The sequence below is a fragment of the Monodelphis domestica genome, chromosome 7 (assembly GCF_027887165.1).
Source record: "Monodelphis domestica isolate mMonDom1 chromosome 7, mMonDom1.pri, whole genome shotgun sequence".
NCBI classification, from domain to species: Eukaryota; Metazoa; Chordata; class Mammalia; order Didelphimorphia; family Didelphidae; genus Monodelphis; species Monodelphis domestica.
In genome coordinates this window covers 212,147,482-212,219,570 of record NC_077233.1, presented here as the reverse complement: position 1 = coordinate 212,219,570, position 72,089 = coordinate 212,147,482, and the positions used below count along the sequence as shown (strand labels likewise).

General features: G+C 37.7%; 1 protein-coding gene across 2 annotated transcripts; it reads left to right on the top strand.

The window, feature by feature from the left end:
* The first annotated feature begins 26,835 nt into the window (after positions 1–26,835).
* WIPI2 (WD repeat domain, phosphoinositide interacting 2) lies at positions 26,836–61,481 on the top strand. 2 transcript variants are annotated; one of them, XM_001363280.4, is made up of 12 exons: positions 26,836–27,229; positions 34,276–34,358; positions 36,672–36,841; positions 37,526–37,622; positions 39,504–39,601; positions 39,949–40,041; positions 42,497–42,567; positions 43,780–43,887; positions 46,487–46,651; positions 47,811–47,918; positions 55,607–55,704; positions 56,634–61,481. In XM_001363280.4, exons 1-12 carry the CDS (start codon positions 27,156–27,158, stop codon positions 56,744–56,746), a joined length of 1,278 nt encoding a protein of 425 aa, XP_001363317.1. In that variant the 5' UTR covers positions 26,836–27,155; the 3' UTR covers positions 56,747–61,481. The 2 variants fall into 2 exon arrangements, with proteins under 2 accessions (XP_001363317.1, XP_001363151.1); XM_001363114.4 differs by having other exon boundaries at positions 26,846–27,229; positions 55,607–55,737.
* Positions 61,482–72,089: the final 10,608 nt, after the last annotated feature.

The window sequence follows — 72,089 nt, the reverse complement described above, 5'->3', positions numbered from 1 at the left end:
TTTCTTTTGGGGGCAGCTGGGTGGTTCAGTGGATTGAGAACCAGGCCCAGAGATGGGAGGTCCTGGGTTCAAATCCAGCCTCAGCCACTTCCTAGCTGTGTGACCCTGGGCATGTCACTTGACCCCATTGCCTAGCCCTTACCACTCTTCTGCCTTGGAGCCAATACACAGTATTGACTCCAAGACGGAAGGTAAGGGTTTATAAAAAAAATGTTTTTATTTATTTCATCAAATATTTACAAATTCCATGTAAAAAATTTTAACATTCATTTTTTAAAAATTCTGAGTGGCAAATTCTCTTTTCCTCCTAACAATTTGAAATCTATTATACATGTGAAGCATTCAAATTCAATATTTCCATATTAGCCATGTGGCAAAAGAAAAAAAATCTGCTTCAATATGTACTCAGAGTCTGTCAATTCTCTCTCTGGAGGTGGATGGCATTTTTCATCATGGGTCCTTTGGAATTGTCTTAGATCATTATATTCATCAGAGTAGATAAGGATTTCACAGATAAACATCCTTATAACATTGCTGTAACCCTTTATAGTGTTCTCTTGGCTCTTCTGCTCTCTTCACTTTGTATTTGTTCATATACGGTTTTCCTAAACCATCCTGCTCATCATTTCTTTTAGCACAATAGAATTCCAGGATAATAATATACCACAATTTGTTTAACTCTTCCCCAATTGATATATTCCCCTGAATGACCCATTTTTGCCACCACAAAAAGAACTGTTATAGATATTTCTGTACAAATAGGTCCATTTCTCTTTCCTTTGATCTCTGAAAAACAGATCTAGTGGTATTGCTAGGTCAAAGGGTTTGCACAGTTTTATAGCCCTTTGGACAGACAATATTTCCAAATTGTTCTCCAGAATGACTGAACTAGTTCATAACTCCAACAGTGCATTAGAGTCCTAATTTTTCTATATCCTCTCCAACATTTGTCATTTTCCTTTTCTGTTATCTTAACCAATATTATAAGTGTGAAATGGTATCTCAGAGTTTTTCATTTCTCTAATCAATAGTGATTGAGAGCATTTTTTTCATGTAACTAAAAATCCATCTTTTTAGTATTGGTGTTCTCCTGGTGGCTCCATATAGCTATAAGTCATGGAATACCTAGATCTCAAAGAAGAGAAAGCAGGTGACCCCAAGAGTAACGGATTTAAGAATTCTATAATAACAAGTCAATGAAAAACTAATCTGTGAAGAGTGACATAAAGTATATATTTAAGAACACAGGAATAGCATGATTTAATGGAAGAAGTTCTGAGTTTCAAGTCAGAAGACCTGGGTTCAAATTCCAGCTCTGCTACTTACTGTGTGAACTTTGATAAGTCATGGACTCATGAGTAAACAAACAACATAATCACTTCAGAATAGAAATGAAACAGAAAGTGTTCTCTCACACTAGAGTAGAAATATGTGTAATATAACTCTTCACACTTGTATCTCACTCCCTACAATATGGAATGTCTTTCCCATTGCATTTACCTATTAAAATCCTACTCATCCTTAAAGATTCAGTGTCTTCCTCTTCATGAAGTCTTCCCTAAAAAACCTAGCCAGAAGTGACCTCTCCTTCCTCTGAGATATCATAATGGAGAATGATTCTAATACTTAATCTTCCTTTGATGTTTACTATTCTATCTTAATTAAATGTTTTGCAATGTGATTGGTTTCCTCCTTGACCTGTTAATAATAGTCAGTAAAATTTTAATGAGTGCCTAATATGTACCAGGCACTGTCCTAAAAGCTGAGAATGTGTAAATAGGAAAAAGAAAAAAGATATTCCTTGCTCTTTAGGAGTTCAAAATGTAATGGTAGAAGAAAACACACAAAGGAAAGCCAAAAAATACGGAGGTGCAAGGTACTCAGTGGGGAATGGTCTGGGTGGAGAAGTGGAAAAAAGTCCAAAATGAGGGAAGCTGGGAGGGAACCAAGATGTTTATCTCATGCCAGTAGAGCTTGAGGAGATCATGGCTCTATCATCCACTGAGAAGGGAAAAGGATATTGCTAATGTGAGTATCTTGCAGAATGACAAGATTTTCTAATGAAGAGCCTGAGGGAAATGGTGAAGAAGACAAAGAAAATAGTAAAGTTTATAATATATATATTTTATAATAGTAAAGAAAATAGTCTGTTGATAAATAATTTGCCAGACTGGGAGGAGGGAACAGGATGGAGAGAGAAGGAAGTAAACATTTGTATAGTGCCTACTATGTGTTGGGCTCTGTGCTAAGTGCTTTTCAAATATTATCTCATTTGATCCTCACAACAACTATTGAAAATAGTTATTATCCCCATTTTATTGTTGAGAAAACTGAGGCAAACAGATTAAATGACTTGACCAGGAGAAGTTCTTGACTCCAAGCTCCATACACTGTACTACTTAGCTGCCTCATATTGGAATTTAAGCCATATTTTGCATCAACACTATATATATATATATATATATATATATATATATATATATATATATAGTTGTAGTGTTATGTAGTTATATGTAGTATATATATACATATATATACACATACCTCTATCTATCATCTATCTTATCTATCTATCCATCTATCTTTCACTTCACTCATCTATCCATCTACCTATTTAGCTATCAAAAACCCTTACTTTCTATCTTAGTATCATTTCTTTTTTTTTTTAACCCTTACCTTCTTACCACAGTCAATACTGTGTCATTGGGTGTTTCTAGCTTAAGAGTCCCAAGGATGCAAAGGCAAGGGAGTTTCCCTGATAATAGTTCCCCTGGGTTTCTGGGGATACAGTGCCCATGTCAGAAGGAAAAATGTTAGCATAGTCTAGCACAATACCCATCATGCAATAAGTTGAGAAGACTTTGTGGAAAAGATGGATGAATGTATTTGGGTAAAATGGATAAAATCCATTACACATTTATGATGTGTAGCTCATATGATCTGGCTCATTCTCCCAGAGCCAGGAGACTATATCTGACCCTCAGAGTTCTAGGGTATATGGAGGGTTTAGGGGGTAACTCCACATTCTCCACATTGCTAGAGGCCAGTGACTATCATTCCAGTTCCATTGAACCCCTTAGCATCAGGTAGTTGTCATGATAAAATCTGCAATAGTGAGAACCTGAGGCACAAAAGGTCTGAGCTTAATCTATTGATTGAGGCTAGCAGCAACCAATAGAGATTGATGGTTCCCCAGGAGCCAAAGTCCCCTAAGATAGCCAGAGCAGCTTTTTAATATTGTTTAGTGATTACAGAAGGTCCAAGGAATTTCCAGAATCCATGTTATAAAGAGGAGTCCTGCCTTAGTCATCCTCCTGTAACATTCTCCAGAACATTCCTTATCTACCATCCTCTGTATAAATGGAGCCCAGTCCTAGGAACACATCTGGTGAGCAGGTTAACTCGTCCTTCATCTATCTTTCTTAATTGACATCTTGTGCTGCCCACTCATTAAGGGTGCACAATCATTCTTGCCTTGGTTTTTCTAAGCCTTGAAGCCTTAAAGCTTGGTTAAAATAGTAAAGCTTGATTATAATAGTTACTATTATAAATAGCAAATTCTTAACTAGAAATCAGTAGACAATAAATTTCACATAGTTTTTACAGATATTTACCAGGGAGCAGCTAAGTGGCTCAGTGGACAGAGAGCCAGGCTTGGATATGAGAGGTCCTGGGTTCAAATTTGACCTCCATCAAGTCCTAGCTGAGTGATCCTGGGCAAGTCACTTTACCCCTGCCAACATGGAATCAGTGGGACCTCCAAAACTGTTGACTGGGAAAAAACACAGAACTATTAAATAGTCAAAATCACTCTTTAATCAAGGAAACAAGGGGTTCAATGTAATAATAAGTCTCCAAAAGAGCTGTGCTCCGACATGGGCACAGTACCCCAGAAACCCAGGGGAACTATTATCAGGGAAACCTCCTTGCCTTTGCATCCTCTAACTCTTAAACTAGAAACACCCAATGACCCCTCTAGGGTCCTGAGATGTTTATTCTCTTTTGTCCTCTAGATTTAAGATGGACAAAAAGATGAATCTTTAGTCCTCCAGGCAGACCCCAGTCAGAAGACCACCCCACCCAACCAAATGCCTGAGGGACTAACACTCTATAGGTCACATCCACACCATGACATAGGATCTGTTGTAAAGAGTATAAAATCCCCAGAATTGATGTCATCTGGGGGACAGCCTTTCCACCCATGCTGTCCCCATGGAGGAACAGCCTTTCCATTCATGCTGTCCTCCCAGGAACTGCTCCCCATCTTGCTGTCCCACCTTGCTATCCTCCTGGCCATTCTCAACATTACTTTCTAAATTAATAAATTTCTCTTTTTGTTTTTAAGCTAAATTTTGTAGTCTTTGCATTCTTGCAAAAGGTATCCTTCCCAAACCCCAGGGGTATACATCCAAACCCCATAACATTTTGACGCCCAATATTTTTGGCTCTCCTGAAAGCTACTCCTGTACTCTGGACCATCCACAAGGACACAGCTTCTCAGGTAGGAAGGAGCCTTTTCTTTGACTCCTGTAATCCCCATCTTTTGGGTGATATCTTTGTGGGACCTCTTTCATGCTCTCTCTCCCATCGGCCCCAGATCAGTCTGGCTTCTGGAGTTTGGGGTCTATCTGTTGGCTCCCCCTTGTACTGGAAGTTCTGGTGTGTGGGAAGTTTCACTTGCCTCAGTGTTAAACTGAGTGCTCTTGGATGGGCAACCTTTGTGGATGCACAGTTGTTGACCCTCCGGTGTGGAATTGGCCATTCTGATCCTAAATGGGACAGAGACAGAGAGTACCCTGAGATTCCCCTTTGGGGTGTATTCTAAAAATTGGAAAAATATTGGCACTAAACAACTTAAAGAAAAAAGCAACTAATTTCTTTTTGTAATGTTGACTGGCCACGTTACATCCTTGGTAAGCAAGAGGCATGGCCTATCCACGGCACCCTAAAATTGTAATACCATCCTCTACTTACAACTGAAATTTGTTTTTTCAGCCTGAGGTCAAACCAGATAGGGACTAGCCAACCCAATTAAGACAAAGGGAGAAGCATGCTTGCAGGCCTCTCCTATTGGGCTAAGCAGCCTGAGAGAAAATTCAGTTGGATTTTTTGTTTGTTTTCTCTCATGTTAAACAGCTGAGCAACATCAAGAAAAAAAATGAGGAGGAAATTGGCTTTTTGTTACCCTAAATTCTAATACCAGGTGGCAATTGGACATATTTTATGGACAGAAGCTCCTTATCTTTTAGATTTATTCCCTCATTAGGCTCCCAGTTCTCCAAACTCTACTCTTTACTTGGATTTTAAAGCAAGGGCCCACTGAGAAATGCAGGCAGAGATGGGGAAAAGGAAACCGGAAAGTTTTCAGTTCACTGATCAGACCTCTGCTTCCTCCTCTGCTTCAGGGAGAGAGAGGGTTGATTCTGAACAGAGAGACAACTGGTGAGAAAGCCCTATTTTGGGATTTTTAAATGTCTTACACTTTTAAAACTAAGGGTTTTTTCAACTTATAGAACAACCTATTAATTATCTTCTGTTTTGAGGTAAACAGAGAGATAAGAAGATCTGATAACCTCTCCTTTCCCTGTCTGCTAGCCAAAAAGGAAGTAATGCTTAAATTTGTCTATTAGAGGTATTTATTGGTATTTTATTTCAAAATTGTGATCATGTTTACAATTTTGTCAGACAGTGAAATTTCAGTTTGTATAGAAAAGCCACAGATTGGTGTTGTAAAATAGATTTTTAGCAGAATAGCCTCAAAAAGACAGCATTCCATCCTTATCTACCTTTCTACCATAGGAGGTTTAAGGGGAAAATGGGTTTAAGTGTTTAAACTTACCAAAAATGTGTTTTGTTTAAAATTATCAAATGGTTTTCTTCTCAATGGTTATCATTCCAGTGGATTAAAGTTGGACTAACTTTATTATTACATTTAACTTCTTGGTCTTGAAAATAGATAACCAGCCTGCTTGGCAAAAGGCTTGATTTAAGGTTTATGGTCCTTAAAAGGTTTCAAATCTTTAAATTTAAAATAGATCCTGTAATACTAAATACTTTATGAAATTTTTCTAAATGTTATGTGAGTTGCTGTTGAAATATGTATTTTAAGTATTGTTTGGATGTAAACCAAAACTCATTGTAAACCTGACTCTACCATAGATTTTGTTCAATACTCAGTGGTTACCTCAGTTTACCAATTTGTTCTATGAACTGAAATATATAAAGATGGTTCAATGATGTAATCCTTTAAATCAGAATTCTTTTGGTTACTGATTAGCAATTGAAGTGATACCAATGGAATGTTTGTTTGACTTATGATGGTAAAAGTAAGTCAGAGAAAGTAGAGAAGGTATGTTGGGTTTGAATTCAGAATAAAGAGGGACTTTGATCCCCAGGAACTGCTCCCCATCTTGCTGTCCCACCTTGCTATCCTCCTGGCCATTCTCAACATTACTTTCTAAATTAATAAATTTCTCTTTTTGTTTTTAAGCTAAGTTTTGGAGTCTTGCATTCTTTTTTTTTTTAAACCCTTACCTTCCATCTTGGAGTCAATACTGTGTATTGGCTCCAAGGCAGAAGAGTGGTAAGGGCTAGGCAATGTGACTTGCCCAGGGTCACACAGCTAGGAAGTGGCTGAGGCCGGATTTGAACCTAGGACCTCCCGTCTCTAGGCCTGGTTCTCAATCCACTGAGCTACCCAGCTGCCCCCTAAGTCTTGCATTCTTGCAAAAGGTATTCTTCCCAAATCCCAGGGATACACATCCAAACCCCATAACATGCTCCACATACACAACTGCACAGGGTCCGAGGATGGAACTCTGACAGCTCTGGATACTGACCCCTAGGAGTGCTACCACGCTAGATAACTCCCAGGAGCCATTAAAGTTGGGGAGCTTAAATACTTTTCTAGGTGAAACCTGGGGACTGAGGATGAGGGGGACAATTCATTGACTTTACAATGGTAAGAAAGGAAAAGGAGGAGTTCCAGATTGAAATAGCAGTGAGGGGCTGATGCTTTACAATGGACACAAAAGGGAAAGACCCAGCCCAGGGCTGGGATACTTTAGGTAAAGAGAAACCACTGGGACAAAAGAGATACTTAACATCTGATTGAATTAGCTAATCCCACCCAAACTACTTTAGGGTCTATTGTTAGTCTGAAACCAGTGAAATTGGACCTTCCCTCAGGTAGGAACTCTCCTGTGACTAGGTCAAACCTGGGGTTTCTGCCTCTAAACTAAATAAACTGGGGATCCCCAAATCTCTCCAAGCTGCAAGTGTAGGGACCTCTTGATTCCACGTTGACACCCCCATTGCCTAGCCTTTACCAGTCTTCTGCCTTGGAACCAATACTTAGTTTTGATTCCAAGACAAAAGCTAAGTGTTTAAAAAAATTAAAACAATAAAATTGTACTGAATTTCTGAGAAGAAAAGATTACAAAAGGAAGAGGAAAGAGTGAGTGAATAAGTGACGCCATTAAGTGCAGACAGTTTTTTCCAGAAGTTTGACATTGAAAAGAAGCAGAAAGATGAATGGCAGCTTCATGGGATAAAAGAATCAAGGGAAAGTGTTTCAGGAGTAAGAAGACCTGAGCACATTTGTCAGCAGATGATAGGAACTCAGTGAAAAGGTGAGTATGCATGAGAAAGAAGAAATAATTGCTGAAGCAAAGTTGGGGAAAAGGCAAGCAGGAAGGGGATCAGGAACACAGGTAGAGAAATTAATCTGAGAAAGGAGTAGAGACATCCAGAACTCTAACTAGGATAGGTCACCCAGAGCTTTGCTCCAGGGTTTAATTTATTTTAAAAGGTGCTGAATCTGACTAGAATTGCTAGAAAGTGGCTGAGGTCAGTTTCTGGGCCTGACTCCCAATCTATTGAGTTACCTAGCTGCCCCAATAACATATACATTAAAAAAAAAAATAACTTAGTTATTATTTGATTACAAAAAGTTGTGACATTTGTATATTTTACAAAAAGAGTATTTTAAAATTTATTTCTGATTGTATTTTCTTAATTTTCAAATAAACAATACCTCATGTCAAAATCATGAGAATTTTGAAGTGTAACAGTGATAAACAAAAAGCAGTTGCATTTTGTAAATACTTTAACTATGTTGCATTTTAGGAAAGTTGTACCTAGTGAAAATTTGCAATTAGTCAGGTTGCATTTTGTGTTTACTTACCTGAATGTGAATTATAATAATGAAATAATGAAAAAGTGTCCCCAAAATCATAGTGTGCTTTTAGGCTTTAATAGGGAAACTCCACCTAGGATTTTGTATATTTTTTAAATATTCATCTTTATGTGTACCTTAAGGGCAACTGTTTTCTTTTCCTTTCCCATATTTCATTAGTCTACCAGGCCTCCAGGGCATATTTATTTCTTTTGTTTCTTTTTTGCACATCAATAGAAATCACTTGCTTAGATTCTGGCTGGTCCTTCTAGGTTCTTTTCTCCTTTCCTCTTCTTTCTTTTCCCTTTCTTTTCTTCTCTTCTCCACACAAATCCTCTTCCCTTAACTTTCCCTATCACTTGGCCTAAAGTAATTTTTCCACAAGTTAAAACAAACTTTTGAGCTCACTACATCCTCATTGCCTAGGATGCTCTCCCCCCTCACCTTAAGTCTCTTGGAATCCCAAGTTCCTTCAAGGCTAACCTTGAGTGCTGCTTCCCATAAAGGGCTTTTCCTGATTTCTTAGTTGAGAGTATCTCACCATTATCCCATCAATTAAATTTAACTTATTTTATATATAACATATATTTACTTATCTGTGAACCTGTTGTATCCTTCCAATAGAATAAAAGCTTCTTGAGAGAAGAATTTCTCCCTCCTACCCTCCCTCTCCTTCCTCCCTTCCTCTCCTCCCTCTCCTTCCTTTCATTCTTTCCTCCCTCCCCTCTTTCTTCTCTCTCCCTCCCTCCCTTCTCTCTCCCTCCCCTTCCCCCTCTCTTTAATCCTCTGGGTTTAGAATATTCTTTTTTTTTTTACTTTTAAACATTATTTTATTTGTTCATTTTCAAACATTATTCCTTGTAAGGCTTAGCAATATTCTTGACACATAGTGGGTTTGCCTACCTCTAGTCTCTCCCCATTCTAATACATCTTCCACTCAAAGTAATATTCCAAAGGTGGTATTCCTATTCATTGAACTCCATTGGCTCACCATCACCTCCAGAATCAAATGCAAAATGCCCCTTTTGTCATTCAAAGCCCTTAGTTATGTAGTCTCCTCCTACCTTTCTTCAGTAGTTTTCAGTCTTCTTATGGAGTATTCTGGGAAGGCAGCTCTGGTGTGAGGGCTCCTCTCTTCCTCTGCAGTCCATCTGCCAACCAGCTCTCATCTGTGACTCCTGGAAGCTGTTGCTTGTGCAGTGGCCATACCCTGGGAAACCATCTCAGCAGATGGGCTAAACCAGGTTGAGGGTAACTGAGAGGCCTCAAATCCTTGCATGAATTAGGAGGGTGTCAACCCCAGGCATGTGAAGACTTCCCCTGGCAGAAAGGGCAGAGGAGAGCGATTTGTTCCAAGAGTCAGGAAGGCTATGGAGCCCTTAGAGCTTGGAAGGAGCCAGGGTCGTTCACTCATGGCATCTTGAGCCATAACCAGGTATCTTGACTTTTGTCATTAGACTTGGAGGACTCTGGAAGACAGAGTGATGCTAATGACTGTGCAACTCTGCCGCCATTAAATTTAATTTATGCACAATTAGTCAAAACACCCACCAGTGATATTATTTTGGTCCTCTTTCAGTAGGAAGGCCAACAGCCAATCAACCAACTAGCTGGTCTTCTTATACCTTACTCCATAACACACACTCATCACTTTAGTGACACTAATCTCTTTGCTATTCCATCAACAAGGTACATACAGTTCTTGCTTTATTACGAATTTGCACTGTGCAAATTAGACTCCCTGACAGAGGGGTACTTGGCTCCAAGCATTCCTGGCTACAGGGTTTCTGAGCTACTGATGGGGCAGAACCACACATAGCCAGGAAGACTTAGAGGCCTACAGAACAGTTCTACCTGCTGAGAATTCTATATCTAGAATGTTCTTGTATGTAACCTACATCTCCTACATCCACTTACATGAAGCAAGAATGTGCTCCACCTCTTCTCAGGGCTTTTTCTCTGGCTATTCCCCATGCTTGGAACACTTTCCCTCTTCACCTACTGACCTCTTTAGATTCCTTTGTGTCCCAACCAAATTTCCAACCCCTCTTAATTCCAGTGCTTTCCTTCTGTTGATTGTTTCCTATTTTATCTTATTTACAGTTTGCTTTATATATATATATATATATATATATATATAATTTGTTCATCCTCTTCTGTTAGAATGTAAGTTCCTTGAGGGCAGGAACTGACTTTCTTTTTGTTAATATTTGTATTCCTAGTGCTTAGCACAGTACTAGGCACATAATGAGTTTAATAAATGCTAGTCAACTGACTAATTATATTGCATTTCTTTGCCTTATAATTTAGCAAATAGGGGGCAGCTGGGTAATAGATTGTGGTAGTGGCAGTGGATTGAGAGCCAGGCCTAGAGATGGAAGGTCCTAGGTTCAAATCTGGCCTCAGGCACTTCCCAGCTGTGTGACCCTGGGCAAGTCACTTGACTCCCATTTCCTAGCCCTTACCACTCTCCTGCCTTGGAGCCAAGATACAGTATTGACTCTAATACGGAAGGTAAGGTTTAAAAAAAAATAATTTAGCAAATAGTTCTATGATCATCCCTTTGCCTAAGGTTAGACTAATAGGAAAGGATGTACCTGACCATGTGGGAGATAAGCTGCACTCATGTACATTCCTTTGAGTCTGGGCATCATATCTATCTGAAAGGCTGTTTAATGGATTGGAGTAAGAAGAATTTGCTTTCGTCTGTTTAGATCTTGGTTTCAGTCAGGCACCTTTCTCCCTCCTAAAAGCAAGGGTTAAATGGGCAACAAATGTTGGCCTTCTCTCCTGTCCCTAGAATGTGATCGCTGCAGATTGATTGGCTGAAAAACATAACCACATTTTACATTAACAATATAATAGCTCACCAGACTTGTTTGTAAAGCCAGCATTAAGGAATATTGAGTTTTGAAAACCAGTTTAGTAAGATCCCTCTCTCTCTAATCTTGTATGCTTGGAATGCAGGAATTCAAGAATGGGTGATCCAAATTAATACAAAAATAAGGATTCCAGTTATTCTGATCTGGTGTTCAGCTAGCCCTTGCCATTAAAAAAAAATAAGAAAAAATTTTAAATGGTGACAATAAATCTTTTCTTAAAAAAAAACACAAAACATCAAGATGGCATCACTGCATGAAATAGAAAGTTAAACAAGGACCTCACAAAGAGTTTCTTATTAAAAGTATTTTCTGTTTTATAGAGCTATTGTTTTCTTTTCAGTCATTAGGCTAGTAAGACTACCATTTCCTTAGCAGCTCAATAGTCCCTTTCATCTTTGGATTTCAAGAAGTGTTGGACATTAAAAAATGTTGGACCATGCCATAAGTAATATCCCATAATCTGGGGTGCTTGTTTACATTCATAATATTATTTACAAAGAGATTAGTGTCACTTATTTCTAAGGCAGAAGAGTGGTAAAGGCTAAGCAATAGGGGTTAAGTGACATGTCCAGGGTCACATAGCTAGGAAGTGTCTGTGGTCAGCTTTGTACTCTAGGCCTAGCTCTCAAACCACTAAGCTACCTAACAGCTCACTTTCTTTCTTAAAGGCACTATCAATACCCCAAGTTTCTGTGAGAAGGGCTATTAAAAAAAATTTTTTTTTAACCTTTACCTTGGAATTAAAATCGTGGTAAGGGCCATGCAGTTAGAATTCAGTGACAATGACATAGCAAGTAAGTAACACATGAGATTTGAATCCAGGCCCCTTGACTCCAGGTTTGGCTCTCTATCCACTGAGCCATCTAAGCTGCCCTTTTTACACTTAAAAGTGTCTCTTGTGCACATTTTTTCCCCTAGAGAGGAGGTTGTCAAACATTTACCAGCCTAGCCTTTGAAGAGACATTCAGAGAAAACTCTCATTCTGGGGGAAAAACATTCTATGAAGCTGACATTCTGAGGAGAATGCTTGAGGGGAACTGAACTGTAGCACTATGGTTCCACGTTTTGGAGGAATTTAGAACTGTAACCATCAGTGAGGGACTTGTAGTCCCCAAGTTCTCTCAGATACAGAAGTGATTCTGGATATGCCTTTTCTCAGATTTGTTACATTGTGTGACTATGTATGTGTCTGTATTATTTGTTGTTACGTATGAGTTATATGGGCAAGTAACATTGATGTTTTTCATAGGATTAGAAAACTAGAGCAGGAAGGACTCTCTAAAAGTATTTTTCACATTTTACAGATGAGTAAACTGAAGCTCCTAGAGGCTAAGGGACCTGCCCAAGGTCACACAGGTAGATAGTAAATAGTATATCCAGGGCTGAAAACCAGGTCCTTTATCTCCAAGTCCAGGGTTCTCACCACTGAATGGTATTGTTTCCCTAAGAATACTGAAAGGCAGTTTGAGTTTGAGCTTTAAAAGGACAGAGGAATAAATCTTAATGCAAAATGTTTCCCCAGTTTTATCCAGGTAAAGGTTCAAGGCCAATGAATGAATTCATGAGGGCGGCTTGCAGTTTTAGTCATTTATGAGGCAATATCAAAACATATCCCTAGATTGCCTTTGAAACAGATGAGAGAATTAATGAGGTGATGGATCTAGTAGGAGGCTGAGAGGTAGGGGTTTAGTAGATTTGTCCCTGAGAGCACCTGAGGGTGTTATTCTCATCTTGCATCATAATGCAGAGTAACATGAAACCTATCATATTTACCACACTGAAGAAGAAGAAAAAAAACAGCTCAAAAGAAGCAGATATACATCAATCAAGTCTAACAGCATTTGAAATTCATCCATATTGCTCCACTTCTGCAAAAAAGGGAGGAAGGTCCTGTCAACGTGGAAATCTAGAAGTCCCCAGTTTATTTAGTTGGGAAGTAGAAATCCCAGGTTTAGACCTTGTCACTGGAGAGGTTTTCCCCTGAGGGAAGGTCCCACTTAACCAGACAATGGACATCCTGGTCCTTTGGGTGGGAGCAGCTAATCCCATCCAATGTTAAGTATCTCTTTTGTCCCTATGGTTTCTCCCCCTAGGCTAAAGTTCATTACCAAGATGGCCCAGCCCTGGGTTGGGTCTTTCCCTTTGTGTCCATTGTGGAGCATCAGCCCCTCACTGTTATTCCTGTCTGGAACTCCTCATTTTCCTTTTTTACCATTGTAAAGTCAATCAACTGTCCCCCTGCACCCCCACCTCCACCCCCAGTTTGTTATTAGAAAGTCAGAGGGACTCAGGCAGAGCTGCTCTCCTCCCCCTCTCTACTGAGCCTGATGACATTTTTTCACGTTACCCTCCCCTCTGCCCAGAAACCCAATGGGAGTACACAATGCATAAGACAGGGCTCACAGGCAGCAGCAGAACTAGAGGGGAGCAAAGTGCTTGGGCTACTCCCCTCTCCCTCTCCACATGTGCTTCTCATCCCTGGCTCCTCTGCCTAACAGCCCAGTGGGAGGACTTCCTTACTTCTGGGGGGAGAGGGAAGGGGGGGAGGGATATGGCACTCAGTCTCTGGTCTGGGACTGGCAGGGCACTCCTCTCTAAAAGGTTCACCATCACTGCCCTAGGCAATTCACTTAATCTTGTTTATTTTAGTTCCTCTTCTGTAAAATGAGCTGCAAAAGGAAATGGCAAACTACTCTAGAATTTTTGCCAAGAAAACCCCCAAACAAGGTCACAAAAGTCAGACAAACTAAAATTACTCAACAACCACAAAGTAGTACCTACTATATGTCTGGCACTATGCTAAGAACTTTACAAATTTGTTCTTATTTGATCCTCTCAACAACTTTGTGAAATAGGTGCTATTATTATTCCCATTTTACAGCTGAGGAAACTGAGGCAAATAGAAGTTAATTGACTTGGCCAGGGTCACACTGCTAATAAACTTCTGAGGTCAGATTTAAATTCAGGTCTTCCTGACTCCAATCTCAGCCCTGACTCCCACTGTGCTACTGCTGCCTCTGAATTCTATGGGAACACTTTGGGGTAAAAGAAGATGCAATTAAAAGAAGGGAAATTAAATGAACAAAGACTTTAATTAAGAAAATAAATGTCTCCTGAGAGGCACAATGAGGGTATATTACAGATACAGAAGAGTAACCGGTAATGAATTAAGTTGGAAGGATGTGTGAAGCCTGACTATTGAGGGTTTTGAAAGCTAGGCAGAAGAGTTGGATTTGACACAATGGATAATAGGAAACGATTGATGTATTTTTTTTTTCATTGATAGATTTTTTTAACAGATGATTAACATAAAAAGATGCTATTTTAGGAAGTTTGGTCTAGCAGCATTTGTGAGGATGTATTGGAGATGGGGAGATTGGAATGAAGAAGGATGGAAATAGTATAGGAAATAGTATAGTCCAAGCACTGGGTTTTGTCTCTTATTCCCTTTGTAGCTGTAGCAAAGTCACTTGTCTTCCTTGGGTCTTATTTCTTCATTTATTAGATTAGAGTTGAAACAGATCATCTCTAAGGTCTCTTCCCACTCTAATTTAAGGCCCTACAGGAGGGGCTTGGAATAGAGGGGTTGGAGCAAAAGGAAAGGTGTGAATTTGAGAGACATTTTGAGAGCAAAAATGATACCACTTGGTGACAAAATAAATGTAAATTCAGTATAAAGATTAAAGAAAAGTGAAAACTCAAGGATGATTTCTGGGTACCTAGATTGGGAAACTGGAAGGATAGTGATATCACAAATAGAAATAAGGCATGAGAGAAGGGAAGCTGATTGTAGATTTTTGGAGTATAGAAGTATATCTACCTCATCTTTATATACCTGTTGCATCACCAGACACCAGACCTTACACATAGAGGATGCTCAGAATAAAAAAAAATTTTAATTAAGGTTTTGGCCTATCAAAGCAAATCCAGAATTGAATTCTTAAAGTTTATGTCAACAGGTTTGACTACTTCTGAAAGCTCCTTCTATTTATTAGACATTTGTTCTACTGTTACTTCTAAGTCAGCAGATTTAAAACCAACTCAATGTTTTTCTTCTCCACCCTCCAAACAGCTCCTCTCCACTCCTCTTCTCTAATGACCTGTCATTTTTCCAGTCATCCAAACTCCACACCTGAGATCATCTTTAACTTCTCTCTTCCTTACCCCATATCCAAACTGTCTCTAAATTATTTTTCCTTTGTAATCTTCCCCTTCCCCTTCCCCTTTCCCTTCCCCTTCTGCTGCTGCTTTTTCTCCCTTACCGTCTGTCTTAGAATTAACACTGTATATTGGTTCTGAGGCAAAAGAGTAGTAAGGGGGCTGGGCAATGAGGTTTAAGTGATTTGCCCAGGGTCACACTATTAGGAAGTGTCTGAGGCCAAAATTGAACCCAGGACCTCCATTTCTAGACCAGGCATTCAATCCACTGAGCCACTTAGTTATCCCTGTTATATACTTCAATTCATTCTTTGCATTTCTACTGTCATTCCTCGTCCTGTACTTTATCTATGCAAGCTTTTGTTTTTCCAATTATCTACTCATTGGTTTACTCTTTTCCAGGCTCTTTATCTTTCCATTCTATTACAGAAATACAGGATTTCAGGGTTGAAAGGGATATCATAAATCAGTAGTGCCAAACTCAAATAGAAATGGATCCCTGTGAGACATATATTGACTTAGAAAACCACAAATTAACATTACAGTGTAATACATTTTTACTTATTTTATTAAAGATTTCTCAATTACATTTTAATCTAGTGTGGGTTGCACTTGGGCAACCCACTGTAGGCTCCAAGTTTGACATCTCTGTCAAAGACCATCTAGACCAATTTATTCCTATAAAAGAATCTCCTACACAATTTTCTCTGACCAGTGATCATTCAGCTTTCTATCAAAGACCTTTAGTGATTTCCAGTTTATTCTAACTTTATCTTGTTTGTACATAGTTGTTTTCATGTTGTCTTCCCCAATAGACTGTGAACTCCTTGGGAGCAGGTACTGTCTATTTGTTCTTCTTGTATTCCCAGTGCTTAGCACAAGTCCCTGATACATAGTTGGTGCTTAATAAATGCATGTTGTTGAGGACTTCAAAGGAAATCTTCAGTTGGTGATACAGAAATGTAACTGAGTAAAAAGACTAGGGCTACATATATATAGGTCTGTGAGTGATCTACATAGACTTGGCAATTCAACCCACAGAAACTGACAAGATCATCAAAAAAGAGTATATAGAGAAAAGATACCTGGGGATAGACCTCCAATTAGGGGATGAGTTATGGAATGTCAAAAAAGAATAAGGAGCAGTTGGGTGGTTAAAAAGGGAACCAAATAAGAACAGTGTTAATAAGAACCCAGTCAACATTGTAAAATACTTCAGAAAGGTCAAAAAGGATGAGAGCTATGGAAAGTCCATTGGATTTTTCAAATAAGAGACAATTGGTAACTTAGGAAAGAATAGTTTCAGTTGAATGATTTGGTTGGAAGTGAGATTGCAAAGGATTGATGAATGAAAGAAAGAGAAGGGTGTTAATGATTTCTTTCCCCTAGGATTTTGTCTGTGAAAGAAAAGAGAGAGAGAGGATAATAACATAACAGAATGGTAGGGTCACAAATGAGTGTTGCTACTGTTTTTAAATAAGGGAAATCTAGATATGTTTGAAGATACCAGGGAAGCAACTGGTAGACAGGGGAAATCTGAAGTTTTGAGAGACTCAGAAAAGGTATGTTTGATGTACAATTTGCTTGCTGAAGGAGAAGGGAGGGGATAGGATCAGGTATAGGAATGGAGGGATTAATCTTTTTGAGGAAAAGGACATCTTGGGTTAGACTGACTATTGTTTCCCCTTAGATTTCCTAATAATTTCTCTGTCTCAATCTCTTCTTTTTTTATTTTATTTATTTTGCTTAAAAAGTTTTGATTTGAAGAGACTTTATTTTCCTAATTACAAGTAATAACATTTTTCAACATACATTTTCTGGAATTATAACATCCAAATCATCTCTCTCTTCTTTCCCTCGCTTGTCTCTGAGACAGTATGCAATTTTATTTGGGTTATGCATGTATTATCATACAAAAATATTCCATATTGGCCATTGTTGTAAGAGAATAATTATCTAAAATAAAAATCCTAAACCATGTAGAAGATTATATGCTTTGATCTGCATCTGACTCCAATAGTTCTTCCTCTGGAGGTAGAGAGCATTCTTTGCCATAAGTCCATCAGAATTGTCCAGATCATTGTACTGCTGCAAGTAACTGTCTTTCACAGGTGATCATTGTACAATATCTGATCCTCTTCTTAGATCTTTGTTGGACTAGTTGGTGGCTGGTAGCTGGGCTTTACTGCTTCCTCCCACTCAATCAACTTTCCTGGTTTCCCAAAAGCCTCCATAAAACAAAGAAAACAAAAATGCATAGAAAAATAAAATAAAATGAAGAACAGAATTTCATAAAAACAGGCCTGTTTTGTTATTTGATATGGATAATGTTATTAAATTATATAGATATATACATGTATAATTACATAACAAATTCATTTTCATGTATGCCCCTCTTGGTTTTTTTGTGAATTGATTATAATATTTATTAATTGTTAAATCTATAATAAAAAAATGAAAAAGTAAAAAGCATAATTGATTTAAAAAATAAAATTTTGGTTAAAAGTAGACTCTCAGGTAAACACTGTCCAAGAGAACTTTCCTCTTTCAGCAGGTTTCCCCTTGGCACTAAGTACCCTTTGATGAATCATCAGCCCTCTTGTTATGGGGGTCGATGTGTACCCCTGGGGTTTCCCTCTTTCTTCTGGGAGCCAAAATGTTATGGGTGGGAAGGATCCCTTTTGGAGTTTGGGAAGGATACCTTTTGCAAGAATGCAAAACTCCAAAACTTAGCTTAAAAACAAAAAGAGAAATTTATTAATTTAGAAAGTAATGTTGAGAATGGCCAGGAGAGTAGCAAGGTGGAACAGCAAGATGGGGAGCAGTTCCTGGGAGTACAGCATGAAAGGAAAGGCTGTTCCTCCATGGGACAGCATGGATGGAAAGGCTGTCCCCCAGACGACATCAGTTCTGGGATTTATATACTCTTTAGATGCTATGTCCTGGTGTGGTGACCTAGAATATTAGTCCCTCAGGCATTTGGTGGGGTGGGGTGGTCATCTGACTGGGGCCTGCCTGGAGGCATAAAGATTCATTTCTTTGTCCACCTTAAATCTAGAGGACAAAAGAGGGTAAACATCTCAGGAAGCTAGAGGGGTCATTGGTTGTTTCTAGGTTAAGAGTCACAAGGATGCAAAGGCAAGGGAGTTTCCCTGGTAATAGTTCCCCTGGGTTTCTGGGGGTACAGTGCCCATGTCATCTCCTCCCTCTCCTAATATGTAAGGGAAAAGGGATGATGATCTCAGTATTCTGTAACTTCTTCAGAGCTGAGAATGGACGTAGAGTTGTCCCTGCCTAAGGTTAGGAGAGAGAGGTATTGACCATAGGCCTTGTCCAGAGCATCAGGCTGGGATGGTTGCCGAGGTTATGGTGGCATCTGGCATCTGGGTGACTCCCATGAGTGCTTTTACCCTAGAAGCAACTAAAGAGATGACAAGGTTACAAATACAAGGTCCACATGGGGGAGTAGCAAAAACTGGAATAGTTGCTAATCTCCTTAAAGCCTCAGGTCTTGGATATACCTCAGAGGCACTGAGACCTTGGGCTAGAGGCCTGGGGTTCTCTCCACTTTGGGGGTGCTTCATACAGACCCAACATTTAGAGAGACCCACTTTGACCACTGCTTCCCCAAGCTGAACCAGAGAATTAGATGTCTGGCTGGCTGGGTATGCATGATTTAAAACATAGAAGACCCAAAATTTAAGGAAAGAAATAGTTATGGTCAGGTAGTTAAGAGTTAAAGTAAAAGGGGTTAAAGATAACAGGGAAGGAAAGGCTGTGGGCACAGGGTCTTAGGGACATGTCCTCAGTGAATGTCTGGGTCCTAGGTAGCTGGGAATCTGCTTGGAGATGTGAAGGATGTCCAGCGACTGCTTCCCCTGATGGGCAGACAGGTCACAAGGGGAGAGTCAGCCCCTAAGATAGAAGTGTAGAAACCAGGACTGGGAGGATAGAAACAAAATTAGTACAATAGCAATTGGCATTACATATTTGCATTTGGGTATCTTAGCCAAAAGACTTCTTCTGACAGGAACAGATCCCTTTGGGAAATCAGATTCCTGAGTTGTTTGCAGAATTGGTATGTGATGTTTCTGTTAAAGAATATCCTTTTGCAAAGTACACATTAACTATAACATCTATAAACACTTGAGTAACAATATTTTACAGATGAATTTCTTTACTCCAGATTCTGGGGAAAATTCAGGAGAGCTTTGAGCTGTTCCAAGCTCAAGATCCAAACTTCAACTGTGGTAAATTAAGGCTACAAATACAAGCCATCAATTAATAAACTTCACCTACTTCTCAAAGTATGTTCCTAACAGTTTGAGAATGTCCATTTATTAACCTAATAGGTTGTTTGGGGAAATGGAAACTTTAATTTTCCAATTTGTATTATGTGCTGATTATAGGAATTGTCATGAAGGAAGAAGGTCCAGAAAGGGAAAATATCTCCTCATGTCAAAGGACACAGTGAGTGACTTCATGTATCAAGCAAGGCTGTCACTGTCATTATTGTTTCACTCAAGGATCAGCATCCTAGATGGTCAGGAAAATTCAGTCCAAAGTGAGCATTGGGCTGCCTTCTCTATAACCATCCTAGGACTTTCCCTCTCCTTTGAGCACTTGCCCCTGGATCCCAGAAGCCTTCTTTTTCCTTAAAGGACAAGTCTCTCCCATTACAGCTCAGAGAAATTCTGCTAATCAGCAGTCCAGAAACAAATTTCCATACCCTCAAACAAGCTTTTCTGACCATTTGCCCTCTCTAAGGATTCCTTAAAGCCTATGAGTTTACATAGAAATTATTCTTACATATTTTGGAAATAATTAATTTTATCACAATTTAGTCATAAAACATGAACAGGAATGTTGAATTCATTAGCTCTATAGTAATATACAAATCTGGGCTAGATCAAATCCTGGCCTTAATCCATCTGAAGGAACTAAGACAAGGCCAGTCAGGAATCTCTCTAAGGAATTTTCAGATAAATTACAGAACTATTTGTGATTTTCCAAAACTACATACATCAGTTCTAGAAATGATCCCTAAGTTAAAGATCTAATTATGAGAGCAGAATATCTATCTGTTCTCTTTCACCTTCTCTCTTTCTTCCTTCAAAACCCTCTGCTTAAAAGGCAGAACACAACTTCCATTCTTCCTTCACAAACCTGCATACTCAAGCTTTATGGACTTTAGATCAAAGTCCCTCTTTATTCTGAATTCAAACCCAACATACCTTCTCTACTTTCTCTGACTTACTTTTACCATCATAAGTCAAACAAACATTCCATTGGTATCACTTCAATTGCTAATCAGTAACCAAAAGAATTCTGATTTAAAGGATCATTGAATTATTGTATCTTTAGCATAGTACTCATCAGTTATAAATTTCAGTTCATAGAACAAATCGTTAAACTGAGGTAACCACTGAGTATTGAACAAAATCTATGGTAGAATCAGGTTTACAATGAGCTTGTTTACATCCAAACAATACTTAAAATACATGTTTCAGCAGCAACTCACATAACATTTAAAAAATTTTCATGAAGCATTTAGTATTCAGGATCTATTTTAAATTTAGAGATTTGAAATCTTTTAAGGACTATAAACCTTAAAGCAAGCCTTTTGACAAGCAGGCTGATCTATTTTCAAGACCAAGAAGTTAAATGTAATAATAAAGTTAGTCCAACTTTAATACACTGGGATGAAAACCATTGAGATGAAAACCACTTGATAATTTTAAACAAAAACCCATTTTTGGTCAATTTAAACACTGCTAAAACCTATTTATAAAACCGATCTGTGGCTTTTCTATACAAACTGAAATTTCACTGTCCGACAAAATTAAAATTAGGATGTTATTTTTTAAACCCATATACACGATCACAATTTTGAAATAAATTACCAATAAATACCTTTAATAGACAAATTTAAACATTACTTCCTTCTGGCTAGCAGACAGGGAAAGGAGATTTATCAGGTTATCTCTCCCTGTTTACCTCAAAACAGAAGATAATTAATAGGTTGTTCTATAAGTTAAAACCTTAGTTTTAAAAGTGTAAGACATTTAAATATCCCCAAAATAGGGCTTTCTCACCAGTTATCTCTCGGTTCAGAATATACCCCCTTCCTCTCAGCAGTAGAGGAGAAGGTAGATCTGATCAGTGAACTGATAACTTCCTGGTTTCCCATCTCCGCCTGGATTTCTCAGAGGGCCCTTGCCTTAAAATCCAAGAGTAGAGTTTAGAGAACTGGGATCCTATTGAGAGAATAAAGGTAAAAGGTAAGAAGCTTCTGTCCATAAAATATGTCCAATTGTCACCTGGGGTTAGAATTTAGGGTAACAAAAAGCCAATTTCCTTATCATTCTTTTTTGATGTTGCTCAGCTATTTAACATGGGAGAAAACAAACAAACAAACAAACAAAAAATCCAACTGAATTTTCTCTCAGGCTGCTTAGTCCCTTCCCAACAGGAGAGGCCTGCAAGCATGCTTCTCCCTTTGTCTTAATTGGGTTGGCTAGTCCCTACTGGCTTGACCTCAGGCTGAAAAAAAATTGATGTAACATGGCCAGTCAACATTACAAAAAGAAATTGGTTGCTTTTTTCTTTAAGCTGTTTAGCATCATTTTTTTCCCAATTTTTAAGTATAAGCCCCAAAGGGGAATCTCGGGGTTCTCTCTGTCTCTGTCCCATTTAGTTGGGAGATGGTCAATTCCACACCGGAGAGTCAACAACTGTGAGTCCACAGAGGTTGCCCAACTAAGAGCACTCAGTTTAACACTGAGGCGAGCACTCAGTGTAACACTGAGGTAAGACTTTCCACACACCAGAACTGTCTTATAGTATCAGAAGCGGAAGCCGACAGATAGACCCCAAACTGACCCCAAAATTCAGTGGCCAGACTGATCTGGGGCTGATGGGAGAGAGAGCATGAAAGAGGTCCCACAAAGATATCACCCAAAAGATGGGGGTTTCAGGAGTCAAAGAAAAGGCTCCTTCCTACCTGAGAAGCTGTGTCCTCGTGGATGGTCCAGAGTACAGGAGTAGCTTTCAGGAGAGCCAAAAAGGTTGGGCGTCAAAATGTTATGGGGGGGGGGGTCAATGTGTACCCCTGGGGTTTCCTCTTTCTTCTGGGCACCAAAATGTTATGGGTGGGAAAGATCCTTTTGGGGTTCGGGAAGGATACCTTTTGCAAGAATGCAAAACTCCAAAACTTAGCTTAAAAACAAAAAGAGAAATTTATTAATTTAGAAAGTAATGTTGAGAATGGCCAGGAGGATAGCAAGGTGGAACAGCAAGATGGGGAGCAGTTCCTGGGAGGACAGCATGAATGGAAAGGCTGTTCCTCCATGGGGACAGCATGGATGGAAAGGCTGTCCCCCAGACAACATCAGTTCTGGGGTTTATATACTCTTTAGATGCTATGTCTTGGTGTGGAGGTGACCTAGAGAACTAGTCCCTGGTGGAATGAGGTGGTCATCTGACTGGGGCCTGCCTGGAAGCATAAAGATTCATTTCTTTGTCCACCTTAAATCTAGAGGACAAAAGAGGGTAAACATCTCAGGAAGCTAGAGGGGTCATTGGGTGTTTCTAGGTTAAGAGTCACAAGGATGCAAAGGCAAGGGAGTTTCCCTGATAATAGTTCGCCTGGATTTCTGGGGTACAGTGCCCATGTCACTCTCAGTTCCCCTAATTAAGGGTCTACCTCTGGTTTCTTTTCCCTCTGCCTTCTCTTTTGGTGAACATGGTCATCTTCAGTAGGTTGAATTATTATCTCTATCCAGATGACTTTCTGATCTCTATATCCAGCCTGGTCTCCCTCATACATTCTAGTCCAGCATCACTAACTATTCAACAAGCCCCAAAGAAAATGCATTCTCTTTTTCTCCAAACCTCTCTCTTTTCCAAACTTCTCAGTTTTTGTCAAGATCTGCACCCTCCTTCTACTGGGGTTGGGACCCCCATTCTCCATTTCTCACTCTTCCTACGTATCCAGTTAGTAGTAAAATCTTGTTATTTCTACTTCCACAACACCTATCATATCCATCCTCTTTTCTCTATTTTTGCCACAAATACTCTCTTTCATCACCTCTCCCTTCGACTAACCCTTTAACTGGTCTCCCTACCTCTTCTCCCCCCCACCAATTCATCCTCCACCCAGCAAAGTGATTTTTCCCAACACTAAATTTAATCATGTCTCTTTTTAATAAATTCTAGGATCTTTCCATGATCAAATGTAAACTACTTTAGCATTTCAAATCCTTTATAGCCTCACTCTCCCTTACATGTATTTGTAGCCTCGTTACATATCTTTTATATGCTGTACATCTCAGCTCAATTTGTCTTAATAAATTGCATCTTCATTTTCTATACGGGCCTTTACACAAGTCACTTCTCAAATGGGCCTCTAAGAAACCCTTGATGCTGTTAGGGCTCAGCTCAAGCCCATCTTCTTCATGAAGCCTTTCTGCATCCCTCTCAATCACTAGTGTCCTCTCTCCCAAACTACTTTGTCTTTAACTACTTTACAGTGATGCTATATATATATATATTTTATAGGTGCTTCTTATCTCTCCCAGAAGAATATATGTAAATATACATGCTCTTCTCTTCACCAATCTAGCTACCATCCTGGCCCTGGGCCTCATCACTTCATCCCTTTATTACTTCCATAGCCTTATGGCTAATTTCCCTACCTCAAATCTCTTTTCACTAAGCGTAGCTGGATCCAGCTCTAACCTGTTCTGAAGAGCTGGTTTTTAAATTTCTAGTGTGATCATTTATACCTGGGAAATCAGCAAAGGCACAAATCAGGGCCTGATTTATTGTTCTGTTGATCATCTCAGCTTAAGAAAGTGATGGAGAGAATTACTAATAATGCAAATTAAACTTAAAAATGCATCATGAATACTTTGCTTTTCCCAAAGAGAGTTAAAGTTAAAAGCATACTCCTTCTTCATTCCAGTCCACCTCTACTGAGCAGCTACCAAAGTGATGTTCCTAAACAGGTACAGGTCTCACCACATTGCCTCCCTACTCAATAAACTCCAGTGGCTCCCTACATACTTCATGATTAAATGACTTTTTAAAAAACCCTTGGGGGCAGCTGGGTAGCTCAGTGGATTGAGAGCTAGCCCTAGAGATGGGAGGTCCAAGGTTCAAATCTGACCTCAGATACTTCCCAGTTGTGTGAACCTGGGCAAGTCACTTGACCCCCATTGCCTAGCCCTTATCACTCTTCTTGGAGCCAATACACAGTATTGACTTCAAGACAGAGGGTAAGGTTTAAAAAAAAAAAACAAAAACCCTTACTTTCTTAGATCTGATACCAAGTATTGGTTCTAAGGCAGAAGAGTGGTAAGAGCTAGAGAATTGAATTTAAGTGACAGGTAGGAAGTGTCTGAGGCCACATTTGAACCCAGGACCTCTGGTTTATTGGCCTGGTTCTCTATCCACTGAGCCACCTCAATTAAGCCCCTCAAATGGCTTTTAAAGTCCTCCATAACCTGGCTGCTTTATGCCTTTCCAGTATTGTTATATTTTACTCTCTGGCTCTTCCTTGCACAAGACACTTAATCTTTTCACTTTGCCTCCTCCATGCTTGGAATGTTCTTCATCCTCACCTTCATGTCCTAGCTTCCCTGACTTCCTTCAAGACTCAACATCTTTTTAAAAATCTCAAAAAAATTCAAGGAGCTAAATCTTACCATCTTTAAAAGGTCCCTGCAGTCTCTACCCCTTCTCCCCAACTCCAGTGTCTTCCTTCTTCTATTTACACATTATATATCTTGGTACTTAGTTGCTGGTCACCTCTTCCTTTAGAATGTAAGCTGATTGAGGGCAGGGACTTGGTGTGTGGATGCCTTTTTGTTTTGTTTTACCTTTGCATACCCATCTTGTTGACTAAGTCCCTGGTGAGTAGGGATTCTTTGTACTTTGGTTTCTTGCCTCTAGCAAGTGCTTGATGATTGATGCGTTTGTTTTCTTCTCACTGCTTCTAGATTATAAACTCTTCAAGGCCAGAGAACTGCTTCCCTGTTTATTCAAGAGTCTAGTACATTAATTGGTATGCAGTAAGCACTCAACAGTTGCTAAGGGGCAGTTAGTTGACCTGGTGAATAGATAGCCAAATTTCTGAGATTGGACGTCTTGGATTCAAATAAGACCTTAGGCTCTTCCTAGCTGTGTGATCTTAAGTCACTTAACTCCAATTGTCTAGCTTTTACTGCTCTTCTGCCTTGGAACCAAGCTAAGATAGAAGGTAAGGGCTTTAAAGCAAAACAATTGTTTATTGATTTGTTTTGGGGGTACTAGAGGGAAGGAAGGATAAGAATATTAGCATTATAAAGCCAAAGAGAAGTAAATGAGAAGATTAGGTATAGCTCCCCTTATCTTCTAAGTAGCCAAAAAATAAATACATTAATTTTAGCCTTGGTTTTAACTTCTTTAAATCCAGGTCCCCTTGGAAAGGTGAATACTGTTCAGGAAGCTTAAGGGACTCCTCATTAGAAAAGTGCAGCAAGGGGGATTTTTTTCCCCCAGTTCATCTTCTATCAGCAGCACATAATGAATGCTTTTTGTTCCTTGTTGATTTTTTTTTATCCTCAGCTGTCTGTGCTTATAGGAAACTATGCTCACATCAGATTCCCGATTTGTGGGATGAATTAGTGAACCATCAACATCCGCAAGGTCAAGTTAAATGCTGTAAACTCAGAATGCTCATGCCTTAGCAATAAAAGGCCTCCGAGTACAAACCTATAACTCAGAGGTTCTTAATCTGGTGGAAAATGTACATCTTTATTTTCATTAACATCTAATTGAAATTCAGCATTTTATTCAATTTTGACTGTAGGCCATATTACTATTATTTTAAACCTTTGCCCTTTGTCTTAGTATGGATTCTCTGAGGTAAGGCCCAGGCAATCAACATTTAGTGATTTGCCTGTGGTCACACAACTGGCACTCTTCTGGGGTCACATTTGAACCTAGGCCCTCCCTGGTCTCTAGGCCTGGTATTTTATCCATTGTGCTACCTGGCTGTCCCTAGGTCATCATATTATTCTGGGCTGGGCTTCATCAAGTTGCTAGGTGGCACACAAAAGAATTCAGAATTCCTGTTCTCCAAAGGCAGTTCAGTGGACTAAGAGCTAGATCCTGGGTTCAAATTTGACATTGTTAGGGTCCCGGTTGTCGCCCACCACCACGGAAGACCAATCAACAGTGCAATCAGGCAAAGGGTCCTCTATTAGTCTGGTGTGCACCAGGGGACTCAGCATAGAGTTCCCAATAGGGGCGCTTCCTAGCTGTGTGACTGTGTGAGTCACACCCCCAATTTCTCAGCCCTTACCACTCAGTATTGATTATAGGAGATAAGATAAAGGCTTTAAAAAAAAATTCTTAAAAAGTAGAGTTCCCACACAGGGATAGAAAGACGAGTTGTAGTCTCAAAATCTCAATGCGCATGCTCCAGGGAGACCACGCACGCGCAGTTTCCCGGGTTCCGAGGCGGCATTCCTCGAAATGGGCCTCTAGACAGCGCTTCACGGGGTGCGCGTGCGCACTCATGCCGAACCAGCGTCCCTCCCGGCCACCGTGAGCCTCTGCACAGCACGAGTGTCGGGGTTATTGCGCCTGTGCGCGACCTCAGTCGTATGCTGCCGTGGGGGCGGAGCGGCGCAAGCGCCCTGCGAAGTTTAGGACCTGGAGCGTAAACAAGAGACGGGAAGGGATGAGGCGACGGCTGAAGTTGGAGCAGCGAGCGGCGGCAGCGGCAGCGACAGCAGGAACATTAGCAACCACAACCGCAGCAGCTGGAGGACCCACTACGGAGGAGACGACAACGACGGCGGCGGAGAGAGGGGCCTGGAGCCGACCCTGACTCCTTCGTCTCTCCCGTCCCGGGAGGTAGAGCGCCCGAGCCCAGGCCCCCCCTCTCAGCCATGAACCTGGCCAGTCAGAGCGGGGAGGCCGGCTCCAGCCAGCTGCTCTTCGCCAACTTCAACCAGGACAACACGTAAGGAAGGGCCCTTGAGAGGTGGTGAGACCGGGGTTGGGGGGAGAGGGGGGAATCCCTCAAGAATCCGACTCGTGTGGGCGCAATTCTTTTTCTTTTCAGGCCTTAGGGGAAGTGATTTTTTCCACCCCCCGCCTCCCTCCCCCCAAATCTCCTAGCGAGGGTTGGGGTGAAGGCCAGGCCTTCCCTGGGAGGCTGGGAGAGAGGTGGGGTGGGTCAGGGCCAATCACGAGAGCTTCAGGGACTATCGCTTCCTGGTGGGGGGGTATCAAAGTCTTTTAGAGTTTCTCTCTAGTAATTTCTTCTTTTGTTTTTTGTTTTTTTTTCCAGACTAGGGATGGAGGGGGGAGGGGGAAATGTTTTATCCCAGAGATCTCTTTCGGTATGAAGTGTTTTTAAGAAAGTTTTTAAGAAAATTGGGCTTCAGCCTCAGTCTAAGCTTAAATTCACACCAAGAAAAGTTTAACACTGGGGTTACCATCCTGTAATCAGCCATAGAGTTCAAGCTGAAAAGGACCTTAGAGACAGATGAGAAAACTGAAGCCCAGAAAGGTTAACCTACTTGTCCAGAGAGTTACACACTTTATCTGAGATGGGACTTGAACCTAGGTCTTCCGGACTGAAAATCAATAGGCTTGGGATTCTTTTCTCCACTTTTCCTACTGCAGGTGGCAGTCATTTTGTAGAAGTCAATAGTGTCTTTTCTTAAGTGTTCTTGTTGCATGTATCACGGAAATAGCCAGATATGCAAGAAGGAAATTAATAATTACCTTAGTATATTGAGTATTGGACTGGAGGAAAAACTGTAAGTGTATAATAAAAGAATCCAGACATTATTTTGGTTTTCATTAAGTCTCTTGAGCCTTTTTATTCAGAGATGTCTTGGGAAGGAATAGGAGACAAGCTCTTAGAGTTGGGAAAAGAAAGGATGGCTGTTATGAAGATTCTTCAGAAGTTGGTTCTGAGAATCTATGAAGACATGAGATTAGATTGCTGAAGAAAGGATGACTTACTGGACTAAGAGGGAGGAGGGCCATCTTGAAGTGAGTAAGAGGAAATGATGTAAGGGTGGTTGTGGAGTGTGTCATTTGGCTCTATCCAGAGTAATTGATTGAGTTTGTCTCACTAAATATAATCAATACAGTAGCAAACTAGAAATGCTTATTTCAGTTAGACTTGAATCTAGAAGGAGCATACTGCTCTGAATAGCTGCAAAATTAGGTTAGGATAATTGGTTACATTAGACAATCATATATTTGGCTTTGGAGATCACTCATTCTAAGCTCCATTTAAGAAATTAAGGAACTGGGTCAGCTAGGTGGCTCAGTGATTATCATGCCAGGCCTGAAGACAAGGAAAGTCCTGAGTTCAAATTTGACCTCTTACTAGCTTACTAAAGTGTGTGACTCTGGGTTTACTTAACCCCCACCCCATATGCCTTTGAATAGGTACTTAGTTTCAATCCTAAAACAGAAGATAAGAATTAAAAATAAAGACAAATGAGGAATTAGAGGCTCAGAAAAGTAAAATTTTTGGGCAAGGTCTTCAATTTGTTATTGATAAAATCAAAACTATTAATCAACTAATTAACAAGTATTTTTATTTTATTTACTTTAATATGAAAAACTTTAATTTTAGAATATTTTTCCATAGTTCAAGATTCAAGTTCTTTCCTTCCCCTCTCCCCACCATAGCCAACAAGCAATACTCCTGGGTTTTACATGTGTCAATGATAAGACCTATTTCTATATTATTGACATTTGCAGTAGGGTGATCATTTAGAGTCTACATCCACAATCATATCTCCATCAACCCATGTGATCAAGCAGTTTTTCTTCTGTTTCTATTCCCTTAGTTCTTCCTCTCAATGTGGATTGGGTTTTCTCATAAGTCCCTCAGAATGATCCTGCATCATTGCCTTGCTGCTAGTAGAGAAGTCCACTACATTGATTGAACCACAGTGTATTAGTCTCTGTGTACAATGATCTCTTGGTTCTGCCCCTTTCACTCTACATCAATTCTTAGAGGTCCTTCTAGTTCACATGGAATTCCTTCAGTTCATTGTTCCTTCAAGTATTTTTTAAAAAATCTCTTATCTTCTGATTCTAAATATCAGTTCCAAGGCAGAAGAGAGGTAAGGGCCAGGTGATAGGGACTAAGTGACTTGCCCAAGGTCACAGAGGAAGATTTGAACTCAAGATCTTTCATCTCTAGGTCTGGCTCTATCCACTGAGCCATCTAGTTGCCTCCTCAACAAAGATCCACCCCACCTCCAGCACCTACCTACACTGTCCTCTGATTTATAACCAGTGTCCTCTGATTTATAGTGCAATGTTTCTTCTATTAATACTATTATTTCTTTACTGTATTGAATAGTCCATGATTTACATTTCTTTACTGTATTGAATAGTCCATGAAGTCCATGATTTACAAACAATGTTTGAAAGATATATCACTATAGGCCAAGGCTTCTAACAAATATTTTTGCAACAAAATTTAAAAGAATTTTGAGGACATTTCATGACCTATTATTTGAACTGGTGTTCTTCAATACAAATAAATTTCAGTACAACAAAAAAATAATTTGGGCAGAATCTGTTACAGGTTAATTCCATTATTCGTAATGATGGGGAATTCTGAGTTTTCCACTGGTAAAATTTATATTTGAAGTCATTAATATTTGAGTGAAATGAGAAGCAGCATTATCTTCAGAGACCTTACCTTAGAATTGAAAAAATTTGCATAATCACCAACTTTTTTTACCTTGTTGGGACTCAGTAAAGTTATTCATGTTGCTTTTGAGCATTTTATTTAAAAAAATTTTTTTAAACCCTTAAACCTTCCATCTTGGAATCAATACTGCATAAGGTAGTTGGGGGGTTAAGTGACTTGCCCAGGGTTACACAGCTGGGGCATGTCTGAGGCCAGATTTGAACCTCAGACCTCCCATCTCTAGGCCTAGCTCTCAATCCACTGAGCTACCCAGCTGCCCCCTCCAGTTAAGAAACATTCTGAGAAGGGTTCACCATACTGCCAAAGGTATCCATGACAGATAAAAGATTAAGAACACTTGCCTTCTATAGGGACCTTAAAAAGTTTTTAATAACTTTTTATTCTATGATTCTTATCAGAGAGTGAAGAGTGTAAAGTTATGGTATAACTTTTATTAATATTAAATTTCATAAGATTAAACTGTATAAAGAGATAACCTAATGTAGCTGAATAAAGACTTCAAGTTTTAAATTTTTTATTACTTTATATTAAAGGAACAAGTCTAAAAAAGCACTTTTAGAACAAAAAAAATAGATCTATTCTAGAGGCCCCTGCAACCAAATTCACAATCTGATTTTCATTTAAGAAAATAGTTTGAAACCCATTTTACTTTTAAGAAAGATTTCTGAAAGATTAATAACAAGACTTCATTTTTTATAGCTTTGCTATTTCATCCTGTCTTTTATTATAGTGCAACTTTTCTGCTATTTCTTTATATATCTTATCAGGCCTAAATGATGTTTTTTTTGGTGATTTGTTCAGTTTGCTTGAGTTTTAGATAGTTAACTGTCTTGCCCTTTTCATCCCTCTTGTTTGAAATAGATCACATGAATGAAAAAGCAGTTGTTAAGAGCAAGAGAATTCTTAAGCTCAAAAAACTCTAATTGGGAGAGGCCCTATTCCAAAGAACTATTGTACCAATGGTAGTTAAGACCTGGGGGTCAGGTGTCTGAGAGAGATTTTATGTATCAAGTTGGAGAGTATAGCAGAGTATGTATATAAAACCCAGCAGTCCTTAAGTCTCAGTGGCAAGGCAGATAAGGCCAGGTGATCTTCCATCTTACTGTTAAAAGTTAATAGCACTGTTTTTATCAAAATAAAATAAGGCTCTATATGTACCTTACTTTCTGAGTGAAGACAAGAACATATATTAACATACAGATGAAATTATATACAGCATGTACCTATGAAGATAAGTGTAAATAGATGCAAAGTACTTAAATTAGTTTGGAAAGGGGAGGCAATTTGGATTAGAAAAGCTTCATGTAGAAAGTAGTACTTCTTGGAAGAATTCTATGATGCTGAGGGTGAAAAGGGAATTCATTCAAAGATAGCTGTAGTGAGGAACAGACCATTTTGGTTGGATCAGAGTGAGAGTATGGGAAGATACATTGGGGCAAAGATCAGATATAAACTTAAGAAACTTTGTAGAATGGCCTGAAAAGGCTCTAGCCAAATAGACTTCTGATTAATATGGAGTTGATTAGGCCCTGAATTAAAGTAGTTCACAAAGTAGATAATAAAGATTTTGGGAACAGATTCCAAAAGAGGGTGAGAAAGGGTGAACAGTCAAGGATGCTGAAGATCACTAAATTGATTGTCTTTGACAGAAATAGGAAAGTTTAGAGGAAGGGTAAGTTTGGGAGGAAAGATAGTGAATTCCATTTTGGCCATCTTGAATTTTGGATGTCAGTGGTATATCTAGGGTTTTCCCTTTTCCTTTAGTAATTTTTAATTTTAACTTTTTCTAAAATAAACTCAACAAAGAAGTATTTCCATATACAAGTAGAACATAAAGAATTTCACTTGAAGCTGCAAATCTACATATTTTGCTTTTGTTTTAAATATACAATAAATATATAAAATATTATTCACAACCATCCTGCTTGAATGCATTTCCTATTGACCTCTTGTTCTGTTTTAATGATCCTCTTTTACTTTTTTTTGTTAACCCTGTCACCACCACAATCCCCATCCCTGTCACCCTCATTGAGAGGAAAACAAAACTATAAAATATGAATGGCCTAGCAAAACAAATTTGGCCCTGTCCTGAGTTATTACCTCTGTGTATGTTTCATCATTGGTCCTGTGAAATCCTTCTTGATCACTGTATTGATCAGAGTTCTTAAATGGAAGTTTTCTTTACAATATTTGTTACTGTATGGATTTTTGTTCTGGATTCTGCTCCCTTTGTTCTTCATCAGTTCATGAAAGTCTTTCCTGATTTATCATAAGCCTTCCCTTTTATCATTTCTTAGAGTGTATGTAGTTCCCCCTCCATTCCCCACTCCCTTAGTTTCTAGTTCTTTGACAATATGAAAAAGCTTCCATAAATATTTTTGTATACATGTGGATTTTTCTTGTAGTAGAAGCCTAGTAGTAGGACTAATGGGTCAAAGGAAATTTACAGGTTAGTAACTTGGGGAGTATAGTTCCAAATTGTTTTCTAGAATGCCTGGACCAATTCAAAGCTCTTTAAGTGTGTTGGGCCTTTTTTTCTGTAGTCTTTCCAACATGTTTCCTTTTTTTTTTTTACCAATAGTGACAATCTGATTTGAAGTAGAATTTCATAGTTGCTTAATTTGCATTTTCCTAATAGTGATTTGAAACATTTTTTCTTTATTTCTCCACGTAGATCATATTTCTTTTGAGAATTCCTCATTTATATCCTTTGACCATTTATCTATTGAGTGACTCCTGTTGGAACAATTTCCCAATTTATCAGATATCAGACCATCAGAAATTTTCTGCAGAAATTTTTCCCATTTAAAATGTTTTCCTTCTAGATTTCATTGCATCAATTTTATATGCCCCAAAACTTTAATTTTACATAATCAAAATTGTCCCTTTTGTCTTTTGACCCTATCCCGTGATTGGTCATAATCTCATCCCCACCCCTAGATATAATAGACATTTCCTCATTTACTCTTTTTGTTGATGATATGACCTTTTATAATTCAGGTATCCTTTTGTAACTTAATCTTGATTTACTGTGAGATGTTGGTCTGAACCCAATATGCCAATTTGTTGTCAAGCTTCCTAGGAGTTTTTGTTGCATATTGAGTCTTGCCCAAGAATTGGGGTCTTTGTAGTTAGTTATCAAACATTATGCTTGCTTCTATATATGTTGGGTGTCTCAAGTTCATTCCCCTAATTAACTTTTCTAATTTTCAAAAATTAAATTTATTTTAAGAAACCCTTGCCTTCCATCTTAGAATCAATACTATGTATTGGTTCTAAGGCAGAAGAGTGGTAAGGGCTAAGCAGTATATGGAGCCAAGTGACTTGCCCAGGGTCACACAGCTAGGAAGTGTGAGTGAGGCAAGATTTGAACCTAGGATCTCCTGTCTGTAGGCCTGGCTCTCAATCCACTGAGTCACCCAGATGCCCCTAACTTTTTCTAATTTTTAACCAGTGTCAAATAGGTATTTGTAGTTGAGTTGCAATTTTTTGTTTACTTCATATGTAAATAAAAATATAATGTCAAGTATTCTTCTAGATTAGCTTCATGATTCACATTTAATATAGAATTTTGTAGTTATAAAATTAACACGTAATCTTAATATATATAATAGCATTGTAAGGTTACCATGAGAATTATCTTCATTTTTACCAATGGGGAAACTTATCCTTGAATCTGGCTTTGCCATTTCCGGTCCTGCGCTTCATTTTCTGTTTATATGACCTAAATGATGCGTAAAATGATTTATAATAACTGATTTTTATATTGCTGCTTTATTTGTTTTTATTTTGTTTTTTCCCCATTTTTGTTGTGTTTTCTTTTTTATTATTTATTATATTTCTGTTTTATTTTCTTTGTTCCAGTAAGATTTCACTGATACTTTTCTCTGTACCTTAGATTTGTCCTTATAGGTACAGGTAAAAATCTTGTTGACCATAATACAATCATAATTAAAGCATTTTTAGCTTAGATCAGTTTTGTTAACTGTAGTACTGTAACAAATGAAGTCAGGCAATTGACCTCAAAATCAGTCTTGATTTCTTATTTTGCATCTCTAATGGGCAAACATATTATTCAAACTGGGATATAATTTTGCATTTTATCATCTGTAAAATGGCATGATAGTGAATAGAGTGAGCTAGCAGTCATATTGCACATCTGACACATGACCTCAGGCAAATCAATTAACCTTTAAGTGTCCATACCGTTTTCTTAAGATATATAGAAAAGTTCTCTACACTAAAATACCAAGAAACTATGTACAATGAATTTTAAACCATGGCTTGACTATTCCCAATAATTTCTTTTTCAGATCCTTAGCTGTTGGGAGTAAATCTGGTTATAAATTCTTCTCCCTTTCCTCTGTGGATAAGCTGGAACAGATTTATGAATGTAGTAAGTATTTTCTTTTCTCCTTTTTGCATTTCATTTAAACTCATTTGTTATAAAGACTCCTATGACATTGTGAGTGAATCCCTAATTTTCTTGTGTTAATGATGTATACTATCTTGGTATTGGTCTTATTTTAAATAGTATCAACTTTGATGAGGTGCTTCTTTGTAAGAATTAAGTTAGAAGCTTCATGATGGATGAAATATTAACAGAAGTTAATTTTGGATCCTTATTCTCAACTCACTGTGTGAGCTTGGAGAAATTAAAATTTTTTCATCCCTACTGGTATGTCTCCTAACTGTTTACTAGTGTTATCCATTTTATTCCTCCAAATAAGGCTATTTCTTTTAAGAATTCTGTTTTTTATATGGGTATGAATGGGAGATTTTAGGAGTTCATTATATAAGAGAATTGTTTTCTTTGTTAATTATGAATAATTCTGGTGGATTAAAAAGGTGAAATGCACATTAATTTTATCTGAACCATGCTGTTGTAACATTGCCATTGTGAGAATGAAACTTGATAGAATGATCTGAGAAACTTTAGATTTATTTCTTAAAACACTAGATTAGCAAATTAACTAATTTAATGATTTAGTTATTAGTATATTGTTGCCATCTGGGCTCTTCCCTCTTTCCCTACTCAGATTTTTCTGATAAAGCAAAAATTTGACTGGTAGCCAAAGAATGTTTTACATGTTTTACAGACTGAGCAGCAAAGTAGAATAAAGGTGACTATTTAACTCTGAAAGAATAAGTGCAAATATGGCTTTACTATATATTTATTATAGCTTTACTTATTGAATGCTTTGCTTTTTTTTTTTAACATTAAGAACACTATCCAGATTCTTTTTTTGTGCCCTTTAGGAATTTGTATTAACTTCTAAAAGTGGTATCATTATTGTTCCACAGCCTCTTTTCTATAAAGAAACTGAAAACAAAACATAAGTTTTTTTCTGTTTTAGGATTTAATTCAGACTCAGAAAATCAGATCTCTCATCAATTACTGTTGGCATTGTAGAAAGAATGAGTCGAACTCTTTATATATATATATATATATATACACACATAACTCTTTATATATATATACACATAACTCTTTATATATATACACATAACTCTTTATATATATACATAACTCTTTATATATATATACATATATATATAACAACTTTATATATAATCATTCTTTCCCTTTTTCTCTTAATAGGAATTGAATTTCATTCTTCCCTTAAATTGTTAGGATATTTCAGAAAGAGCACTATTAAAGACAGAAATACAGACATATACAGCTAATTTAAAAGAAATTTACTGGTGTTTTAGTTTTTAAATTAAAATTTTATTGTAGACTATACATTGGTTAAGTCTTATTTTAAGTGTAGATGTAGGAAGAGTGATTTAATGAACCACCAAGACATAGTTTTATATTGGTTGTGGTCACTTTATAGCAGAGTAAAAATAATCTCAGTTGGTAGAAGATGCCCTTTAAACATATTGATAGGTTGGGTGTTAAATTGAATGTTCACTCAAATTTTGAAATGATTATTTGTCTGTAGTCCAGGGTATTAGCTGTCAAAAAAAATTCAGAAAATATACTGTAATATATCTAGAATAAATGTATACTTAACTTTTTTATCCCTTAATGCAAGATCAATTTGTTTTCTTTTGGTTTTGACTGTTGACTGATTTTTTTTTTTTATCAGAGTTTTGATCAGAGGTGACTCTTTAGGTCACTTAAGCACCTTGATCTTGGGACATATGATTAGTTGTGGAGATTTTTAAAAATCAAATGGTAAAATAATGCCATGGCATCTTAATTTATATGCTTTTATTATATAGATGTAATCCCTAGAAAATGTTAAATATTCCTAGGTTGAGTTATATTAGATTTAGCAGAGATACTTCCCAGTCAAAGGAATTTTCTGTTGAGCAAATGATTATTCCTGATTTTATCTTCTATGTACAATCTGGGTTTGTATAACTATCTTTTTGAGAACTAAAATGAACAAGTTAGGAAAATTTTATTGCAGTGGCATTCATACATATATGTACATATTCACATATATTTTATTTACATATGTGTATATATGTAAATATAAATAAATATGCTCAAGTAGTAATATTCTTCTACAGTAGACCCTCTTAAATTTGTATTCTTTACAGGTATTAAGTCTGCTTTTAGGTGGTCTTTTTGCCCTAGGTAGATTCTAAAAGTTGCTCTATCTGAATAACATCTTACTTGAGGATTGAGATATATCTGAGTTGTCAGAATGTACACTAAGATGGATTTTTCTCACTTTTTGAATTTATATTTCAGCTGATACAGAAGATGTGTGTATTGTGGAAAGATTATTTTCAAGTAGCCTGGTGGCCATTGTTAGCCTCAAAGCTCCACGAAAGCTAAAAGTCTGCCACTTTAAGAAGGGGACTGAAATATGTAATTATAGCTATTCCAATACCATATTGGCAGTCAAATTGAATAGACAGGTGAGTTAACAGCCTTTGAAAAATAGGGAGTTAAATAAATGTATCCAGATCTTATGTTTTTGTCAACTCTTTCAATGACTTCTCATTTCTCACAGAATGTAGCTCAAACTCCTTTATTCAAAGGCCTTCATGAATTCTCTTCATTATCTCCTAAATATGCCTTGTAGTTCTCTACCTTCCTGTCAGCTCATCACATAATTTTATATTCTTGTGACTTCCCTTCCCCTCTTGTTTTGAATCATTATTTAGTTTAGCATTTTGTAAATTTACTCCCCAGCCAGTTCCTATGTTTCTAGAGAGCAGGAACTTTAGCTCATTCCTTCCTGTCTTTTGCACATAGGAGAACCTTAATCTTTTTTTTTTATTTGGTTTTATGAGACTTCCCTACTCAGCTCTTATTTGCTTAATGAATAAGTGCATTGTCAGTGAAAGGGCTCTCCCTAAGGATCCCTAAAAGCTTTCTGTTCATGGTATGGGGTTGAGTGTTAGGGAAGGATAATTGCACAGCTGGCTGGTAGAATAAATACTGCTGTTATTAGAGAAATCTAACTACTCTGATATACAGATGAGGTAATTATTATATATTACTTTCATTAAACATGCATATTTAAATGATCCTAACATTTCAGGATAGATTCATATGGTAATCTTGTTTCTTCTTTTTTTTTTCATTTCATTCTTTAGAGGTTGATAGTATGCCTAGAAGAATGTCTTTACATACACAATATTCGTGATATGAAGGTACTGCATACAATCAGGGAAACTCCCCCAAACCCTGCAGGTAAATTCACTTGTGAAAAGAAAACTAATACTTGTGTATTAGTCTATTTATTGGAAAATTCAAAACACTCTTTAAAATATTTGGTTTCCATTTTGTATCTATAGTTACCTTCCAATTATTTTAGGTAACTGCAGGTGGGAGATTTCCTAACTACACTGGATTTAAGTAATTTTTGAGACAAATGGTTTAGTGGATTATAGAACAGACAAAAACAGGAAGAGCTGGATTCAAATCCTGCCTTTCTCAGGCATATCTTTAAAATGCCTATAACCTCAAACCTTTTATACCTTTCCCACAGGGTTGTTCTGAGGATTAAATGGGAATCTGTAAAAAGCAAGTACTTTGTAAACTGGAAAGTGGTATATAAATATCACCTTAAATGTATAGAAAATTAGGCATAGGTAATTTTCTTTTTGGCAGTCAAAGAACTGGGATGAAAACTAGTGGTGTTATAATGCCTGCCTGTAGTAACAGCATGCAACAGTGGTCCAGTAGTGACAGGAAAAGAATTTGAACATTTTGAACAGATTCCAGGAGACCCTATACTAGCACTGGGAGTAGGAACAGGTGCCATCTGGTCACTGTCACCAGTACCCAGTTACAGGGCAGAGAGGTGGTCATGGGGGAACAGGGGACCCTGCCTGAGTAAGGACCAAGAGAGTAGTGAGGGGACTCACATGCTGGAAACACTGAAAACTTCTTGGGCCACCACTGAGTTTTGTTGTTGTTGTTGTTTTTTTAACCGTTTTACCTTCCTTCTTGGAATCAATACTATATATTGGTTCCAAGGCAGAAGAGTGGTAAGGGCTAGGCAATGGGGGTTTAGTGATTTGCCCAGGGTCTGTGTGACTAGAAAGTATCTGAGGCCAGATTTGAGCCCAGGACCTTCTGTCTCTAAACCTGGCTCTCAGTCCACTGAGCTACCCAGCTGTCCCACCCCCACTGAGTTTTGAAAGCAGCAAAGGTCCTGTAGAAAAGACAAACTCAGGCTAGATACTCCACATCCCACCTTCAATCTCCAGAGAGTTGAGCAGACCCTAACTCCTACAAACAATATAAAAACTTACATAATGATAGGCCAACTCAAACCAAACTGAGAAGATAATGACTCAAAAGCATCTATAAGCTAAGCCTCAGAGAAAAATGCAGATTAGACATTTGGACCCAGTCCAACTCCTGGAAGAGCTAAAGAAAGTTTTTAAAGCAAAAATTGATTTTTGAAATTCAAATAAGACAGTTCCTAACTCTATGACCCTGCCCTGGACAAGTCACTAAACCCTGATTGTCTAGCCGTTGTCAGACTTCTCTGTCTTACAGAACTGATACTAAGACAGAAGGCAAGGGTTTGTTTGTTTTTTTTTTTAATTGAGTAAGAGCAGTAGAGAGAAAATTGAGAAAAGAAACAAGCTATACAAGAAAATGTTAAAGAGTATTGACAGGTTGGTAAAAGAGGATAAAAAAATACTGGAAAGAACTCGTTAAAAAATCAGAATTGTCCAAATGGTAAATGTAGTATAAAACCTCACTGAAAAAAACATCTTAAAAGTTAGCATTTTTATGATTATTAATATAAATATATATAAGTATATATAAAATGCAATACTTTTCCTTTTTATGGGATTAGCTATTCAAATTCAAGCTCTAAAACTATTCTCAAAAATTTGTTTAAGCATTCAACTTTTGGTAAATTTGAATCAATTCATTTACCCATACTGAGTTGTGTAATTATCAAGTGGGCAAATGTTTGAAATGAAGTAAAACTGCTAAAATGTCAAGTGCTATGTATGTCCACTATCTACAAGTTTGTCTTTTAAATGGCTGAGAAAAAAATATTAAGCCTTCCCCTCTATTCTCACCACTAGTCCTCTGTATTTTTCACAGGTTTGTGTGCACTGTCAATAAACAATGACAATTGTTACCTGGCTTATCCTGGGAGTGCAACTATTGGAGAAGTACAAGTCTTTGACACCATTAATTTGGTAAGGATATCTTTTTCAAAATAGAGGATTGGTTTAAGGAAGTTTATGCACTGGGAAAATTTTTGGAAATGTAAATTTTCTTGGGTTGTTGTAGTATAGGGCTTTTTTGTTAATTTTTGATCTGTGAGATCTCAGACAGCTTTTTATTTTTTGCCTTTTAGTGTCTAATATTTTGCCATGTTTATTAAAACTTTATCCACAAAAAAGGCAGTTTTGTCCTAATATACAAATTGTTTTCATCAACTAATTAGCATTTTAGCAGCAACTAATCTATTTTTAGCATTAAACTGATGCATTATAAATTCTTGCTCAATAATTCATATTTTGTTTCTTTTTACATTTTTCAGAGGGCTGCTAATATGATACCAGCTCATGATAGTCCCCTAGCAGCTTTGGCTTTTGATGCAAGTGGTACCAAACTTGCCACAGCTTCTGAGAAGGTAGGTCATAATTTACTGTAGCCCAGATAATTTTATTTTAACGTTTTTGGCAGTATTGTGCACATAGCTAATGTTTCCATGTAAATATTACAAAGGAGATAAAAAATTGTTAGGTTATCATATGTTGTCCTTCAAATGTAATTTTTAACATCTATTGCATATTGCTAGAACTAAGTTTAGAATTTGGGTCGTATCAAGACAGGTAGAAAAGACTGCTTTCAACCATTTCCTAGGCTTTGAGCTCTTAAAAAGATGAGAATGAACTCTTATCTACTTTATACTAAGTATATATATTTAGCTGTTTATTCTTACAGTGAGCCCTAAATGGAAATATGATTATATAATCTCAGCTCTCTTACCACTGGTAGAGCCTAGCTAGGAAAACCCCACAGTTCTTAAGTCCCCCCCCCCCTTTTTTTTTTGGACATGAATGCTTAGCTGGGTTATTTTTGCTTAATCAAATCCTTTCTTCAGGACAGAAATTAATAATCCAAACAATAATAGGAGCTAGGACATGTTTAAAATATTTAAGAATAAAATACATCCCCTCAAGCACTTTGCATATGCCCATTTCATATGAGTAAAAGATATGATAAGTCTGTATCAGTCTTACTGATTCATTAAATCATATTCTCTAAGTATAATTGGTAGCCTGGCCTGAATTACTCAAATAGCTAAGCATCATACTTTAACATATGTTATAACTCAGAATTTTTACTAGGTCATATTGTCCTTCCCCTCCCTTCAGTCTGAATTGGTAAGCTTCTCCTGTACCATACACATTTGGAATGAGGGAGCAACTTTGCTTTTTAAAAATCCTGATATTCTCAATGTACCTTCTCACCAGTGAATTCTGAGAAACTCTTTGGGAGATGAATAATTATTATGATCCTTTGCTGAGCTGGCCTATGTCATATTCCTATTCAAATAGTGAGGAAGTTGAGGATCAGGAGAACTGAACAACTTATTTTAGAAGAACTATTACTAGCTTATTTTTCTCATCTTCATTATTTTTTTAAAAATATTTTATTTGATCATTTCCAAGCATTATTCATTAAAGACATAGATCCTTTTCTTCACCCCCCCCACCCCCCCCCCCCCCCACCCCTCATAGCCGACACGTAAATCCACTGGGCATTACATGTTTTCTTGATTTGAACCCATTGCTATGTTGATAATATTTGCATTAGTGTTCATTTAGAGTCTCTCCTGTCATGTCCCCTCAACCTCTGTATTCAGGCAGTTGCTTTTCCTTGGTGTTTCTATTCCCACAATTTATCCTCGCTTATGAATAGTGTTTTTTTCTCCTAGATCCCTGCAGATTGTTCAGGGACATTACACTGCCACTAATGGAGAAGTCCATTACGTTTGATTATACCACAATGTATTAGTCTCTGTGTACAATGTTCTCCTGGTTCTGCTCCTTTCGCTCTGCATCACTTCCTGGAGGTTGTTCCAGTCTCCATGGAACTCCTCCACTTTATTATACCTTTTAGCACAATAGTATTCCATCACCAACATATACCACAATTTGCTCAGCCATTCCCCAATTGATGGGCATCCCCTCGTTTTCCAATTTTTGGCCACCACAAAGAGCGCAGCTATGAATATTCTTGTACAAGTCTTTTGGTCCATTATCTCTTTGGGGTACAGACCCAGCAGTGCTATGGCTGGATCAAAGGGTAGACATTCTTTTTATCGCCCTTTGGGCATAGTTCCAAATTGCCCTCCAGAATGGTTGGATCAGTTCACAACTCCACCAGCAATGAATTAATGTACCTACTTCGCCACATCCCCTCCAGCATTCATTACTTTCCTTTGCTATCATGTTAGCCAATCTGCTTGGTGTGAGGTGATACCTCAGAGTTGTTTTGATTTGCATCTCTCTGATTATAAGAGATTTAGAACACTTCTTTATGTGCTTATTAATAGTTTTGATTTCTTTATCTGAGAACTGCCTATCCATGTCCCTTGCCCATTTATCAATTGGAGAATGGCTTGATTTTTTGTACTATTGATTTAGCTCCTTATTAATTTGAGTAATTAAACCTTTGTCAGAGGTTTCTATGAAGATTTTTTCCCAGTTTGTTGTTTCCCTTCTGATTTTAGTTACATTGTTTTTGTTTGTGCAAGTCCCTTTTTTAAAAATCAAATTTATTCCAAACTTCATCATTTCCCGATATATCCCTTCCCACTACCCAAAGAAGTATCTTTTATAATAAAAAAGATTGAAAGTTTTATGAAACTAATATTAAGTAGTCCAACAGTGATCTGCATCCCTGTATTTTACCACTGCAAAAAAGAGAAGGTACATTTTCAACCTCAGTCGTCATAGTTTCATAGAATTCTTTGAATTTTGAGGGATTTGGAGGTTCTTTCCATTTTTATAGGGTTATTTAAAATGATCCATTGTTTTCCAGTTTTCATATTTCTCAATTACTTTTCCTTTTTATAGGGTACTGTTATTAGGGTATTTTCCATTCCAGAAGGACAGAAAATCTTTGAGTTCCGGAGAGGAGTGAAGAGGTAACGTATAGCAACATTTCTTGGAAATTCTTAAGGATATGTTTAAATTTCATTTGTGGATAATGCCTAAACAAGTGGAAATAGGTTTAAAATGAAACGAGTTACATATAAGAGGAATTCCAGTATTGTATTTTTAGGGAAGGTTAATTGAATTTCTTTGGGATTAGGAAAGTATCCTTGCAAAATAATTTAAATGTCTCTGGAGTGATTCATGTGGTGCTACAAGATCCTGGAAAAGGATTGACTGTATACTTCCCTTCCCCTCTTAGTGCTTTAGGCAACTCTCTTAGACCTATGTGGCAGAAAAGGTGCCAACTTGCATTGCATTTTCTAAATCAACTTGCATTGCAGTTCCCTAAATCAATGTGAAACCACAGGTCTGGTCACTAACTTACTACCTGCTAAGTAGTGTTGTATTTTACGTAGTGTAAATGGCAAATAAAGTGAGAAATCTCCAGGATAACTTGATCACAATACTTAATTCATTAGATTCAGGATTTCACTGCTTCACTTAACCAATGGTTAGTGCCCTCCACTCATCAGCATGTGCTTATAAACTATAGAAGGGTTGTTTTTTTTTTTTAAATAAATCCAGGCTCTAAACTGGTTAAGTTACATTTCAGATGACTATTTTTAGCCCTTGAGAACTATGAACCAAAATCAAAGATGATGAGACCTATTATAATTGTTATATAAACCTTTTGCCCGTGCTGATTGTGAGGGAAAATAAATTCTTTTTGGCTACAGTTAAATCCATGTATACCAGGGAAAACTCTTTACCTTGATGCTTAGACACCATATTTGGAAAGTTCTACCATGTTAATCACAGTAAAGATTGCAGTTTGGTATCACTGTGTAAGAATCTGTGACCTCAGGCAAATTACTTAATCTCTGCCTCAGTTTCTGTAAATTGCTTATTAACACATAGTATATTTTTATACATGTGTTCTTTTTTTCCCTCCTTTCTCTAAAGATTGTTATTATAGTCAATATAGGAAACTTGAGGTCTTATTTTAAATATTTTTCCCCTCTTTTCTTCCTACTTCATGAGAAAAAAACAAATGCAATGAGAAATCCAAGTATCCTGTTGAAGTAAATGTTGTCACCATAGTCATATCTAAGCAGATATTTTATTTTAATATTTACTAGCAGCTTTCTGGTGTTAGAACAGAGTAAATTTGTAGCTTTAACATAATTGACTCTCTTCTCCAGGTGTGTAAGCATCTGCTCTTTGGCCTTCAGTATGGATGGAATGTTCCTCTCTGCTTCCAGTAACACTGAAACAGTGCACATCTTCAAACTTGAGACTGTGAAAGAGAAGTGAGTTAGAGATAATTAGATTTTAGAAACCATTACAGAATCTTTGAAATGGACAGCTTCTTCTAGTAATAGAGGATTTTATATTGGGAAGGGACAGATCATTCAGGCAGCTAGCTGGCAGTGGCGTATAGTGGCTGGGCCTAGAGTCAGGAAAGCAAACCTTAACTTGTTATTTAACTTGTGTTTATCTTAGTTTTCCCAGATGTAAAATGGGATCATAATTTCCCAAGGTGGTTAAGTGCCATAGGAGATGTTAGTCCCTCCTGACTTCCTCCCTTTCCTCCCCCTTCTAAAAAAGTATCTTCCCTATGACTCTTTAACAAGTAAGTGGTCATCTAGCCTTTGGAGGAATTGCTAACTCTTTAAAAAAGTCATTCCTTTTTTTCCTCTGTAATTAAGTCCTTAAACTACAACCCTTCCTTCTGTCTTTTGTGCATCAATTCCAAGACAGAAAAGCAGTAAGGACTGGCCAATGGGGGTTAATTCTCTTCTTGAGTCAGATACCCAAAGTCCCTGAAGTTCATATTTGAATTCAGGATTTCTTCAGGACTGTAGTCCTGGTTCTCAATTCACTGAGCCCACTTAGTTGCCCCCCATAATTAAGTATTAAATAGTCTCTTTGTAACTTCCATCTTTTTTTTTAATCCCTACCTTATGTCTTAGAGTGGGTACTAAGTATCTCTTTCAAGGGAGAAGAGTGTTATGGGCTAGGCAATTTGAGTTAAGTGACTTGCCCCTAGAAAAATAGCTGGGAAATGTCTTGGTCAAATTTGAACCCAGATCTTCCCAATTCTAGACCTGGTACTCCTGTGCCACCTAGCTTCCCCCATATGTTCTCTTCTTTAAACCCTTTCCTTCCATCTTGGAATCAATACTGTATATTGGTTCCAAGGCAGAAGAGCAATAAGGGCCACACAGCTAAGAAGTATCTGAAGCTAGATTTGAACCCAGGACTTCCCAGCTCTGGACCTGGCTCTCAGTCCACTGAGCCACCTAGCTGCTCCCTCTATTCTTTTAATCTGTTGATAAAACATGACATGCTTTGGAATCAAATCCCCCTTCTGGTGCTTATGTAGGCAAGTTGCTTAAACTCTCTGGCCCTCCCTTTTCTCATCTGGAAAATGAAAGAATATATGCCTCTGATATCTTTTCCTATGATCCTCATCCACATAACATGGATTGAATCCTCTCCAGTCATCTGTCATGGTTGCCTTTTTGCCCTTCTCACTATCTTACTCTAGTATCCTTTCTAAAATGTGATGCTTAGGATGCTAGCATATCATTCCAGTTTTTGTGAAATATACCTTAGACTAATTGTCAAATGAGGCTGACTTGTTTGGTAAAATGAAACCTTTTCTTTTAAAGTAAGGGCAAATACATGGTCAGTGGATAGTGTCACGTCTTGAAATCCAGCTTCAGACACTTGCTAGTTGTATGACTCTGGACAAGTCACTTAAAACCCCCATTGCCTAGCCCTTACTGTTATTGTACCTTGGAACAGATACCTAGTATCAAGCCCTAAGACAGAAAGTAAGGATTTTTTTTTAATGCTTTTAAAGCTTTTGCAAAATTGATAAATAATCGGGAACTAAACTTTAAAAAGTAACTTTTCATAGATACACAATATGCATACACATTCCTTGTCCTTGTATTGGGCATTAAAGTTTGTATTTTGTCCTTATAACAAAGAAATGGAATGTTATTAAATAATTATACTTGGTGTTGCAGAGTTTTCCTTCAGACAGCATTCCACTTTAATAATTCATTTAATAAATGACATTTAGTGATTCAGGAATGTGGAAAGCTAGTATTTTTTTCCCATTTGAATAAGTTTATTTAGTCAATTTAGAACATTATTCTTTGGTTACAATAATCACATTTCCCTCCCTCTCCTCTCCCCACCCCTCCCGTAGTCATTACTTGTGTCCTTAGTCATTACTTGTGTCCTTGATCAGAACCTGTTTCCATGTTGATGTTTGTAATAGGATGATCATTTAGAGTCTACATTCCCAACTATATCCCTTCGATCCATGTATTCAAGCAATTGTTTTTCTTCCAGTGTTTCTACTCCCACAGTGTTTCTTCTGAATGTGGTTAGTGGTTTTTCTTGTAGATTCCTCCAAGTTGTTCAGGATCACTGCATTGCCACTAAATGGAGAACTCCATTACATTTTATTGTACCACAGTGTATCAGTGTTTTCCTGGTTCTGCTCCTCTCACTCTGCATCAATTCCTGGAAGTTGTTCTAGTCCCCATGGAATCCCTCCAGTTTATTATTCCTTTGAGCACAATAGTATTCCATCACCAACATATGCCACAATTTATTCGACCCTTCCCCAATTGAAGGGCATCCCCTCATTTTCCAGTTTTTGGCTACCACAAAGAGCGCAGCTATGAATATTCTTGTACATGTCTTTTTCCTTATTATCTCTTTGGGGTACAAATCCAGCAGTGCTATGGCTGGATCTGGAAAGGTAGTATTTTAAGTGTCACAGGTTAATGAGGAAGTAAAAATGGAATTCATAAGAGTAATAGGTTTTTCTGTTCCTGGAGGATTTTCATGAAGGAAATCAAGAAAATTAATACTAATTTCTTGTAGACCTCAGGAGGAACCAACTACCTGGACTGGTTACTTTGGGAAAGTTCTTATGGCCTCTACCAGCTATTTGCCCTCTCAAGTAACAGAAATGTTTAACCAGGGAAGGGCATTTGCTACTGTCCGACTACCATTCTGCGGTCACAAAAATATCTGTTCACTTGCCACGTGAGTATGGTTATTGGTGTTTATATAATCTTATTTGCAATGTTTATATTGAATAGCAAGGGAGCTTCTGACCCAGGTTGTATGAAGTCATCACAGGTCAGCTGCTGAGTTTGCTTAATATTTGTGTGACTGGACAAATGACCCCCTGAGCCTATTTCCACATGTGAAGTGACTTAAAAATTATTATATGTACTACAATTAATGTTTATAGTTTGCAAAATTTAAAGCAATATATAAATGTGAACTTATTGTCATTTTATGCTATATGACATGAGGCCTTTCAGTGAATGATACAATCTTCTGTATTTGCACTGAAGAAAAATCTTGTTGACCCAAAGCTCTCAGGTGTATCTTGAACATATAATGAAGTTCTTTAGTTATATGTCAGTATTCGTTACTTTAAAAAAATTTTAAGTTGGGTGTGTCCAGTCATGGAATGCCCTGATTATAAATAGCTATAGGTGAATAAAAAGGTGACCTTTACAATTTGATTATGCATCCTCACTAGAGTTTGGGTGTTTAACTGATTAGTTAATTGATTACTTTTTATTATTTTCACCTTTCCCCTAACTAGGATGGAATATTATCTATCTCTTATAACAATGTCTATTTAACAGTATGCCATGTCTTCCACTTTGAATGAAGTGAAATACTTTTTCTCAGTTACTCTGAACTGCCAAGCTTGGTCATCATAATTATTTAGCATTCATTTTTTTGTTTTCAGAATTCCCATCTAAATTTCAGTTTTCATTTTATATTTGACAAGGTCAGAGTTACAAATATCCATTATTTAAAGATGAGAAGTTTGGATTTTTAAGAATGAGTTTTACCAGATTTGGTTTGATCATTTGAAATTCTATGTTCACATGGCTTATAAGTTTCCTTTTTGATAGAGAACAGACTTAGATAACTCAGGATAACTTTGAGGTACAACAGTGGAAAGGTGGCTGGATTTGGTGTCAATAGACCTAGTCTCAAATCCTGCCTATATAAATTAACGCCCTTTCTGAGTCTCTGCATATAAGGGGATTTCTATGACCCTATATTAACATTGGGGAAGCATATTTAGCTATCCAGTCTTTTAGCAAGCTCTTTTGTGGTATGTTAATAAGGTTAAACATAGTCCTCTAGTTTTGTAAGAAATATGTTTCTCTCTTAGAATTCAGAAGATTCCCCGATTATTAGTAGGAGCTTCTGATGGTTACTTATATATGTACAACCTGGATCCTCAGGAAGGAGGGGAATGTACCCTGATGAAACAACACAAGTAAGTTTACCTTAGATTCCGTAAGTACACTTCACATATTTTCCAGAATTTGGTTAGAGGGGAAATGAGAGTAGATACTAGTGTTTAGTATATTCAAAATTGTTAGATTTTGCCATTCTTGAATTGAACATCACTTCTCAGACTGATATATGTGATAATGAAGTTCTTGAGGATAGGAAGTGTTTGATTTTTATGTTTGTATCTCAAGAACCTAGCTCACTTAAATTTTTTTTATTTAAAAATTTCCATGTTCACATGATTCATGTCATGGGAAGAGAGGACTCTTAACTCCCCTCTCCCATAATTGACAAGCAATTCCACTGGGTTATGCATATCATCACTAAAAACCTATTTCCACAGTATTCATTTTTGTAATAGAGCATTTTTAAGAAAAGCCAAACCGCCAAATAAATCATACCCATATAAACAAGTGATAAATCATGTTTTCTTGATTTCTACTCCTATGGATCTTATGGCATTCTTTCAGAGTCCTGGATCCTTGTATTGCTATTAGTAACAAAGTCAATTACATTTGATTGTCTCACAGTGTTTCAGTTACTGTGTAACTGTGCAGCTATATTTTTGTATAAACAGATTCTTTCCCTTTTGTAAAAATCTCTTTGGCATACAAACCTAGCAGTGGTATTGCTGTATCAAAAGGTATGCATTCTTTTAAAGCCCTTTGGTCATAGTTCCAAATTGTCTTCCAGAATGGTTGGATCAATTCACAACTCTACCAGCAATGTATTAGTGTCCCAATTTTGCCACATCCCCTCCAACATTTTCCTTAACTGTCATTTGGCCACCTAGCTCAATTCTTGAGTTCTCAAATAAATGCATGTTGATGTAAATTGGATAGTGAAAGTGTTAAAATAGATACTGCCACTAGATTATTGGCCTTTGAATTTTGTCCTTTAGCATGAAAACCAATTTAAAAGGTCATGTGACATGAAAACTTATCAATTAGTAGTTTCTTAAATGTTTTGATTTATAGAAATTTAATTAGTTTGTTATACTTGTTTTTGTTTTGTTTGTTTAGCCTTTTCAAAGAAATAGAGGAGGAATAAATTGCCCAACTGTCCCTAGACTGAGACATACTTCCTTCAACATGACCACTTGGAGTGAACACCACCAGAGTTCACTTCTGAGTGGTACATAATTAATGAATGAATTGCTCCTTTGTTAGTAGGACACAGTGACTGGGCCTAGCTATTGCTGGTCAACACCAATGAGGTAGCTTCCTGAAGTCTGACTCCTCTCTCGCCTGTTGTGGCTAATAGCAAACTACAGTCGATTCTGTGGACCTTTCTGGTAAATCTTTGACTTTGAAGTTTACAAGGTCAAAATCTGGTCTTCCATCTCAGATTCTCTCATGATCAGGAAAGAAGAAACAACCAAGAGAAACAGCATCATGAATTTATAAGACCAGCCAGGGCTGACAGGACTCCATCAAACTTTGGAGCAGGTTTACCAGGCCTCCATACTGATTACTATCAGCAGGCAGACACATTGCACATTCATCATGAACTGAACATTGGCCAGTCTCCCTCGAGAGACCATCCTTATCTGACTAGGATGCATTTTGAACATATTGTCCTTATCCTGGGTACCGGGGAGGTGTTGTCCTTTCTTTTGTTTACCTAATGTCAGACAGGAAAGTGTCAATATGATTTTTTAAAAAATATTTTTTGAGAGTCATAGATTAAATTTTTATCCTCATACTGTGAATATCTATTTTGCTTTGAATGTTTAATAATTTTACCGTGTTGCTCTCCTCCATGTATGTGCTTGCTTCTTGTGTTCAGTTTTGTAAAAAAATTTTTTTAACCTTTGTCTTCTGTCTTAGGATTGATAATAAGTATTGGTTTCAAGGCAGAAGAGTGGTAAGGGCGGGCACTGGATTTTAAGTGACTTGCTCATTCAAACAACTCAGCTAGGAATTGGTTGAGGACAGATTTGAACCCAGGTCCTCCCATCTCCATGCCTTACCTCTAGCCACTGAGCCATCTTGTTTCCCTGCATTTGTGTATGTTTCAAAAACTTGTTTTATTGATCTTTTCTGGGCTGGGTCAGGCAGGTATCTCTTGGCTTCTCACTGGAGTTAGCCCCTGTGGCTATCAGCAAACTCTGCTATACTACACTTGATGGGCTTCTTTCTCATGGCTCTTTTCACCTTTTGAAGCTTATACGGTCATAATCTGGGACTATTCCATCTCAGGTACTTACCTAATTTCATTCATCAGTGAAAAGACACGAAGTAGAATTGAAGCCAACATGTAATACAAACTTGACCAGAAATTCCCCCAAACATAATTAACCTGGATGAGAAACAAAAAGAAAGACTAACCATAAAAAGGTTTGCTGGTGGCAGGGACACAAAGACACAAATACAGAAAAAGTTACTAAAAAAAGTTACTAAAACTTCTAGTCTTGGCAGAAAGCACAAGTTGGACACAAATGAGCTAGAACACCTGGAAGAGATGTTTTTATAAAATGAAAAGATATGGAAAAGGCATTAAAAACTTGTTGCAAGAGGTAGAAATCCTTGCCTAAGCAGCAAATTCCTTGAAAATTAGAATGAACTAAATAGAAGGCAATGATTCCAAAGTCAAAAGACTGGGAAAAACAACTGACTTGGGGAAAAAAAAATAGATTGAAGAGGAGAACCCTTAATCCTTGGACCATCTGAATACTGAGAAAAGAGATCTAGAACAGATCTGTTTAGGCTTTTTTTTTGGTCTAGTGTGCAAAGTGGGAACCACTGGTTACTAATTGAAGAAACACCAAAATGAAAACTTTTAGGAATATCAGACAACAATCAAAGCTACTCAGAGAAGTAATGCAAGCAGCCAGAAACAAAGAATTCAATTACCAAGGATCCTATCAAGATTACATGTGATTTTAGCAGCCACTACTACTTAGCCCAAGCATATGTACTTACAGCCAAGAATAACTTAAGCAAAACTGAATATAATCAGAATATAATCAAAAATGAACCTTGAATGTCAATAGAGAATTTCCAAGGAATCCCAATGAAGGCTAGGATTGCATTGAAACATAGGAAGGAAGAGAAAAAGACAAATGTGAAGATAAGGGACAAAACAAGATGATATACAAATGTCCCCTCTGAACTCTTATCATCTGAGGTGGTTCTGTTGTCTTTATGTTAAGGAACAAGGAGGAAGTGGAAACAAAGGGAAAGGAAGATTAGGGAAAATTATCTTATTAAAGTGGAAAAGCAGATATTTTTACAAATGAAGGGGGAACAGTTGATCCTTAAAGGAAGAGTACAGACATATACAATTAGATTCAGAAGTACATTTAACTCAATGAAGTAGAAGGAAAAGGGAAGGAGAAAAATTGGTCCTAAACACAAATGTAGAAATATAGTTCTTTTTGAGTTGGAAGAGAATCTTGGAAACCTGGAAGTTTCCATAAATTGGAGAATGAACAAGTTATGGTATATTAATGTGGTTAAGTTTTCTAAAAGTTGTGCTATAAGAAATAATGGAGGGGATGGCTTCAGAGAATATTCTATTATATTCATACAGCATTATCGCTGCACAGGTAATAAATGCTTTTATTTCCATTTCTTAGACCAGTTCGTGGTAAATATCTTTTTAAAAGTCTCATGTGTACAGGAAAGACAATTAAATCATTAACCCCTCCACCCAAACAGTTATGCAGATTCAATAAAGAATATTTTATTGTGTTTTATGAGGTTACTGCTTACTTAGTATTTAACAAAAGCTTGCCTCAAAAAGCTCAATAGTCTTCCCATGCCCAAAAGGGATTTTTTTTAAAGAAAAGGAAAAATCAAGTTTCCTATCATAGCAGGCAAACAGGTCCCAGCTGAGCTTCCTAGATCACGTGAAATTTCCTTGCCGAGTTTACTGTGAATTTGTATAGCAACTGAATAACAAGAGGTACTGCAAACAGGCCCCAGTGAGGACTAGGAAACTCTTTCCTCCTTCTGCTAAGGGGTGTTTCTTCTGCCCTGGTTCTATATTCAACTTTAAGCTTATAAAGTTTCTTAAGGGTTTCTGCAAAAACATAGGACCCTAAATTTTTCTCTCCAGACTCTTGATACTCAGGAATACAACTAGTTAACTGCATAACAATCTGCTGGGTTCCTGAAAAATGACATCCATTATTTTATTTAGGGAACTTTGAAACATCTAGATAATCCGGTTGGACAAAATCTGTGTCTTTCCATAAGGGGCACATCAAATACTTCTGGGTCCCTGAAACAATGTAGGATGCCCAACATTTTCTCTAGGGATCTCTGATTGTAGGGAATCCAGACAAAATCTCAAAATGTGTATTCAAATTACTCCAGCCTATCCAGGAGTGCTTTTACCATACACAATCCCAAAAGGACACCCCAAACTGCAAGGACAATCCAAATGATCTCTATTTTCTTGCTCCCCTTTCCCCCATTTCCCCTGCAGAAAAATATGACAAATATGCATAGAGCAACAGAAGAAAGTCTCATGATTTCTGTCAAAAGTATTTCATTTTCCATTGTCCATCTGGGTAGTGTGTGCTTCATCTCAGTGCACTGGGAACATGACTCTTCATTGCATCCAGCAGTTTTAGCCTTTCAAAATTTGTTTTTATAAGATGTCATTGTTTTAGTTCTGTTCACACTATCAGATCATAGCATTCTTCAGTTTCCTCTCATTTTTCAATGTACCATAAGTATTTAAGGACTAAGGTGCCACTAGGATACCCAGAGAAAGGCAAAAACAGTTCTTATTGTGGAGCTCTCATAGTCTAATAGGAAAAACAAGAAGGAAAGCACTAAGACTGCCAAAGTCCTTGAAAATGGGAAGTCTGAAATGAGACCCTATAGCTAATTACATGTAAAGTAATGGAATAAAGAATGCAATAACTGTTGACTTCTCAAAGTTTAAGAAAGCTAAAATGAAAATTAGGAGTGGTTGATCTGTAAAAATTCTATTTAATTTTTTCACATAACTTTTACATAACTTTTTTAAAAACCCTTTCCTTCCATCTTAGAATCAATACTGTTTATTGTTTCCAAGGGAGAAGAGTGGTAAGGGCTAGGCAATGGGGGTCAAGTGACTTGCCCAGGCCAGATTTGAACCTAGAACCTCCCTTCTGTCTTGGAGTCAATACTGTGTGGTAAGGACTTGGCAATGGGGGTCAAGCCCAGGGTCACATAGCTAGGAAGTGGCTGAGGTCAGATTTGAACCCAGGACCTCATGTCTTTAGGCCTGGTTCTCAATCCACTGAGCTACCCAGCTACTCCATATTTACATAATTTTTAGCAATCCTTACCTCCTATCTTAGGCCAGGAAGGGCCAGGAAGTTGGGATTAAGTGACTTGGCTAAGATCATATAGCTAGGAAGTGTTTGAGGCCAAATTTGAACCCAGAAACCTGGGTTCTAGGCCGGCTCTCTGTCCACTGAGCCATCTGGCTACCCCCATTTGCATAATTAAAAAATCTTTTTACAAAGGAATATTTACAATGAAAATGGAAGTACAATTACAAAAACATGTTACCAATTAAAGCACAATCTAGAAACATTCTTGTACTTAGAAAGAACTCAAAAAAGTGACTCAGCAATCATTAAACATTATACTAAGGTCTAGGAACATAAAGAAAATTTTGGGAAAAGGGAGTGAAAAAGCCAGTGTCTAGGCAGACTGAGATCAGTTTTGATTGAGTATTATAAAAATATGATATATACAAGGAATGTAAAGATTGATATGGTGCAACTGGGTCATCTCAGGGAAGGCTTGAGCAGTGGGGTAGCCAGGAAAGATTTGAAGGAGGTAAACACTGACCTAAACCAAGAAGGAAGCAAAGAGGAAAAGCATTCCAGGAATGATAGTAGAAAGCCAAGAAGTGCAGAAATTGGGTGAAGTGATAGGCAGCCATGGGAATTTAATGAGTTGAAGGGATAGGGAGACATGGGAGGAACAAGTGACATTTTTGACTGATACGTGGAGGGTGGTTTTTAGTGGAAATCAGAGACCAATAAGAAGGCTGTTCTAATAGTTTTGTGGGTGAATGAAGGCATGCACTAGGTCACTGGGTTAATGGAGGAGAGAAATATTGGAACAATGGAAATGTATGTTTTCAGGGGAGGAATTGAGTTTTGACAGGTTTTTTGAATAGGAGAATGGTAGTGCATTTAACGGGAACTTTAGAGCAGACTTTTGGCAAGAATGAAGTTTGAGGTCTACCAGATTTGAGATGGCAATTTATGGTGCAAGAATAGGACTCGGAAGAGAAATGAAGGTTAAATTGAGGATCATCTACCATGAAAGTGGATGAGGTCACAAAGTGAGATAAATTTACCCTACCCCCTAGATTACTTCTAAATGGGGATGGCAATGCAGAGTTGCTCCTTTGTTTCTAGGATTCATTGTCTTGAGATGTCAACAAGTTAGTTGATCCTCAGACATCACCCCTTCCATATTTGATGAAATTATTAGGACTTTGTGAGTCAGACTTTGTTATTATTGTGGAAACAATTCTCAGGTTTATGTCTGGTCTCTGCAGAGTAGCAGCTGCCTCAAGTAGGCATTTCAATTTGTCCAAAACAGAACTCTTGGTTTTTTTTCCTCCCAAACTATCCCCTTCCAAACTTCCCTATCATTGTCAAGGATATTGTCATCTCAGAATCCCAGGCTTTAAAACCTCATTGTCCTCAACTCTACTTATGTACCAAAACTTTCCCAAATACTGCTGTTGCTACTTTCAGGACATCTCATTTACTTTCTCCTCACCTAAACCTTAATCATTGGACCATCTGAATACTGAGACAAGAGGTCTAGGACAGATCTCTTTAAGCTTTTTTTTTTTTTGGTCTAGTGTGCATCACCCTAGTTCAAGCCCTTGGCACCTTTTGACCAGGCTAGTGCAATATTCTGTTTTGGGGGAGAGTAGGAGTTGTGTTTTTGTTTTACTTTTATTTCTATATTATTTGTTGGTAGCTGCTTATTGACTCACTTCAGATTCTAAACCTCTAGATGCTAGCTTATAAAAATCTATGACATAAGATAATAACCTGGTCCATTCCATCTTGGATACCCATTTACCTAGAGCTGTGGTGGTGAGCCTATGGTATGTGTGCCAGAGGGGACACTCAGCCCTTTGTGGGCACGTGTGACGTTGTCTCAGCACAGGGTTCGCCAGAGTTTATTTATAGAAAGCCAGGCTGCTCCCTCTTCCACTCTCCACATATGCCAAGGACATTTTTTTTTACATCACTTGCTCCTTTGCCCAGTAGCCCAGTGGGAGAGCTTCCTTCTACCCCTGTCTAGGGTAAGATGGGGGGCAGGGCAATTTGGTCTCTAAAAAGGTTCACCATCACTGACCTAGAATCTAGAAAGACTAGTAGAGACAAACAAGATAGCACTATATCTTCATAGCCAATGAAGCAAGCAGATAGGAGAAAGTGGATACTGGTGCCTGTAGGTTGCTGTTACCAGTGCCAGTATTTCACCCCACTCAAAGGCTCACAGTATTTCTTCCTTACTTAAAAGCTTGCAGTGAAGGCATTAGATTCTTTGCCAGAGTAAAATTTGTTTAGGGTATACTCATGTTTTATAATCTTTGATGTATGTATCCTTTTCCTTGCCGGTGTTGGGCTACATGATAAAGTAATATAACTACATCATGGCAGTTTTGTTTTTTTTTTAATTTCTGCAGGTTGGATGGCAGTATGGAGCCAGCCAATGAGATCCTAGAATCTGCATCCCATGACCGTCCATTAGTAGCTCAGACCTACAGTGCTGCTGTGACAAGAGGTGCTTATGTACCTTCCTCACCTACAAGACATGGTAATGGGGGAGTAGTAGAAGCCTTTCTTATTAAATAGAAATATTTCAAATAACTATAAATATGATGTGTCTGATTCTGCTACTGTAGGTCCTTTTGTAGAATTTTGTCTTACCAAACCCTCAAGTTTTTATCAAGTTTTCTTTGATTATTCCCATCATATGTCACATATGTAGGCCTTTGGAAACATTTTAGATTTTTCAGGCCTTCATTCAGTTTTTTTCTTAGCCATAATTCTTTTCTCTGTTTTGTTTGATAATCTTATCAAAGTAGTTGTGACTCAAGATTTCATTTTTTGTGTGCAGTTCTTGGTATGTATATATTTACCTTAAGAGTTGCTGCATCCCTTCATTATTTCCTTTGCTTCTGTGATACTTAAATATGTCTAGAGGCCGTTGCTTCAGAGCATCAATCAGTATCTTTAAAAGTCTGTATGATATTGTGATTCTGAGCAAGTCACTTATCCCCAAATGCCTAATCTTTGCTACCCTTGTGTCTTACAATTAATACGTAGAAGGTAAGAATTGTTTTTTTAAGTCTGTCTGACTTTGCTCTTTTCTTTTGATAGATCAAACAGTGGGAGAGAAGATGTGATAATTTTTCCATCTTTCTCATTACTATATCTACTCATCAGCTATGGGTAGTCAATTATGACTATAGTAATATTTTGTAATTTTTAACTGTGCTGATAGCATTTCAGTGCATTTCATCTTTTAAACTCTTATCAATACACATTTGAACTTCAAAATTTGGTTTCAGTGTCTATAATAGAACATGCAATCCTCAAAAGTTGCAGACATTCCTCAAACTATTTTTAAACTGCACAACTTTTTAAAGAGGCTGTTGCTAGAATTCTTATTTTTCATATCCTCCAAACTGTATCACTGTTTCTTTGCAGCATACACAGAGGATCTGGGAGCAGTGGGTGGTGCTTGTCTGGAAGATGAAACCAATGCACTACGATTGGATGAAGACAGTGAGCATCCTCCCATGATTCTTCGGACTGACTGAAGTTTAACCTGTGAACTCTAACCCCTCGAAGCAAAGAACACTGGCTTGATACTTCTTTGAGGACTCTGTGTTAAGCTGCTATGAACTTTGAAATGATTTGGGGAAACAGGATGGCAGAGACATTAAGTTGTAGCCGTAGACTAATTCTATACTATTGAGAAAATATATTGTTTTCACTTCTGTGGCTTTTAATCCTATCAATTTTAGCTTTCTTGGTTGTTCCTCTCCCTCCTTCCTCCCCACGCATTTGTTTGCCAAAATCAGCTGTTTGGTGAAGCCCTTAGACCCTCCTCGCTTTGCATGCATTCATGTGCCAAGCTAGTATAGGAGAAAGAGAAGCCACTTTATAACAAACTAAAGTTTGTATTTCTTTTTATACATGTATATAATAGTAAGTATATATAAAGAAAGTGTGAAGACATGATTCTTAATGCTGAGGTTAGTTCTGCACTGACAGAGGTCCAGAAAGTTTCTTATGCATGGGCTTGTCAGTGTGCTTTAGTGACTGACGTGTGACCTTTTAAGAGATACCCTCTTTCTTCATACCCCTATCCCTGGACCATTTTTTTTTAAAAAAAAAATTATTTTATTTTTCGTTAATTAAATTCCTCCTGAATGTTGCTCATTTGTGGGACTTCTTCTGTGATGGATTTTCTTTTGTTCTTGGTTTTGTTTTGTGGGAGTTGGAAAAGGGAGGTCTGTTTTCAGATCAAAAGCCAGCTCCTTCCCCTCAGCACATGAAGTAGAGAAAGTACTTGAAAACATTTAGGGAATAAGATGATATTTGTGTAGTTAAATCATCTGTTCCTTATTTTAGATTTTAGTAGGTTCTTTTTTTTTTTTAATCTGTGTGCTGACTTTAAAGAGAGTGCCTATCAACTTAGTTTTTCCAGGAAAGCACAAAAAATTTTTTAGTTCAGTCTGTAGCTAAACTGTCTTACTGTAAATTCACTCTTTCCATTCTGTAAGGGTTTGATCTTTATGAGAATTCTTGAGGGACAAAAATGTGAGAAAGAAGAAACTGGATACAAAATACCTTCTTAGATAGGTTGCGTTTCTGTATACCTTTTGTGTCATAATTTTTTGAGCTGTATTTAGCAAACTATGAAATTGTGGTTCTAAATGTCACTATTTTGTCAATTTTCCTCTTTTTTTTTAAATAGGAGATACAGGCATCCCAAATTACCTCAAACTCTGCATTCCAAAACGATACAAACCAGTTTATTTTGTGATAGAAACTAATGGTTTGAAAGATAAAAATCTAACTCAGGGCTGGGCTTAAATTTTGATAAATAGAAGCAAGAAAAATGTTGCTTAAACTAGTCTCAATATTGAGTTTTAAAACATGAGGCAGGAATGAAGGAGTGGAGTTTGTTTTCAGATTTATTCTTTCTGCCTTGGTCACTGGCTGAATTAAACCATCTATGAAAGGAAAAAAGTTAATTTATATGTAGAAACAAAAATTTGTTTTGTAAAACAAATCTCTAAGGCAAAATCCTGGCTACAAGTAATCTCCCTCCATTAATTCTCTTAAAAGGTGAGGAGACAAGAAATAGGTCTTGTAAGCATCTAAATGATCAAAGGGAAGAAAAAGAGAATTGCCTATACCTCTCTTTAACTGAAAACTTTTGGTGTATTCACTGGAGTCTTGCTGTAAAGTGATTCCTAGGAGCAGTGTGGTATCAATTTAAATATACTTTGTAATTGAAGTAGTAAAAGTGCTAGCAGAATTTTTTTACCTTTGTCATAGTCCTTGAGGCATAGCACTTGGAAAACAGTTTTATAGTGTTTCCATTCCATTGTCCATTGCTCAACTTATGAGTAAATCTTAACAGCTTTTAGTTCTCTCCCTCATCAGAGTGTTGCATTGTATTTCATATCTAGGTTGTACAGTTCAATTAAGGAGTGCTGCCATTATAGTTTAGAACCTAGCTTAGGTTTTTGATGAGTAAAGAAGGAACTGCTTTTTCTTGTCCTTTGTATTGAATGGTCATTGACATTATTTGGGACCATGCTATTTATTTATTTATTTTTATTTATTTAGATTTGAGGGAGTGAATTTGCTTTCATCATCAGGCAGATGATTACCTGAGAGAAAAGATACACACTTGCATCCTTCTTTGATATCGGTAGTGCCAAAAGTGTTTTTGGAAGGTGTGACTGGCAGAGAAAAGAAGGTTTAAAATAAGTAAAAGCTACCTTTATTATAGAAGAAAAGGAAATAATACTTGACTTTTATATTTCAAGTTTTAGTGTACCTCCAAAATAGAGGTAAGCATTTCTCATTGAGAACCTGCTTTATTGGTGTTTTATGCTCTTCTTTGCCAACCTTTTGGCTTTCACTGTTTATTAGCACCCTTTCCATTTGGAGATAGAAAAAAAAGAGAGGAAATAAAACAATCTGATTTAACATATATTATTAGATAGGGATCAATAATCCCTTTAGCATATGGTAGGAATAGTTTAGAGTGCCTCCAGCAAGTGCCACAGGTTACCTACCTACCTCTCTATTAGATTCTCTGATACAGCAGAGATGAATGGGACTAAAAACTAGAACATACCTTGGCCCAGTTCTAGATATCTTACTAATTTGCGATAAAGTCCCATTTTTTTCTTAAACCAAAGTTTGTCAATTTTTTTCTTCATAAAATAATTAAAAGTTTTTTAAAAATTAGGAAAACTTAGCAAAGTAGTTTGATTTAGGGCCAAACTATTGAATAAAAATAGACATTAAAAAAACAAAATGACAGCTCACCTGATAGTTGGTTCAGTTCTAGTCCTTTGGATTATAAAGGTTGGTAGGAAACAACTGCTATCCATAATTAATGTCTTGAATTACCTATGGATTTCAGATGCATGCTTTTTTATTCCTCACTACAAGAAGTAATGAGCTAACTGTCTAGGCCTTGTTTGTAGTAAAGTTGCTAGCTAATTGATGGCCTGTCTTGTTGATTTTTCAGCTATTCTTCCTTAAGTTCGATTCTTATGGTATTTGAGTTATTTTTTCTTCCAGAGATTAAGTCTTTTGGACTATAGTGTTAACATTTGAACCCACTAAACATAAAAGCTTATGTACTACTCAGTTTAGCAAAGAAAAATCATCAGCACCAATTTTGGCTCTGAACTCGCCATAATTCATATCAGTTATGTCCTAGAGATTACTGCTGGCTCAAATTTGTAGTGACAGAATGACATCTTGGCATATATGTATTCTGTTTGTGTTCTATCCTGGAACCATTAGAATTATTATCTTGACCAAGTCATTGATTGAACCGAGAATTATATACTGGCCAAGTCATTAATTGAACTTCTCCTGTTCTGTGGTAAGGAGATAGCTTTGTTACCATTTAGGCTGCATGTACCCCATGCCTTGAGTCTGTTTCCATTTCACCTTTTTCCAGTCTACCCTGGGGCAAGAAAATTACTCATCAACTGCCCTACCAGACTGTGATTGAGTGGTTCCAGAGATGATGCTGGGAGCAACTGAGAAGCTTCTGGCTATTTCTTTTCTACAATTGACTTGTTTCCCCTGAAGCCCCTAAATAGCCTCTTAACTTTTTCTTCACAGATCATCTCTTCTTCCCCTCAACTACATAGTGTGTCACAGCCGACAAATGAGACTTTGTAAGGTTGTCACAGGATGATAGATTTAAAAAATGTAATGTTGACTGTCCAACAAAGGGACTATTTTATGGATAATTGCATAAGGAAAGTTGAGACCCAACAGATGATAGTGACCAGAACAATCAAACTGACTTAGAAAAATTTTTTATATTAAATCCTTTTTATATTTTATATTTTCTTGACTTATAATGGCGTTGGCATAAACAGGTTATATGAAGCATGACTTTATAATAAGAATAGATAAGTATCTCTCTTGCATGCTGAATGACTGAGTCACTTGATTGAAAAGAATATTTGACAGTTTTGTGTTCGAGCAACTAAAAATCCAAATATATTTTATAAGTGTACTTAATAATTATCTAAACCAAAAAGGATGCAGTTAGATGAAAGCTTTATAGTCTTTTGTTCTGTGGTACCCAGAGTTGAGAGCTAATAGCTTTTTCTTCTTGAAATAAGAGGATAGCACACTTAAAGCTATTGGTAGAATGCATTGTCTAGAACTTTTGGTTCTTTGTGTGTGCCTAACTTATTTCAGGTTGAAATTACACATTTGGAAGCATTTATTGAGCAGCCAGATTTTTCATATGTATATTTTAGTTCTCACTTGACCAAGGTCATAAGGTAGAAATAACTTTGGTCCATATTGGATCTCTTTTCCCTTCTCAGTACTTTGTCCACATTGTCTTGAGATTCTGCCAGTTTCAGGTAGGGTTCATGAAATTGCTTTGAATAGATATGACTTCTTCCTCTCCCCCTTAACCCCAGCCCTCTTTTTTTTTCATCCTTTATCAATGATGGATTAGGGAAGAATTTGACTTTGAAAAGTCAAACATTATTAAGGCATGAATTTTGATAGAGCCTTTCACTTCTCACCTCCATGTTGTCTGGTGCATTTTTTTTAGAATTTTAATTTAAATTTTTTCCTTTCCACATTTTCCTTTTTGGATGAAACTGCAGCATGTGTTGCTAATGTTTGTCTTGTATGTGTGTGTAAACAGTGTAAAAGTTTGCTTACAAATTACATTCCACCCCATGAACTGTCCAGATCTGATCAAAAGCCCTTTGCTGTTAGAATTCTATAACTGCCTAAGACATTAAACCTGTGTTGTTATGTGTGTTGTCTTTCTTTGATTCATTGCATGTTCACAGGCAAGTAGTACATCTATTTGTACTAGGCATTCATCTTAATTATACTCAGAAAATTTTGGCAGCAGCATCATCAGAACTCTAAAGCCAGATTAAAGTCATACTAAGATTTTGTTCATATGAATTATTGCATCATGTCTTTTTCTTATTTTAAGAAAGTAGATTATATAATGCAGTCTATCAGAATTCTTTCTATGGCTTAATAGGTTAGTACAAAATTATTCATCTTATTCTACTGAGGTCATTTGTTTGATTTGTGGAATATAGGGGAAGTATTTATTAACAGCTATAGGAAAAATTCAAATTAATAACCAGTAATCTAATCTGGATTGTTGTAATTGAAGGAGTGTGATGAAGATAATTCCATTGTAGTTGCATTTTTTTTTTGGGGGTCCAAATCTGATTTTGTGAGTGAAGGGAATTCCAAGTGAGGAAATTACCTTTAGTAGTGCAGATCAGCAACTATTTTGTAATTTAGTTGCTTGGGACTCTGAAATGTTAAGTGACTTTTACTTATTGTCACACAACTCAGTATATATTAAGAGACTGGATTTCAACCCAGGTCTTCCTACTTGAAATTAGGCTCCACCTGTTATGCAGTGACTCTCTTGGGTCTCCATAAACGTTATTCCAGCTCAGGCATAGACTTAAAAAAATATATCCTTTTTTCTTAGAATTGATACTAAGTATCAATAATATTAAGTATTGATTCAAAGGCAGAAGATGGGTAAAGGTTGGGCAATTGGGATTAAGTAACTTGCCCAGATTCACTCATTTAGAAAGTGTCCACGGTCACATTTGAACTCAGATCTTCCCAATTCACAGGTCTGGCTCCCTATGCATTTAGCCATCTTTGCCTCTAGCATTGACTTGTAACACAATCAGTCCTATAGACATTTAATGGTGCTCATTGTGCACAAAGGCATATTTACTTCCCTGTTAGGTTTCTCTTCTAGTTTCATCCAGACAATGAAGTGTGCAATGGATTTCATAAGAAGGTGAGCATCTGGGAAAGTGGTTACAGTCTTGGTTGATTATAATTACCTCCATTTTTAGTGGCCTCTCCATGCGATAAAGTTTTTTCAGACCACCTCATAATCTATTAATTGTCATCTCTATACAGCATCTAAAGTTTCATTGAAGAAAAAAAATTAAAACAGTTCTATAACTTGGGTTCTTTTAAAGTACAAACATTTATATATATATATATATATATATATATATATATATATATATATTAGACATTTAACTTGCAAGGTAAAGTGTGTACCCACAGTCTTATTTTTAAAAACAAAATCACCTTTTTTGTGTCCTATTTTTGTAAACCACAATGGTTTAATGTTACTTTGTACTTTCTAAAAATTTCCCTCCAAGCTGTTATTTTAAAGGGAAATTTTAGAGACCAAGTAACTCAGGAGGAGAGAAATTTATAAAAGCAGTATTTCTTATCTAGGAGGTCATTCTGGCTTCCTCCAGTATCTCCAATACTATTGACCTTCTGTAATATCTTTAGTTCTTGTGTTTTCCGAGCCCCAGTCCTTGAAGAGAGTTCAAACTGAAATCCATTAAGGGCAGTACAACTGCTGAGGATGGAAATTAAGTCCAATTGAACATACTGCGATACATCTGTAACTGAGCTGTTCTTGCAGAGGATTAAGGAAACTGGTGTAACGGGGTGATGTGCATGTTAAACAGACTATTTTGAACTCCACAGTAACCACCCTTTAAGGACGTCCTTGGGAAGTCCTGAAAGTAAAGCCTAAAGCCTTAAAAGAGAATTTTTAAAAATTTGCCCATGTCCATACTTAGTATTATAGCAATTTTGAATAATGATTTTAGTAGGGAAAACATCAGTGACATGAAATAAGCAAAATATCAATGGGTCATATTTTTTCTTTTTTTTAATTGAAGTTTCAAATTGCTTATCCTCTCAAGTCTTTGTAAAGTTTATCTGCTGTTTCTTGAGGGCGGGAAGGGAGGGTCCTATGTCCTTGTTAATTTGCATGCCTTTATACAGATGAAAATTAATGGGTATTTCAAACTACATCTGTACACACACCAAGATTGGCCCTTTTAATAGATTATTAATGGGACGATAGAGTAGCAGGTTGTGTTTTGAGTTCATAGACCTTTGTTTAGATTATGTTATGGATATTGGTTGACACTTGAAGGCACATAATCAGATGATAGAACATCATGTTGGGGTACGTGAGATAGGCTTTGGAGAATATTTGTCTAATCTCATGGAATCTTACAAGCTGCTTCCTCTTTTTAGATTGCAAAATTATTTAATGTTACTTTCCTTTAGCTGAGTATCTTAAGTGTTGAAAATATCCCATTTCATTTTCCTTTGGCCTATGGGAAATAGAAAGGGAAAAACAGGTGAAGTTTTTATCTTTTATTTGTCTTATAATAACATCCTACTGGGATACTTTCTCATTCCATTCTCTTAAAAATTCTTTTTTAGATCACTGTAGTTCTGTAATCTTGGTAAAAAAGATGTTTTATTTCAGAAGCCTGTGCATCACCCCTAAAATAGAAATCATAGAAATATAAACATAGTCTATAAATAAATCTTACTGTGTGCTTATTTACCTCTGTACTCTTTCAAACTACAGACAGACCTTGATTCACTTGATAGCAGACTAGTTCAGATGGTCACTCACTCTTTTTTGCCTGTACTCTAAAAGACAGTCACACAAACAGGAGAATTAATGTGGAACAACTAGCAATGTTTCCAATGAGTTCCAAATAGAGATGTATTTGATCTTCATTAATTATCAAAAGCAAATTATGGGGCAGCCAAGAGGCTGGAGTATAGGGGTCCTGGGTTCGAATGTGGCGTTACTTCCTAGCTGGGTGACCAGGCAAGTCACTTATCCTTAATTCCCTGGTCCTTACTACTCTTCTGCCTTATAACCAATACTTAGTATCAATTCTAAAATAGAAGATATGGGTTAAAAAAAAAGGAAATTATTCATCTCATTACAGTTGTTTCTACATTATAGGAATGAATACTTCAAGAAGGTAGTCCTGACCCCCAGAGATGTCCACACATCTTGAGAATTGTTGAAAAAGAATTTGAAAATCCTTAGACTGATAGTTGCTCTCTCTCCACCAGTAGGTGGTAGAAAACTTCCTTTTTTCAAATACCATTTGTACTATTAGTTGACATAGCAAAAACTGCCTACAAGATGCGAGACACAAGACAGGAATGTTATTCTGGATAGAATGAAGGCCTTTAAATCTAGGTAACCAAAGGACAGCTTCATGGGCAAGAAGGGCTTTTACTAATGTGTGTAAAGAGAAATCACAACAGAAAAATAACATTTTGAGTCACCAAATGAAGACCATTTTGGGAAACATGCCATACAAAAAAAAAGAATGTATTTTTTCATATCACGAGAATATATGTTCTATGCATTGCAATCTGGAATTCGGCTCCTTGTGTAGGCATAGCCATAAAATACATAAGCTGTGCCTGTAAACATCACCAAATGGGTGTATGTGTGAGTGTGTGTATGCACGGTTTTTTGCAGGGCATGAGAGGAGCGGGTATGTGTTAATTAAATAGGGTTCTTTTTGTTTCCATGATCTGGTCGCTGTGGAATCAGAGTTGTGGAATCGGTTGCCCTAGCATTCTGGTTAAAAACAGAGGTTTCACAATTCCCAGCTCCCATACTTATGAGCTGTGTGACTGTCAGCGAGTCACCTAAATTTTCTGAGCCCTCAGTTTCCTCATCTGTAAAACTGGCAGAATCCTTGCACTGCCTGTCTTACAGAACGGGTAGGAGAGAAGTGCCTTTTGAACTTCAAATGTGGTTTGTTGCCATCCAGCCCAGGTAGGACTAGTCGGGCATGGTGGTTATGTATTTGACTCTAAGTTGGGAACAGGGTCGGGGTGATGGCTCGGGTTCTTTGAGTTCCATTCCCTGGCTGTCTCTCTCATGATGGACAGCGCTTGATCTCAGATTTGAGCAGCTGGTACTGCAATCTCACACAAGGGAAAACATACAAATACTTCTTTCTTTGTATAGCACTCCACCATTTTAAGCGGCATTGTGGAGGAGAGGAGAAAGGGGCCATTATGCCTTTGTTGGAAGCACTCCACAAGAGGAAAGTTGTTATATCCCACGCTGGGAAGTAGGAAAAGGACAACTATCTTGTGTTCCTAAAGCAGGGAATCTCTTCAGGATTTGAGATGGTGTCATTTAGATAAGTACAATCTTGGGAGGATGTAATCATTCCACTTCCTGAAAATTTGACTTCAGAATCGGTTAAGCTTCACTCTTGAGAAATGGAAGAGGTAAGTAAGATCTCTATTCATATAGAACATGTTTCCATGTTTAAGGCCGTCTGAGTGATTGATTTCCAAGCATAGCTGAAATGTGAATTAGCTGGGCTATGTGGAGATGCTGGAGCAGGGCCAAAGGGAAACAAGATCCCTGGGTAACAAACCCAGCTCATGCATGTTAAGCTTTGGTTCTAATATTGGCCTCTCAAGTCCATCCCATACAGACCCACCTTCTGTTTCTCAGAAATGCTATTACCTTTTAAATTTCTCAAAAAGCATAGAGACTTTTACTTGCTTCCTTGCAGGTCCAAGGAAATCCAACGTCTTTCTTATCTTAATGCATCTTCTGTATTGCCTTTTCTATTTAAATCCCTTCTTTTTTGAGTGCCATGATACTGTGGAGATACCCTGGCATTGAAGCCATAGGCATTGGGTTCAGATTTTGCTTCTGACACCACCTTTCTAACTTTGGCCAAATCCCTGGGCTTTGAGTTTCCTCATCCATAAAAACAAAACTGTTAAACTAAGTGACCTCTAAAGTCCCTCCCAGCCGTAAGAGCTATGATCCTGTGTCTGAAATAAAAAAATCTTATTCCCAAATGCATGTACCAGTATTTATGTGATGTTCCAGGGGTTTCAAGAAACCTCATCAATCTGAAATACGCTTTGGAAAAACATGTAGTGTAGAAGGAAGGAAATAAACCACTTGATCTCTACCCAAATTGCTTACAGCATTTCATCCTTTTTAACAAATTTAAATTCTGGGGAAGAGCTAAGGTAAGAGAGGTAGAAGAGGCCCTTCTAAGAAATATTATTATTTAAATGTTCTTTCATGTATTCCCCGGGGTAAAAATCTATTTGCATTTCAATGGTGTAACTTTCTTTTCATTTTAATGTGTTTTTTAAAAGTCTCACAAATGGCTCTGAAGTAGGTAGGCCAACCTTTTCATCATTACCAAGGACCATTGTGGCCATGGAGACCTCAAAACCTCTTTGGGGATGAACTTGGTTGTAGCCTTTACATATTGAGGGGGCGGAAAACGTGACTGGACTAGAGACTTTGCCCTTGGATTGTAAGGCTTTACAAAGCCACAGCCTTCATCTTTCTCAAAAAGTGACAGCTTAGAAATATGCCCTTCTCGGTTTTCACGGTTCCTAATTAGACAGGGAGCTCCTGAAAAAGAAGATAGCCTAGTAATAGTTGAAGAAGGAGCTACGGTCAGTCAAAAGTCCCAACTCTGCCTCTTCCTACCTGTGACCTCTAGACAAGTCACTTCTCCATCTGGTCCTCTGTTTCCTCATCTACTCCTAAAGTCAGACAATTGGCCTAGGTAAGCTAGGGCCCTTCCAATGCTAAGATGCTATATGAAGTTTCTGCCACTCCTCCTGGCCCCTCAGATTGGGGAAATAGCTGTACCATATTGATCTTTTTAGCACCTATATGCAAAGCAGGGTTCTTCTATATATCATCTAGGAATACAAAGACAAAAGCAAGCCTCCTTTACCCTTGCAGAGTTTACACCCTATCCATGTATGTTACATATAAAAATATACATATATATCATATAAAATAAATACATGATGATTTGGGGAAATTAGATGGTATTTGACTAGATCCTTGAAGGAAATCCTTCAAACGGGGATTCTTAGAGCTAGAAGTGAGGAGGAAGTGTTTGATAAGAACTAAAGAAGGATGACTTTTTGTGGCTAATTAAGATGGGAGGAGAAAGCAAGGAACAGTGGACAGACAACCTTTATACAGGGCAAGGTGTAACTTGATCTGCTGAACATACATCCCATCTGGCTAGTCAGATTCTCCTGCCCATTTTATTTAGTCTTCTCTTTGAATCTGCTTAGGAGGAAGTGCTCATCTTGCCCCCTTTGGCTAATGCTTGTTTTGCAGGCCCTAAAATAAACCTCAGGACAACCAAGTCAGAGCTAAAAGCAGTCAAGAGAAGATGACTCTCCCCTAGCAGAAGACTTGCTCTTTGGGAAATCTTTCTCCCCTAAATGTGTTTCCTAACTCAGGCAGCAGAAATGGGTTGGAGAACAGCTCTAATGTGCACAAAGTGTATCACAAGGTCTGTTGTACCTGTGAAATGGAGGTATAAATAGACCTAATTCACAGACCAGGGGGAAAACAGGATGTGGGAGTAGGAAGCAAAGGAGAAAGCAAAATGTAAATAAAAGGTGGCAGTATCTCATGCTGCCTGTAAGGACTGCTTTGCTTCCCTCCTAGATTTTGGTCAGGGGAATATTTTCTTCTTTTTTGTTTGATATAGAGGAGGCATTTCTGGACACTTTCCTACTATCACACATCAGCTGCCATTGAAGAAGTTGATTGCTGCCAATTGTGGAGGAGAGAGATGCAAGAATGGAGACCGAGGCACTTGCTTGGAGAAATAGAGCCTTGGAGGAAATTAAACCTAAGGTTTTGGTCACTTGGGAAGTTCGTTAAAAAAAAAAAAATCCTCATAATGGAGCTCCCTGCTCAAATCTCTTTTGTGAGAGAAAACCCTCCTACCCACATCATATGCCTTCCTTCCACAAGCCTACATTATTCCCTCCTTCCCTAACCTAGCTAAAACACTTTATAAGATTCAGAGTGCGATGGATGAGGACGGTGTTTCGATGCCATATTAACCACCATCTTCTTGGATGGTTTATCATTTTGATCTGTACCTGGCAGCCTCCAGTGCTAGGAAGGTTCCTGTCCCAATCCCTAATGATCTAATTATGTGCAGACTAAAGGGCCTTGGGCAGCCTGCTACAACATCCTCAGTATTAAGGTCCTACGGCAAGAGAGGCTGTTGAGTGTATTGTTACCTGCCTTTGCTTCATTTTGGTCCAATTGGTGTTTGTTTTCTGGACTCAACACTAAGCCCCCCGAAGGACAGTTAGGTGATAAAGCCAGAGACTGAAGTATTCTCTCTGATATTCTGTGCCCCCTCTCTCCTTTTCTCCCCCCAGTCCCAGTTGTTATTTATATATGAGTTTACATTAGCAGATGCACTCTGGAATGTTCAGTTCTATATGAAGAACCATAGAAATGCAAAATACTTCTATAGGATGAAGCTGTTTTGTTTGCTTAAAGCACACTCACACTAAGTATGCCAGGACTGTGATGGGCAGATAATCATCTTTGTGTGTTGTGCCTTTGAAAGAAAAAACAGAAAAAGCTATCTATTGAAACAAATTGCGTGTTTTAGGGGACTGAGGGAACAAGTCTCTATTTTTAGTGGTCTGTGTTTCTTTTGCATACTGATAGTCAAAGCTATCAGTTCCCTTCCTTATCATCAGGCACCTGAACATTGATTTTATTAATGGAGGTCCAAGATTGGGAAGGAAAAAGATGGTGAGCAACCCAGGGAACCAATGAACAAAAGCTGATAACCATCCTCACCAACCCCCACTTCCGTGAGACATTCCCCCCATCCACTCCCCCCCCCAAATAATTTTCCTAATGTACTGGTCAGATCATTGCACTCCTGCTCAAAGACCTTCTCTGCCTTTGTGTGCTAGTACTTTGCATTGACCATACAGGTCCAGCTCAGCCTCACATTCAGAGCTTATCTCAAATATCAGGTAGCCTACACCTCAGTGGTCCCCAAACCCATCTTTTCTTTTTCTGCCTTGGTGCTCTTACCTGGTGAGCTTTTGTGCCCACTTCTGTTGGTGAAGCCTAACTCATTCTTCCAGCTGAGACTTAGCTTATGCCACTCCTTCCAAGAAACCTTCCTTGGCTGTCTTATTTTATTCCTGAATGAATAATTGGGGAAAAAAAGCATTTATTAAGTGTTTACTCTTTGCACAATATTGTGTTTTGCACCAGGGACAGAAATAGAAAAGTGAGATATTTGCTATCCCCTAGGATCTCAGGCTAAGAGAGAAAACAACACATAGAAGAGTTTTCAGCTGCATACAGGATGAAAAGGCCTTAGGGGACAGTGGCAAAACAGATGGTAATGTATCTTTAATATAATTTCCATTAATAAAATCCTATTGGTTTCTGATTTTGGGTTGGTTGACAGTATCAAGGACTTATTTTTGTCTTTTTCCTCTTTTTTCCTCAAAAAGGCATTTAAAAAAATTTTATTTTTATTGTCATGCAAAACTTGCATATTGGTCATTGTTGTAAGAGCACACTCATACATTACCAAAACCCCCAAATAAAATCTGATGTGAAAAAGGACTCCAATAATTCTTTCTCTGGAGATGGAGAGCATTCCCCATCATAAGAATTTCAGGATTATCCCAGAGCATTGCATTGCTGAGAGCAGCCAAGTTTTCACAGATAAGCATCATACAATATTGCCATTACTGTGTATATTTTCCTGGTTCTGCTTATTTCACTCGGCATCAGTTCATGTAGATCTTTCCAGCTTTTTTCAAAATCATCTTGCTAGTCATTTCTTTTTTTTTTTAAACCCTTACCTTCCATCTTGGAATCAACACTCTGTGTGTGTAACCAAGTAAATTTTACTCAGATGTCACTTGGCTGGAGCAAATTAACAACAAAATAATCATATGGTTTTGGGTTTAAAAAAGAAAGAAAAGTGTTCCTAGACACTGAATCCCTGTGACTAACTTGACTGCATTGCTTCCAGGGAATAAGTCCAGTTAGATGGAGATTTGTGGAACTGGGGGTGATAGAAGAGAAGATCAAGTGGAGCTGAGGTCTGACCCTTTCTTATACACATATCTCACTCTACTCTTTTTAGAACTCTTTGTGTAAAAATGTATACACATAGATCTATATCCATACATCATTCATCTATTCATCTATCTACCTTTCTGTCTGTCTCTCTGTCTAGCTATCTGTTTATCCATCCATCTACCATCTCTCCATCCATCATTTATCTATCTATCTATCTATCTATCTATCTATCTATCTATCTCTCTCTCTCTCTCTATCTATCTATCCATCCATCTATCCATCCATCCATCCATCCATCCATCCTTCCCTCTATATCCTCTTTCACCTCATTATAAGCCTTTTGAGAGCAGGAACCTCATCTCTGCATCTCCCTTAGGACAGTGAATTATACAAATCAAATGTTCAATAAATGTTTGAAGGATAAATATATATCAAAGCCCAATGCCCCAAGACTTTGTAGAGTCTGATTCTCTTTCCACTCTCCTCAGCCCACTTTCTAATCCAATTACAGATCCTTGAAGAGGTCAAAACTTATTCATAAGGGATACCCCTTTCCTAATCCTCATCATGAATATGTGCCTGTTGTCAGCGTGATAGCATAGTGGATAGATAGAGGAGGGCCAGAGTTATTGTCCAACCCATAAATACAAGTCACTTAACCTCTCTCAGCTTCAATTTCCTTTTCTGTAAAGTGAGAATAATAATGGCACCTACCTCACTGGCCGGTAAGGATCAAATGAGATAATACAAGATTAAACTATTAAAGCTTAAAACTGCCCTAGCTTTGCAAACTTTAAAGCACTATGTAAATGCTATTAGTATTATTATTTCCTCAGGACCAGCTCATGTTCCGAAGCTTATCACCAAATTTGGAACAGAGTGATTGATTTTTTTGGCTACAGCAAGTGTCAAAGGCACAGCTTCATGGATCTCTAACCCCACTAGTAGTGGTACTTTCTCTATTACAGGCAGATCACCTCCTCTTGGCAGTTAGTCTTTTGTAGTGACTGCAGCCCCTTAGAATTCACCGCCCTGCAGTCAACCTAGTGATGAATGTGTCTGATTTTAATGTAGGCTTATCCCCAGACATTTTCCTTTTTTTAGAACTTTATATTTTTATTTATTTATTGCCAATTACATGTAATACATTTCTACACAAGTTTTCCTAAGTTAGATGACTGAATTTATCTCCCTCCCTTTTCTTCCCCCTCCCAGTTCTGGCAGGTGATTTGTTAGCCTGGATGCTTTCTACTGGGCCACTCTGCCTGTCTTAGATAAGACTTGAGCCACACTCTTCTTTTGCCTTCCCACAAGCCCTGTGGATTGTATTTAATTATTGGCAATGACTAGATTCTGTCCTTCTCAATGCTGTAATGGAGGGGGAAATGGAATGAAGTCCCCCACCACTGAATTTGGGACCAGAATATGGTGGAGATGAAATGGAGCTAAAGTGTGGAGTGAGAGGATAGTTTCTCCCCTCTCCTTCCTCAATAAACTCACACTAGCTGTCTTCAGGGCTACTGACTACTTCTCGTCAGAGGCAGGGCTGAAGTAGACCCTGGACTAAACAGATTCTTCTTCCTTGGGGAGGAAATATAGTTCTCCTCCCCAAAGCTTCTGGT

What these genes read in the sequence shown, in the direction of transcription:
- WIPI2 (XM_001363114.4), top strand. Translation starts at nt 27,156, where the DNA reads ATGAACCTGGCCAGTCAGAGCGGGGAGGCCGGCTCCAGCCAGCTGCTC. An exon ending in GGAACAGATTTATGAATGTA is followed by an intron (nt 34,359 to 36,671) that starts GTAAGTATTTTC and finishes TTTATATTTCAG; the next exon opens with CTGATACAGAAGATGTGTGT. An exon ending in ACCCTGATGAAACAACACAA is followed by an intron (nt 47,919 to 55,606) that starts GTAAGTTTACCT and finishes TAATTTCTGCAG; the next exon opens with GTTGGATGGCAGTATGGAGC.